This window comes from Calliphora vicina, chromosome 3 (genome assembly GCF_958450345.1).
Source record: "Calliphora vicina chromosome 3, idCalVici1.1, whole genome shotgun sequence".
Lineage (NCBI taxonomy): Eukaryota > Metazoa > Arthropoda > Insecta > Diptera > Calliphoridae > Calliphora > Calliphora vicina.
In genome coordinates, this window is record NC_088782.1 from 38,435,226 (window position 1) to 38,496,173 (window position 60,948).

At 31.2% G+C, this 60,948-nt stretch overlaps 6 protein-coding genes across 6 annotated transcripts; all 6 read right to left on the minus strand.

The window, feature by feature from the left end:
- Positions 1–24,263: 24,263 nt before the first annotated feature.
- LOC135953440 (serine/threonine-protein kinase atg1-like) lies at positions 24,264–25,943 on the minus strand. Its single transcript, XM_065503346.1, has 3 exons — positions 25,853–25,943; positions 25,474–25,593; positions 24,264–25,305 (listed from the first exon to the last, which is right to left on the minus strand). The coding sequence occupies exons 1-3, from the start codon at positions 25,926–25,928 to the stop codon at positions 24,407–24,409; spliced, it is 1,095 nt and encodes a 364-aa protein (XP_065359418.1). The 5' UTR covers positions 25,929–25,943; the 3' UTR covers positions 24,264–24,406.
- Positions 25,944–30,539: 4,596 nt separating this feature from the next.
- On the minus strand, positions 30,540–32,079 carry LOC135954778 (uncharacterized). Its single transcript, XM_065505010.1, has 2 exons — positions 31,948–32,079; positions 30,540–31,851 (listed from the first exon to the last, which is right to left on the minus strand). Exon 2 carries the CDS (start codon positions 31,790–31,792, stop codon positions 30,614–30,616), a length of 1,179 nt encoding a protein of 392 aa, XP_065361082.1. The 5' UTR covers positions 31,793–31,851; positions 31,948–32,079; the 3' UTR covers positions 30,540–30,613.
- A 14,950-nt stretch (positions 32,080–47,029) lies between these two features.
- On the minus strand, positions 47,030–48,224 carry LOC135955403 (uncharacterized). Its single transcript, XM_065505754.1, has 3 exons — positions 48,024–48,224; positions 47,623–47,949; positions 47,030–47,544 (listed from the first exon to the last, which is right to left on the minus strand). Exons 1-3 carry the CDS (start codon positions 48,166–48,168, stop codon positions 47,030–47,032), a joined length of 987 nt encoding a protein of 328 aa, XP_065361826.1. The 5' UTR covers positions 48,169–48,224.
- Positions 48,225–48,544: 320 nt separating this feature from the next.
- LOC135954779 (uncharacterized) lies at positions 48,545–49,666 on the minus strand. Its single transcript, XM_065505011.1, has 2 exons — positions 49,367–49,666; positions 48,545–49,292 (listed from the first exon to the last, which is right to left on the minus strand). The coding sequence occupies exons 1-2, from the start codon at positions 49,377–49,379 to the stop codon at positions 48,730–48,732; spliced, it is 576 nt and encodes a 191-aa protein (XP_065361083.1). The 5' UTR covers positions 49,380–49,666; the 3' UTR covers positions 48,545–48,729.
- A 946-nt stretch (positions 49,667–50,612) lies between these two features.
- On the minus strand, positions 50,613–54,367 carry LOC135955405 (uncharacterized). The gene is made up of 7 exons (XM_065505755.1): positions 54,223–54,367; positions 53,785–54,138; positions 53,291–53,722; positions 52,869–53,213; positions 52,454–52,789; positions 51,814–52,146; positions 50,613–51,739 (listed from the first exon to the last, which is right to left on the minus strand). The coding sequence occupies exons 1-7, from the start codon at positions 54,365–54,367 to the stop codon at positions 50,613–50,615; spliced, it is 3,072 nt and encodes a 1,023-aa protein (XP_065361827.1).
- A 3,347-nt stretch (positions 54,368–57,714) lies between these two features.
- Positions 57,715–60,442, minus strand: LOC135955406 (uncharacterized). Its single transcript, XM_065505756.1, has 5 exons — positions 60,298–60,442; positions 59,770–60,216; positions 59,252–59,686; positions 58,682–59,026; positions 57,715–58,613 (listed from the first exon to the last, which is right to left on the minus strand). The coding sequence occupies exons 1-5, from the start codon at positions 60,440–60,442 to the stop codon at positions 57,715–57,717; spliced, it is 2,271 nt and encodes a 756-aa protein (XP_065361828.1).
- Between the last annotated feature and the right edge of the window lie 506 nt (positions 60,443–60,948).

Below are 60,948 nucleotides of genomic sequence, written 5' to 3' on the forward strand. Positions count from 1 at the left end.
TTTTTTTTTTTTCTTAAATTTAAAAAAAATTTTTGTTTTTTAAAATTCTTTTTGATGAAAAAAAAATCGGGTTAAAAAATATTTTTTCCTATTTTGACCCATTGTAGGTCCAACTTACTATGGTCGTATATACGTCGTTGCATAGGTCTTTGAAATATCTATCATTAGATATCCATATTGTGTATATTAATGACTTAGTAATTCACACAGAAAAAATTATATTTCAATTCAAACATTTATCCCATACTGAACTGGTTTCAATTATTTCATAATTAAATCAAGTATTCATTTGCTCAAAAACAAAATTTCTTGATATTTTCTATTGAATTTTGAGTTTTGAATTTGATTATTTTGACAATTGAATATACAATTTTCGTTATTGGTTGAATTTCAAATACAAAAATTATTGAATAGATAATTTTCGTAATTGAAACACAAAAAATAACAAAAATGTGTTTTCAATTACAAAAATTATCTATTCAATAATTTTTGTATTTGAAATTCAAACAATAACGAAAATTGTATATTCAATTGTCAAAATAATCAAATTCAAAACTCAAAATTCAATAGAAAATATCAAGAAATTTAGTTTTTGAGCAAATGAATACTTGATTTAATTATGAAATAATTGAAACCAGTTCAATATGTGACAAATATTTGAATTGAAACGGTTTAAGAAATAGTTTTTTCTGTGCAGATATAGGTCAAAAATCGAGGTTGTCCTGGTTTTTTCCTCATATCTCAGCTATTTGCTGATTTTAAATAGGAAACTTCTCGAAAGCATGTCTGATAGAATTAATGAAGATTTGGATCCCGAAGATATCTGGGGTAATCAGAAAATTGATTTCAACAGACAGACAGACGGACATGTCTTAATCGACTCCGCTATCTATAAGGATCCAGAATATATAGGGTCGGAAAATTACAAAGGGAATTACAAACTTGTATATACCCTTCTCACGAAGGTGAAGGGTATAAAAACAAGTAAGAGAGCTACATACAGTGTTGGAAAAAATAATAGGGACACCATCATTTTTCAATATATTCTAACTTTTTTATTTACTATTCCATAAATATTAAAAAGTATATACATAAAATTAAATAACTTCAAATATTTTAACTTATTAAGCACAAATAAGCAAAAATAAGGAACTAGTTCTGCCAAAAAATATTTTTTTTAAAAAAAAAGGCCTGGAAAAAATAATAGGGACACTTAATGTTTTGGATAAAATATTTATTTTTTGTTAACATTACCATCATTTCCAAATACTTTTTCAATACTTGGTTGAAGATCCTTTCATTTTTATAACCTCCTGACAACGGCGATTCATAGATCCCACAAGATTCGCACATACATCGGGCGGAATTGAGTACCAGGTTTCTTGAATTTTTTCCCACAACTCTTGTTTATTTTTTGATTTAAAGCTACCAATTTTATTTTTGAGGTATCCCCAGAGATGCTCAATGGGGTTTAAGTCCGGTGATTGGGACGGCCACTCCATTACAGGCACCTCATTCTGCTGAAACCACGTTTTGACGCTTCTAGCGGAATGCTTGGGATCATTATCCTGCATGAATTCCCATTTTATTGGCATTTCATCCTCAGCAAATGGAAGCATTTTATTCTGGAGAATGTCTATATAGTCAGCAGCATTCATTTTTCCCTGAATCCAAACTATTGGACCAACACCAGAGGCCGAAAAACATCCCCATAGCATTATAGAACCACCACCGTGTTTGACGGTTTTTTTTGGTATATTTAGGATCAAATTCAGCATTTGCAGGACGACGTACAAATAATTTTCCGTCAGATCCAAATAAATTGACCTTTGTTTCGTCTGACCATAGCACGTTGTTCCAGTTTTTACGGCACAGGTGTCGCCTGGCAAATTCCAACCTTTTTTGTATGTTTTTCTTGCTCAACAGTGGTACTTTTCTCGGACTGCGTCCCATTAATCCGACTTCCTGCAGCCTATTTCTTATAGTTCGAGTTGTCACTGAAGCACACAAATCATTTTTAAGGCTACTTGATGACATAAAGGGGTTATTTTTGGAAAGTCGAACTAAACGTTGGTCAAAACGCGCTGACGTTTTACGCTTTCTACCTCTAGTTTCATGACTTTTTTTGGAATGAATGGCATTGAATACTTTAGTTTTGGAACACTTCATTATCTGTGCAAGTTTTCTAATTGATAACCCGTCCGAATTCAATTTAAGAATAACATTTTTTTCAGTTTCAGTACAATGAACACCACGACCCATTTTCAAATTTATTTACCGGACATAAATCATAAACACGACACCAATATGATTAAATTAATCACATAAACTTTGCTTTACGGATTTTTAATATGTTTATGTTAAAAATATTAATTTTTATTGGCTAATGGTAATTTTTTGTAGTGCGTCCCTATTATTTTTTCCAATTGAAATTACAACTTCACTGATTTTTTTTGCAAATAAATATAAAATAAAAGCGCAAAAGAGAAAATGTAAACAAATAATGAAATTCCGTTATTTTAGGAACAGTTACACAGCGATACCAAAAAAAAAAAACTTAATATAAAGAAACTGTTTGCATCTGTTTGCGAAAGTAAGGGTCGTCCCTATTATTTTTTCCAACACTGTATATCCGGCTGTACGGAATCTTATACACCCTTTACCAAATTATACTTCAAAATAAAATATTAAATATTTTGAGGTAAACAAAATTAAAATCTTCTATTTTTTCAAAATTGTTTTTTTTAGAAAATTTTTAAAAATATTTTTTTTAGAGTTTTTTTATATTTTTTTTAAAAAAGTTTTTTTTTTAAATTTATTAGTGAAAATAAATTAATGACAAAAAATTTGTTTTTGGTGAAAAAAAAATTCGGGTTAAAAAATATTTTTCCCGATTTTTACCCATTGTAGGTCCAACTTACTTTGAAATATCTATCTTTAGATATCCATTATGTCTATATTAATGACTTATTAATCCAGATATAGATAAAAAAAATAGCCCAAAAATCGAGGTTGTCCTGGTTTTTTCCTTATATCACAGCCAATTTTGGGCCGATTTTCTATAAATAGCAATCGAAACCGATTCTGTAACGTAAGTAAGTTATTGGTGAATTTTAAAAAATTCAATAATTTTACCAAAAGTTTACAAATCGTTATACCACAATTTGAATTGAAAATAATTTTGTTCATTATTTTCTTCTATATTTCTAGTTTTCTATATTTTGAGTTTTAATGTTATTAAATAAATTTTTAAAAAAATGGTACCGTAAAGTTTTAAAAAGTACATTTTACTTATAAAGTTGATACAAAATCCAGAAAAGCTATTTTCCAACCCTGCTTTTTTCTCATGCTTAACTTTTTTCTCTCTGCAAAAAATGTGCACTCATTATTTTATTCTCTTTTTTGTTGTGTTTTTCTTCTAATCACGTTTAATCGTTTGGTAACGGTGCTCGGGTGTGTTTGTGAAGTCAACAAGTTTATATTTTTGTTAAAATAAATACGAAATTTAGCAAAAATACTTAAATAAAATTTTGTAATCATTAAAACAATTCTTCATTTAATGCAATTTGAGTTTAAAATGTGATAGTGAAGTGCAAAAATTCGCAAAAATTAATATGTATGGGAGAAGCTGCTGCAGTTTGCATCATAATAAAAGAGTTGTTTTTAATACGAATGCATTAAACACATTCACGACAGCAGGCAACCGACTACAAGCTGTGAAAAATGGAATACATGTGTGAATATGAAAATTATTATTTTCACGACAAAACGGCTACAAGACTAAACGACAACCGTTGCAGCTGTAGCCAAGTTAAACTAATTTATATTTTCGCAGGCGACAATGTACAGATCTAGTGCTGTCAACATAATAACAAATATGAAATAAGTGAGAGCTTAAAACTATTTCGTTTTATTAAACAAAAAAAAAACATTAACCCCCATTAACACGAAGTCTGGTTATGTGTTAACTAATAGTTATACTGACAGTTTTCATACTAAAATAATTCTAACTGACAGTATAACTATTAGTTAATGCTTAAGCAAACTTTGTGTTAATGGGATTAAATATTTATAAATGTATTAACAATCTAGTGGTTTTAATCAAATAGACTTATTTGTTTTTACAAATGTTGCTAGCGACATTTGTAGTCGTGTATTTGGTGCCTGTTGTTGTAAATGTGTTTAATGCATAAGTGTGTTAAAAAGTGCAACAGAATCATTCAGAATGCAGGAAGGGAGTTAAGTAAAAGGTAAGAAAACAATTAATCAAATTATACCCCTATCGTGAAAAACATTTGAAATTTATGTTCTCATTTCGCTCGAAGGGAAAATTGCTATCGTGATATACCGCTGAAATTTTCATTCACAATAGTTGATTTTGTTCGTAACAGCTGTTTATTGTTTACAAAATTCCATCTAATAATTTCAAAACATGGGGAATTTTTTCACGTGAACAAAGTTTATGACCGAAAAATGGGAAAAGTGAACATATTTCATGTGAAATATTAAATCGCGTAGGGGTGAATATAAACAAAATGTGAAAAATATTTAAATATTTATTAAGATTATAGTTAGGCTTGCCAGTTTTATTTTTACAAAAAGCGGAACAATTTTCAAAATAGGTAAAAAATGGAGGGATTTTCAAAACCTACGCGGGACAAAATACATGAAAAATTTTCCATTGTTTTAATTTGTACAATATACAATCCAAATATAGATATAAATAAAATAGTAACATTACTGATTCAAGTCTGTAGGTTAAACTCTTCCCGCATATTTCCACTTAAAAGGGATATTTTAATATCTTTTAAACCAATAAATATAGAAGTAAGTAAGAGGTATATATTCGACTATGCCGAATCTTATATACCCTTCACCAAATTATACTTCAAAATACAAATTTGAAATATTTTTAGGTAAACAAAATTTTTTTTTTCCAAAATTGTTTTTTTAATTTTTTGTAAAAATTGCTTTTTTTAAATTTTTAAAAAAAATTAGTTTTTAAAATTTTTTTGGGTGAAAAAATAATTCGGGTTAAAAAATATTTTTTTTTTCGATTTTGACCCATTGTAGGTCCAACTTACTATGTTCTTATATACGTCGTTGCAAAGGTCTTTGAAATATCTATTAAAGGTCAAAACTAGTTTTTTCCCCATATCTCAGCCATTTGTGAACCGACTTTGCTGATTTTAAATAGGAAACTTCTCGAAAGCATGTCTGACAGAATTATTGAAGATTTGCATCCCGAAGATATCTGGGGTCTTCCGAAAATTGATTTCAATAGACAGACGGACGTGGCTTAATCGACTCCGCTATCTATAAGGATCCAGAATATATATACTTTATAGGGTCTGAAAATTATGTTGTGGAAATTACAAACGGAATGACAAACTTATATGTATATACCCTTCTCACGAAGGTGAAGGGTATAAAAAACATCTTCTTCCATTTAAAAAAGTGCAGACATTAGACATTAAATTCGGACCTTTTAGGGGAGAAAACGAGTGAAAACTGTGTTTTGGTACTTTTTTAGACCAAAAAATCTTTTAAGCAAAAAACACAGAAATAAATCCGGTTAAACAGTTTGGTACCTTTTGAAAGTAAAGTTTTTTCTTGAGTTTTGTTTTCAAACTTGACGTGTGTTCAAGGGAGAAAAGGGAAATGTGTACTTTTTCTTCTAATGGTACCTTTTAACATTTTGTAACTTATCGACATAAAAGTTAACTGAGTAACATAAGTGTTTTGAATTAATAATATAATAATTTATACCTTCGTGAGAAGGGTATATATAAGTTTGTCATTCCCTTTGTAATTTCTACATTTTTCATTTCCAACCCTATAAAGCATATACAGTGTTTGACAAAACACGGAACAAAATTAAAAATATTCACTATTTCGCTACTGACAAAACAATGGAAACTTTTAAACTTCTGCAAGAAAGAAGTGTAAAACGAAAATAATATTTAAAAGAACGATGTTTACAGTTATTTTATTTTTAAATTCTGGTAATTTTTCACAATTTCTTTTTCTACGTTTTTCGCATAATTACTTTTTTCAAAGTTAACGAAAATGGCTAAAGTTAAGATTTGTGAAGACTTACAAAATAAAATAATTAACGATTTTAAAGCTGGTTTAAAACAAAAAAGTATCTGTGACAAATGTTCAATAAATAAATCAGCAGTTTCAAAAATTATAAAGAAATTGGAAGACCTCGTAAGACTACTCCTAGACAAGATAATTTAATAGCGAGAGAGTTCAAAAAATTCCCAAAAATAACGCCTCGAGAGGTTGTTAATAGCCTAAAATTAGAAATAAGTACCCGAACAGTTAGCAGGCAGGGCAAATGAGGCTGGTCTTGGTTGCTATCGTCCTGTGAAAAAAAACACTCATTTCTAAAAAGAACTGTTCTGCTCGTCTACAATTTGTCACGGAACATTTAAACTTGTCGATACAGAAATGGAATACTGTCCTCTTTTCCGACGAATCCAAATACAATTTAAGAGGCAGTGATGGGAGAACATTTGTAAGACGACCAAAGGGAAAAAGATTAGATCCAAATTACACAAATAAGACTGTAAAGTTTGGCGGTGGCAATATTATGGCATGGGGATGTTTTTCAGGGCAAGGTATGGGCCCAATTCATATTATAAAAGATACCATGACAGGTATAGGATACAGAACCATATTAAACGATGTTATGTATCCATACGCTGAGGAAAATATGCCCCTAGTTTGGAGATTCCAACACGACAACGACCCGAAACACACCTCTAGTAAAATAAGGACCCAAAATTACACCAGGAAGGAAGATTTATCGGAGGCGGTTATAAGGGAATGGCAAAATATTTCAAAGGAGACCATTGACTCTTTAATTGGTTCAATGCATCGTCGAAGTTATAAAAATAAGGGATACCCAACAAAATATTGATTTATTGCAAAGTTTAGACCATATTTGTTAAAATAATACCTAAGTTTCCATTGTTTTGTCAACCACTGTATATTCTGGATCCTTATAGATAGCGGAGTCGATTAAGCCATGTCCGTCTGTCTGTCTGTTGAAATCAACTTTCCGAAGTCCCCAAATAACTTACATACACAATTCATAAATCAATATCTCCAGAATTCTTCCGGCTTGGTTGCTATTTAAAATCGAGAAAATTGGTCCATAAATGGCTGAGATTTGAGGAAAAAACCAGGACAACCTCGATTTTTGACCAATTTTTTTTTACCTATATCTGGATTACTAAGTCATTAATATAGACAATATGGATATCTAATGATAGATATTTCAAAAACCTTTGCAATGATGTTTATAAGACCATAGTAAGTTGGACCTACAATGGGTCAAAATCGGGAAAAATATTTTTTAACCCGATTTTTTTTTTCACAAAGTTTTTTTTCGCTAAATATAAAAAATTATTAAAAAACAAAAAAAAAATGTTAAAACTTAAAAAAAAAGAATTTAAAAAAACAATTCGAAAAATTTTTTTTCAAAAAAATTAAAAAACAACTTTGGAAAAAAAATAAATTTTGTTTACCTAAAAATATTTAAAATTTGTATTTTTAAGTATAATTTGGTGAAGGGTATATAAGATTTAGTTTGTTTAGTTTTCCCTTGCACTAACTAAATAGAAAGACTTTCAAGGACATTAAACTAAAGAAACTATTAAACTCTTAACAATAATTTACACTAACCAACAATAATTCTTAAATGTAACTAATGGAATTACAAACAAAGCTAAACCATGAACTTAAAACATACCACCATCACTTTACAGTTCTTTTTTTAATTTAAGATGATTTAAAAATTTAAAAAAAACAGTCTCAATAAAAACTCATATTGAAAGTTTATATTTATTTACATAAAAAACACTTTTTTGCAAATAAACATAAAAACTTAATTCGTTCCTGCATCATCTGTGTTGCTGCTTGAGTACACGATTAAAAGACCACAGTTATGGGTGGTCCTTCTCTTATAGTTTATTTTTTTTCTCTCAAATTTTACGTATTTTTCAATAAAATTTTTTGTAAACAGCTTTTTGTCAGCTTTCGAAAATTGCATAAAAAATAAACAAATTCAACGAACTTTTGTATAAAAAAAAATCAAAAGCTAAAAGAAAAATAAACAGTCATACAGCTGCAAAATCCATGACGAATCGGAATTGACATTGAACCGATATTCATGGTTTTAACACTCATTCAACTTTAACAACAAAAGAGACAAAATGTGAACACACTTTACAGGCAGGCAATAACAAGAACAACTGCTACAACATCGCCAATAATCCGAAAAAGCCAATCAGCCAAACAATATAGGCAGGATTTTAAAAGAATGTAATCGAGGTTATACACAGATAATCCGGTAGATGATAGTAAGGATTTAACTTGAACAGAAATATTCTATGATAAGGGTTCTCAAATATCGGAACACTCCAGTTGAACCCGATGAACTAATTTGAGCAAGTCTTGAGTTTATAGTAGAGAAAGGAAGAAAAAGAGGAAAATCTTTAAAATATCCCCTCCTCTCTCATCAACAAACTAATGACACACTTGACGTGTGTGAAGCAGAATTAAATGAATTTGATTTTGAATTAGTTGGTGGATATGTATGTATATTATATTCCTTGTTGGCAAGGTCTGGACTTTAAAGCGTGTGAGACAAAACTTCCCAACCACTTTATTCTAAATACTTTTTAACAGATATTGCAACATGTGGCTGAGCGTCATGATGATATATGCGGTTTCATGTATGGCCGCATATTCTGGATGTTTTTCGGACAATGCTCGCTTCAAACGAATCAGTTGCGTTCGGTACAGGTTCCCTGTAAAGGTCTGGTCAGATTTCAGCAGCCCTTAATAGATAGGACCCTTTTGCTCCCGCCAAATACAGAGCATTACCTTATCGCCATGGATATTTGGCTTTGGTGCCGATTCGTCTGGTTGGTCGGGCTTCACATACGATTTCTTACACTTCAGGTTATCGTAATGTATCCATTTTTCATCATATTCGGTACAAAATCGATTATCTTTTATAGCGATCAAGAAGTAGTTCAGATATACAAAATAAAATGTCAAGGTCTCTCAACTTCAATTCATGTGGCACCCAATTTTCATGCTTTTGGATGAATCCTGCTGCTCGTAAACGTTTTGAAATTGCTGATCGACTAACTCCCAATGATTTTGCAAGCTCTTGTTGAGTTTTACAACAATCTTATTGGCTGGCCTGGGCGATATTTGTCTTCCGTGACAAAATCACCACTTCTGAACCGAACAAACCATCTCTCGCACGATGTAACCAATGGAACATACCCATATTTCTGCTAAAATATGGATACCGAGCCAAAGGAACTGTACATCTTTTGAGGCAAAGAACGAATCAAGCCTATATCGAATACTCTCATCTGAAGTAAAGAGTGATCTGCATCGATCGAAACAAATAGTAGTCGGACGGGGCAAAGTCTGGACTATAAAGCAAGTGAGGCAAAACTTCCCAACCACTTCGTTCTAAATACTTTTTAACAGGTATTGCAACATGTGGCCGAACGTTATGATGATTTGGCGTTGTGATGATTCAAATGAATCGGTTGCGTTCCTTGTGATGGTCTATCCAGATTTCAGCAGCTCGCATTAGGTAGGACACTTTTGTTCCCACCAAATACAGAGCATTTGCTTAACGCCATATATATTTGGCTTTGGTGTCGATTCGGCTGATTGGCCGGGCTTCACAAACGATCTCTTCGGCTTCGGGTTATCGTTATAGATCCTTTTTTCAAGGTTTCTCAGCTTCAATTCGTATGGTACCCAATTTTCCTGCTTTTGGATGAATCCTGCTGCTCGCAAACGTTTTGAAATTGCTGCTTGAGTAGCTCCCAATGATTTTGCAATCTTGTGTTGAGTTTGACAACAATCTTCTTAGTCTTCAAACTCTTTTGGCTTCCATGTCAAAATCGCCACTTCTGAACAGAACAAACCATCTATTGCACATTGAAACCGGTCAAACACATTCACCATAAGCTTTGTTAAGTAATCGTTGTGCTTTAGCGGCACTTTTTTTTGCAAATTAAATAAGTAAAGCGAAACTTCCCGCATATAAAGCTTTGTTGGCACAAAATCCAAATTTATATATTAAGAAGTCAAATTTATGATGAAATGATATTTAAGTGTTACATAGGAATGAAAGACTACATTCATTTCCATAAGTTTATGTAAGTCGTTTCTCGATGAATCGTTGCTAGCACTAGAAATAATGAAATCAACATACGGACAGACAGATATTCTGAAACATACAAAACATTTAGTATAGAATGTCTGGCTGGTTTTTGTTTGATCACATGTGAACTTATTGAAGTTTAACGTGTTGTTGCAAATTTTGTCTTTATCCCCATTCGACAACAATAAAGTTAAGGTGTGTTCTTGAGCTTGACTCTGTTGTATCTGTCTGCCTGCCTGCGACTCAGCCGGCTCATGACTCGTTTACTATTATTGTAGGCTAAAAAAAAAAGAAGCAAACAAAAAAAAGAATCTAAATAAAATCAAAAGCAACAACATTAAACTAAACGTAAGAAAAGAAATCAGTTAACGCAATGCAACAAGAATTCTTACCATTTTTTGTTATTGTTGGTTTTGTAGTTGTCACTAGGTTGCATGCATAACCATACATCTAGTTGTAGAGTTGCATATTTACACCCATATGTGAGTGTGTGAAAGATATGTTGCCATTGTTGTTGTTGTGCAGCAACCTCCAATTGTTTTTATTTTTTTTTTTTTTTTACAACAATATTTATGTATTGTTGTCGCTGTTGTAATTGTACTTGTTGTTATTGTTTTGTTCAGCCAACCAACCAGCCAGCCAGTCAGCCCCACCATCACCAGCAAACACTGGAGTAGGAGTCATGTCATTTAAACACCTGGATCCACAAATGTGGAAAAATATGCATTAACAGCACTACAACAACAAAAACAACAACCAGCTAAAGTTTAACAATAACAAGATCAAAAACCGCGTCAAGAAATGTTGTAAAATTAAGAATATTCGGTTTGAAAGAATTTAAAATGTGCTCTATAGCAATTTGGAAGGTGTTTCTTAGGAAAATTTATGGAATATGGAAAATGACAGAAATATTGGGTTTATTACACTTAAAAATGTGGGAATTACAATAGATGGCCTATCTTTTGAACGCTGTTTATGTTTTTAATAATTTATATTTTATTTTGAAGGGTATATATCTGTCATATATTTTCACTTAATTATTGAGTTATTTTCTTTGCTTCGAACAGGTCGAACTTTGTATGAACAAAGCGTCATATGCGGGAAGTTTTGCTTGACTTCTTTAATTTGAAAAAGAAATGCCGCTGAAGCACATCGATTGCTCACCAAAACTTATGGTGAATGTGTTCCATCGGTTTCAACGTGCGAGAGATGGTTTGTGCGGTTCAGAAGTGGTGATTTTGACACGGAAGACAAAGATCGCCCAGGCCAGCCAAAAAAGTTGGATGCATTACTCCATGAAGATTGTTGTCAATCTCGACGAGAGCTTGCAAAATCATTGCGAACAACTTAGGCAACAATACCCGAAGCGTATGAGATCATATGTGAAGCCCGGCGTCCTATATATTATGAGCTGCTGAAATCTGACCAACTCATTACAGGGAACCTGTACAGAACACAATTGATTCGTTTGAAGCGAGTATTGGTTGAAAAACGTCCAGAATACGCCGCCAGACATGAAACCGTAATATTCCATCATGACAACACTCGGTCACTTGTTGCAATAGCTGTTAAAAACTATTTAGAAAGAAGTAGTTGGAAAGTTTTGCCTCATCCGCATTATAGGCCAGATCGTGCTCAGTCCGACTACTATTTGTATCGATCGAAGCAGAATGCTTTCTTTGGAACAGAGTATCCGATATTGGCTTGATTCGTTCTTTGTCTCAAAAGATGAGCAGTTCTTTTGGCTCGGAATCCATTTGTTGCCAAATAGATGGGAAAAGGTCATAGATAACAATGGTTAATACTTTCAATAAATTTATATTGTAAAAATGTTTCAAAATTAAAGTCATACACCCAATACTTTTTCCATATTTTACATAACAGTATTTTCTATAGAAAATCTTGTCTGTTACAGTTGGTCTGTAACAGTATTTTCTATAGAAAATCTTGTCTGTAACAGTATTTTCTATAGAAAATCTTGTCTGTAACAGTATTTTCTATAGAAAATCTTGTCTGTCACAGTATTTTCTATAGAAAATCTTGTCTGTCACAGTATTTTCTATAGAAAATCTTGTCTGTAACAGTATTTTCTATAGAAAATCTTGTCTGCAAGAGTATTTTCTATAGAAAATCTTGTCTGTAACAGTATTTTCTATAGAAAATCTTGTCTGTAACAGTATTTTCTATAGAAAATCTTGTCTGTAACAGTATTTTCTATAGAAAATCTTGTCTGTAACAGTCTTTTCTATAGAACACCTTGTCTGCAAGAGTATTTTCTATAGAAAATCTTGTCTGCAAGAGTATTTTCTATAGAAAATCTTGTCTGCAAGAGTATTTTCTATAGAAAATCTTGTCTGCAAGAGTATTTTCTATAGAAAATCTTGTCTGCAAGAGTATTTTCTATAGAAAATCTTGTCTGCAAGAGTATTTTCTATAGAAAATCTTGTCTGCAAGAGTATTTTCTATAGAAAATCTAGTCTGCAAGAGTATTTTCTATAGAAAATCTTGTCTGCAAGAGTATTTTCTATAGAAAATCTTGTCTGCAAGAGTATTTTCTATAGAAAATCTTGTCTGCAAGAGTATTTTCTATAGAAAATCTTGTCTGCAAGAGTATTTTCTATAGAAAATCTTGTCTGCAAGAGTATTTTCTATAGAAAATCTTGTCTGCAAGAGTATTTTCTATAGAAAATCTTGTCTGCAAGAGTATTTTCTATAGAAAATCTTGTCTGCAAGAGTATTTTCTATAGAAAATCTTGTCTGCAAGAGTATTTTCTATAGAAAATCTTGTCTGCAAGAGTATTTTCTATAGAAAATCTTGTCTGCAAGAGTATTTTCTATAGAAAATCTTGTCTGTAACAGTATTTTCTATAGAAAATCTTGTCTGTAACAGTCTTTTCTATAGAAAATCTTATCTGTAACAGTTTTTTCTATAGAACACCTTGTCTGTAACAGTCTTTTCTATAGAACACCTTGTCTGTAACAGTCTTTTCTATAGAACACCTTGTCTGTAACAGTAGTTTCTTTATAAAATCCTGTCTGTAACAGTAGTTTATTTATAAAATCTTGTCTGTAACAGTTCTTTCTATATAAAATCTTGTGTAAAACTATATTCTCTATAGAAAATTTTGTGTATAACAGTTTTTTCAATAGAAAAAATGGGTATAATAGTATTTTCTACAGAACATTTTGTATATAATAGTTTTTAGTCCTATTTAGTGTCAAAAATTTCTTGAAAGTGGTCCAAATCTATACAAATGTTTCATGTTTAATATTTACAAACAACAAATGAAATGAAAACATTATTATATCGTCACATTGCTGTAGTATGCTTGTAGTTTTAAATATTTTTTAACACTTAACATGACAAAGGTCTCACAGCAAAATAATTTTACTAGTAGACCTAATGAACTTTACAAATTTCAAGGCGTGCTCATAAAAAAAGAAAACTAATAATTTGTAGCTAAGGATTGAAGTAATTAAAACAGAACGTTTGAACAACAATCACTTTTTTAGGAGACATACTGTTGTTAGATTGACATTTTTTATGACAGAACTGCATATTAGAGATAATAACGAAGGAAATTTATTTTTAAAAACAAATAAGAAAGTCATGCTTTACCTATATAAACATATAACTTCTTAAACTTTTGGTACTTTCCAGAGCTTTCCAGAAAGTTGCCATTCAGCAATTTACAAATCAAATGGCGTTTCACATGTTGTGAATAACTGGCTTTAAGCACAAATGATTCTTGGTGATTCCATAATTAAATCCTTATTTGACACGACTTTACCTTATTCGGAGGTGTAGACTTAGGGTCAATAAAAACAATGTCACAAAATTTGGTACACAGAGAAAACAGCTTCATTGTGACAAACGAATTGGTTCCCAACCGATCGGACATTATTACTTACAAAAATGATTTATACATCAATATATCGGCAATTCTTTCGGCTCGGTTTATATTTAAATTCGAAAAATCGGCCCACAAATGGCTGAGATATGAGGAAAAAACCGGGACAACCTCGATTTTTGGCCTATTTTTGATCTATATCTGGATTACTAAGTCATTAATATAGACAATATGGATATCTAATGATAAATGTCCATTGCAACGATTTATATAAGGCTGTATATAGTATGTTGGACCTACAATTGGTCAAAATCGGGAAATATATTTTTTAAAAAATTCAAAAAATAAAATTTTAAAAAAAATTCAAAATTACGGGAAAAAAATCTTTTTTTCTTAAGTCAGGGAAAAATATTTTTTAGCCTGAATTTATTTTTCACTATAATTTAAAAAAATAATTTAAAAATAAATTTAAAAATTTTTTTTGACATAAAATTTGTTCCACTAATAATAAAAAAAATAAATTCTTTAAAACGTTTACGTATTTTAACGTGTAATTTGGTGAAGAGCAAAGCCGAATATAGCTCTCTTACTTGTTTATTTTTTAAAAGCGTCAAATATTTATTATGGAATGTAAAACGTTCATTTGCTTTATTTATGTGCCAGATTTCATTGAAATAGTTAAATCGATTTAACATAAGTCGATTCTAAAACCCTTGCATTCTAGAATTTTGAAAATACACTGTTCCTAGAAGTACAAACAAAACTTCCCCAAGTGGATTTATTAACCAAATTTTATACCTCTTTTGCTCCACTGTCAATTAGGCAAACGTACAGTATGTGTTGCACGCTTAATTTAATTGAGCATGTTTTTCATTCAGTTTGCCAGCATTGCAAGCAATTAATAAAAAAGAAAAGTAAGAAATTGTCACATAAAATTGCAACTGCAATGCAACCGCAAACTGAAAAAAAGAGCAAACAAACAAAAAAATAGCACAAACATATTGGACGTGACCAATTTTTAGCACAATTTTTTTTTTTGTACTGACAAACACACCAACTCAACAAAAAACGTTAAACTAAATTTCGCTCAGTAATTGAAGCAGTTCTATTTCAAGTATGGAATGTATCCACAGTAATAAATATTGGGTAGGAGAGAAAAGTAAATTCCAATTAAAAGCAACAAGTATTTTGAATACTTTAACAAAATGCATATTAGATTTGAACATTTACTTTTTCCCTTAACCATTATTGGAGTCTTGAAAACCATTTTAATTAATTTAGTTACGCACGTGCATAATTTTAGTTTTTTTTTCTATGCTGTGCCACTTTTAAGATGTGTAGTTTTATGACCAAATGCTGTTTTATGACATCCTGTTTTAATGAGAAACACTTGCATTATTACTACATACGTTCTTTGTAAACTAGTGCATGAATGTGTTTTAAACACAAGTGTCCCGATACACTATTTTGTGTTGTTTGCAAGTGCAGCATGACAAAGGCCCAGCATGTAGCATGCTGCTTGTTGCCATACATTTCAAAACTCTGTTGTAGATTTGTTTTGAATTTGTGTTTATTTACTGCAGCATTTTGAGCTGCAATTGTTGGTGGGTTATTTTTTTGTTAGTTTCCTTTGTAGTACAGGTTTATAATTTAAAGCGGAACTTTTATAGAAAACATAAAGTAACGTGTGTAATTTCGCACTTTTATGCTAATCCCATGTTTTGGTACTAAAGAAATAAAAAAAAAAAAAAAAAATGCAAACACGTAAGAATCTATACGGAAGTACACTGCGAAAAAATCAGAGTTTTGATTACATGCTTTTTTTAAATTGTGTTATACACACGATTTTCCATTGAAAATTCAGTTATACACACGATTTTCCATTGAAAATTCAGTTATACACACGATTTTCCATTGAAAATTCAGTTATACACAAGATTTTCCATTGACAATTCAGTTATACACAAGATTTTCTATAGAAAATACTGTTATACACAAGATTTTCTATAGAAAATACTGTTATACACAAGATTTTCTATAGAAAATACTGTTATACACAAGATTTTCTATAGAAAATTCTGTTATACACAAGATTTTCTATAGAAAATACTGTTATACACAAGATTTTCTATAGAAAATACTGTTATACACAAGATTTTCTATAGAAAATACTGTTATACACAAGATTTTCTATAGAAAATACTGTTATACACAAGATTTTCTATAGAAAATACTGTTATACACAAGATTTTCTATAGAAAATACTGTTATACACAAGATTTTCTATAGAAAATACTGTTATACACAAGATTTTCTATAGAAAATAATGTTATACACAAGATTTTCTCTGGAAAATACTGTTATACACAAGATTTTCTATAGAAAATAATGTTATACACAAGATTTTCTCTGGAAAATACTGTTATACACAAGATTTTCTCTGGAAAATACTGTTATACACAAGATTTTCTCTGGAAAATACTGTTATACACAAGATTTTCTCTGGAAAATACTGTTATACACAAGATTTTCTCTGGAAAATACTGTTATACACAAGATTTTCTCTGGAAAATACTGTTATACACATGATTTTCTCTGGAAAATACTGTTATACACAAGATTTTCTCTGGAAAATACTGTTATACACAAGATTTTCTCTGGAAAATACTGTTATACACAAGATTTTCTCTGGAAAATACTGTTATACACAAGATTTTCTCTGGAAAATACTGTTATACACAAGATTTTCTCTGGAAAATACTGTTATACACACAATTTTCTATAGAAAATACTGTTATACACACAATTTTCTATAGAAAATACTGTTATACACACAATTTTCTATAGAAAATACTGTTATACACACAATTTTCTATAGAAAATACTGTTATACACACAATTTTCTATAGAAAATACTGTTATACACACAATTTTCTATAGAAAATACTGTTATACACACAATTTTCTATAGAAAATACTGTTATACACACAATTTTCTATAGAAAATACTGTTATACACACAATTTTCTATAGAAAATACTGTTATACACACAATTTTCTATAGAAAATACTGTTATACACACAATTTTCTATAGAAAATACTGTTATACACACAATTTTCTATAGAAAATACTGTTATACACACAATTTTCTATAGAAAATACTGTTATACACACAATTTTCTATAGAAAATACTGTTATACACACAATTTTCTATAGAAAATACTGTTATACACACAATTTTCTATAGAAAATACTGTTATACACACAATTTTCTATAGAAAATACTGTTATACACACACTTTTCTATAGAAAATAGTGGTATTCACAAGAGTTTCTATAGAAAATAGTGGTATTCACAAGAGTTTCTTCAGAAAACAGTGGTATTCACAAGATTTTCTATAGAAAAACAGCTATACACAAGATTTTTTATGGAAAAACTGTTAAACACAAGATATTCACAAGGTATTCACAAGATTTTCTATAGAAAATATTGGTATTCACAAGATTTTCTATAGAAAAACAGCTATACACAAGATTTTGTATGGAAAAACTGTTAAACACAAGATTTTTTATAGAAAATAGTGGTATACACATATTTTTCTATAGAAAATATTGTTATACACAATATTTTTTATGGAAAAACTGTTATACACAAGATTTTCAATAGAAAATACTGTTATACACAATATTTTATATAGAAAATATTGTTATACACAAACTTTTCTATGGAAAATACTGTCATACACCAGATTTTTATAGGAAATACTGTTATACATAAAATGTTCTATAGAAAATAGTGTTATACACAAAATATAGAAATAGTGGATGTCTGACTTAAAAATTCGGGATTTACAAAAGGTGGCATATCTTTTAAACGCTGTTATATGTAATTTTGAAGGGTACATATCTGTAATTTATTCTCACTTAGTTATTTAACATTATAGTGTAAACAACATATTATTTTTTGCGTCGAATTTTGCGCCAACAAAGCGTCATATGCGGGAAGTTTTGCTTTATGGTGAATGTGTTCCATCGGAAGTACTAATTTTAACACGGAAGACAAAGAATTGCAGGCATTACACCATGAATATTATAAGAACTCGCAAAATCATTGGGAGCTACTCAAGAAGCAATTTCAAACTTTTGCGAGCAGCAGTATTCATTCAAAAGAAGGGAAATTATGTACCATACGAATTAAAGCCGATAGAGTTTGAATGACGAAATAAAGTTTGAACGCTACAAAAGAAAATAATTTTTACAATAACCCGAAGTTATTGTTTATTTTTTTATTTATTTTTAAAATTATAAATGAAAAAAATTTTATATGTAACAAAACAAATTAGTTTGTAAAAAGAATTCTGAGTAAAAATATTTTTCCCAATTTTGATCCATTGTAGGTCCGACTTACTTTGGCCTTATATACGCCACTGCAAAGATGTTTGAAATATGTATCATTAGATATCCATATTGAGAAATTTCCTTTTTTTCACCCCACTGGATCCGCGCCTGCTTTTTTTCACTCTTGGTCAAGGGTATAAATCTGTTGAAACAGAATTCACTACAATATTATTTCTAGTGTACAAATGTCGGTAAAATGTCTTTTTACCAAAGACTCTACTTACTACCACATACTTGCCACTAAGAGAAAAGAATAGAAAAGAACAAAATAAAACAAAACAAATCATTAACTAACCATAAAAGTGTTAATAATGTTTCGCATACCTTTAGTCAACCATAACTGAAGTTTTGTTGTTTTATTTTTTCATCTTTAATGCCATGTTAAATTCCTATAAATTCCCAACCCATGATGATACACCATCATATTATACCATATCGTTTGTGTCTAAGCTGCCTGGTTTGCCTGACTATCTTTGCAGTCATTCAGTCAAGTTGACGTTCTACCTATGTTACCATCAACGTTATGATAATAAAGACAAGATTTAATAAAAATAGAAATACCCGTGTAACTTTTGTTTTGTTGTTGTTCGCTTTGCCATTTTTGGGTTAAATGCAAATTTAACATCTTTAACACATTGTTGAGGCTGCTTAATCATCTTCATCATTATCATCATGTTCACCTTTTAAACATGCATTTTGTCTCGTTGTAGCTGCTGCTGTTGTCTTGCCTTCTTGTGAGTTTTTGTGTGTGTGTTTATTTGCACAAGTGCAACATGCCACATGCATCTTCATTGTTAGCTGTGCTGCATTCTTTAACGTTCAGGTGTTAAAATTCACATAATTTTGTTAATGCGCACACTGTCGCTTTGTTAAACCAAACCATCATCCATCCGTCCGCAATATCTATTTAGAAAGAAACTCTATTAATTTTAAAAGAATTATCTGCATATTTCTTTTCGCTATAGAAATATTCTGGGATGTTTCTCGTGTCGATCGTGCAAACACTTGTTGTTCATTTATTGGATTTTTTTGTTTGGGTTTTCATGTGACTTTTGAGGAATTTCAATCATTTAGTATTTGTTTGTGCAAGTGTCTTTTATGTATTGGGAAAAAAGGGTTTTCCCCTTAAACATTTTCAATTCATTAGATGCAAATGCTATTTATATTTTTCAGCATCTTTTGTTGTTTAATGTCGACAAATGTCTTTGTTAAATCTCTAAGATAATTTTATGAAAAGCCGACAAAATATATTTGTTTGTGGTCAGTATTTGTTGTGGCACCTTTAGAGAAAACCTTAAAATCTGGATTAGCAGTTAGGGGCGGGGTCTTCTTATACCCTCCACCACCAAAAGTGATGAATGGGGGTATATATTGAATGTATGACTTAAAAATGCAGTAATTTTTGCTTTGCTTCTTTCTCCGAAGCTTATGGTGAATGTGATCCATCGGTATCAACGTGTGGGAGATGGTTTGTTCGGTTCAGAAGAGGTGATTTTGACATGGAAGATCGTCCAGGCCAGCCAAAAAAGTTAGAAGACCAATAATTGGATTCATTACTCCAAGAAGATTTTTGAAAAACTCAACAAGAGCTAGAAAAAGCATTGGGAGCTACTCAAACAGCAACGAGCTACTCAACAGCTGGATTTATCCAAAACCAGTGAAAATGGATACCATACAAAGTGAAACTGAGAGATCTTGAATGACGAATTTGTATGTCTGAAATTCCGCTTGAACGTGATTAAAAATGGATCGATTACGATAACCCGAAGCGTAAGAGATTGTATGTGAAACCCGACCAAACATCCGAATCGACAACCAAGGCAAATATCCATTGCGCTAAGGTAATGCTCTGTATTTGGTGGAAGCTAACTGAATTGTTTGAATCCTCACAACGCCAAATCACCACAACGTTCTGCCACATGTTGATTCGTTCTTGGCCTCAAAAGATGAGCAGTTCTTTTGGCTCGGAATCCATACTTTACGAGAAAGGTGGGTGTGTTCCATCGGTTTCAACGTGCGGGAGATGGTTTGTTCGGTTCAGAAGTGGTGATTTGGACACGCGGCCAGACATGAAACCATAATATTCCATCACATGTTGCAATACCTGTAAAAAAGTATTTAGAATGAAGTGTTCGGGAAGTTTTATAGTCCAGATGATGCCCCTTTCGACAACTATTTGTTTCGATCGATGCAGAATGATCTCTCTGGTATACGCTTCACTTTGTAACAGAGTATACAAGTATTCGTTCCTGGCCTCAAAAGATCAGCATTTCGTTTGGCTCGGAATCCATATGTTTCGATGGAGGGATTGTTTGAGCTGCTTTTATGCTATTGGGAAAACTATACTCTCGACTTCTATTTAGTTTCGGTCTTAAAACAGTAATTATTCACCTTATATGGACCTCCCTGAAAGATTTTTCTTTATATCATTGAACCACCTGACAATAGGTAGATTATGCTGTATCCAATGACATATTTTTGATAGCCAAATGTTCATGCAATACCAGAGGAAATAACTCACAAATATAACTCAATTTGCGGGTTCCTGTGTAATATTGAGGTTTTTAGGATAGCCAAGCGGCGTTAAAGAGCTCTAGAATTTCGCAGACAACACGTTCGGCCTGTTGGTAATTGACACTTAGTCCTTTGATTTTGACCCACTAAGAGAGATCACTTTGCATGATATCACTGATGGTGGGAAAGAATTAATCTTTTACTCCAAGTCTCTCGAGTTCATCCCTGATCGCCCTAGTTTAAATAATATTAAAGGCCCCTTCTATAATTTAAAATGCCGCCAGCGTATATTTTGTATAGAATCCTTGCTCTATATAACCGTCGACGTCATAAACTGCTCTCTCAACAAATTTACTATTAAAGTAGCTGCTGTGCTTTTAAGAATGATCGGTTTTGCCTCAAAAATGAGTAAACACCAGTGAATGTTTCGATTTTTTTAAGATCATGAAAATCATTATAGTCCGACTTAAATATTTTTTTTAGAACCAAATCTATTACTCAACTCAATCTCCAACAAACCGAAACTTTTAAATCTTAATTGACTTAATTGGAACCAGGTGCAAAAAGGTGAAGAGTGCCTTAGGACATTGTTGCCGGTTTAGATGTAAAAAAACAATTATTATAATACGATTTTATTGAAAAATATATCGAATAGATCGGGCGACTAAAAGTTAGTGAAACTTTGATTTAAAAAAAAAATTACACACAAAATTTCACGTGCTAAAATTATGACATCACTCACAAAACAGCTGACAGAACAAAAACTAAAAGTCAGAATGCATTTAGAACTTCGAGGGAAATGTTAAAAAAAACAAGTAAGAGTGCTATATTCGGCTATGCCGAATCTTATATACCCTTCACATTTGTTGTGGATGCATTATTATTTTTTATAATTAGTATATATGTATGTACATTGCCCACTTTCAGCGTACAGCATCCTAAATTTATCAAGAACACAAAAAACAACAACAACGCCAAACGAAACAAAACACCAAAAGAAAAAACAAAATACGCAAGGCAATGAAACCAACACACATCCAAACATACGTTTAATTGTATAAAAAACAACAACAACGCCAAAAGAATCAAAATACGCAAAGCATGCACATTCAAACATACGATTTGTTGATTTTTTGTCAAAAAAACCAACACACAACCAAACAAACGTTTAGTTGTATAAAAAACAACAACAACGCCAAAAGAAACAAAAAACAAAAAAAAACCAAATACACAAAGATTGCACACCCAAGCATACGTTTTGTTGTTTTTTTGTCAAAGCATGCAATACATTGTGTTTTTTGATGAAATTTTCAGAGGTTGTCTCGGATTTTTGCTCATATCTCCGTTATTTATGGACGGATTTTGCTGATTTTAAATAGCAAAATTCTCGAAAGTATGTCTGACAGAATTGTTGAAGATTTGGATCCCGGAGATATCTGGGGCCTTCAGAAAATTGATTTCAACAGACAGACGGACAGACAGACAGACGGACATGGCTTAATCGACTCCGCTATCTATAAGGATCCAGAATATATATACTTTATAGGGTCGGAAATGAAAAATGTAGAAATTACAAACGGAATGACAAACTTATATATACCCTTCTCACGAAGCTGAAGGGTATAAATATACAATTACTTTTTGAGATAATTGGTGTGTTTTGTAATGCATGCCTTGAGGCACTCTTGCGGGTTAGAGGGTCAAAAAAATCAAATAATTTTGTGGTGTTTACTCTCTTTTGAGGCTCACTGTATATACATCCCTTAGATAATAAAGCTCTAATATGAAATTATATGGTTTGGAAGTATTTACCGCCTATCCCATCTTGTACCATGTGACAATGTGTTCTAGTCTGGCTACAGATCGTATTGAAAATATTACTCACAATCCTGGTACCTATATCCCCATAACTCCATAAAAAGAGTTTCCGATCTTTTCGAAAGTATTCGTCAGAAGCCTGATAACTCATTGACATAGTCAAAGTACTAACAGTAATATATCAGTGGAGACATTTTCATAAAAAATCTATTTTAAGCCGATTTTTAATCTCAAAATTCCCTGATCGAACATTTCGGTTGTTTTTTGCTACGGGAAATGTTACCGTTCAGGATAGTTCTCCTTTAAAATACAAGTGAATATGTAAAAACGCTTTTCTGTATCTGAATGTTGGATTATCACGGAGTCGATTAAGCCATGTTCGTCTGTCTGTTGAAATCAATTTTCTGAAGACCCCTGATATCTTCGGGATCCAAATCTTCAATAATTCTGTCAGACATGCTTTCGAGAAGTTTGCTATTTAAAATCAGCAAAATCGGTCCACAAATGGCTGAGATATGAGGAAAAAACCAGGACAACCTCGATTTTTGACCTATTTTTTACCTATATCTGGATTACTAAGTCATTAATATAGACAATATCGATATCTAATGATAGATATTTCAAAGACCTTTGCAATGACGTATATAAGACCATAGTAAGTTGGACCTACAATGGGTCAAAATCGGAAAAAATATTTTTTAACGCGAATTTTTTTTTCAACAACAAAAATTTAAAAAACAAAAAAAAATTTAAATTCAAAAAAATAAAAAAAAATTTTAATTTAAAAAATTTTAAAATTTTAAAATTTAAAAAAACAATTTGAAAATATTGTTCACTTAAAAATATTTAAATTTTTTATTTTGAAGTATAATTTGGTGAAGGGTATATAGCGAATATAGCTCTCTTACTTGTTTTATATTCAAAAGTACTGTAGTAGTAATATTCCAGAGACATGGCAAACTGAAGCAATCCTAAAGACTCAATAATTTTTCGCTAAAGTATTTTCTATAGAAAATCGTATGTATAATAGTATGAAAAGTACTCTGAGGTTGACAAATTATTATGTCGATAATATATTGATACCGAACTTAACTTTACTTTACCACCCTGATGCTGATCCTTTTATCTGGTTCATTTCGATCAATGACATCTACTTGGAAACACCCAATCTATTCGACTTTATTAATTAGGCTGCTCATCTCTAGACCTAACTATTTCCTTCTTAAGGGGACCCTTTAAAAAATTTTACTTTTCACTATTGGTTATTCGATAATCCTTTTTGCTGAACCTTTACTCTGTAACTTTGTGGACATAAAGCAACTGTTCCCCGGAATACATTCTCAGGATAGCCCTAATAGCGCCAAAATTCTTTCAAACACTCGCCCACTATTTCTTCACAAGATGCCTCTCTCCTGCTGTAGAAGACGTTAGGTCTCTCTGATGATATGTATATTCAAAAGCCGACAACATTTTCTTTACATCTAAAAAATCATTTTGTTATAATTTATTTACATTTAACTAAATTAAATACAAAAAAATACTTAAAAACAAACCACCATAAAAATAATTTAAAAATATCATATATATTTCCATATATGTAAATAAGAAATTGTCAATTTAAATTATTACAACTTGTAGAATTAATCGTATTCACGCTGGATGTTAGCTGAGCAGAATTATCCGTTAACGGCTCGATCGCACTAGTGTTTCGAATGTCCAGTGCAGCAACCGAGGGTGCCAAAATATTCAACACCATGTCACACATTCTAGCACGAAACTGAAGATTTTGCAATTCGGACATTTTCTTCATTTGTGGCAGAAAACTAACCAAGAAATTATAGTCAGAGTCACCAACATGATCTAGTTTACTGGAACGTGTTATATCTTGTCGGGTGGATTTCATTAGCTTTTGTTCCTCTCGGCCCAGATCTTGCAAGAAATGTACTTGATCATCGCTGCGTTTCGAACATTTACAGTTGGGAGATTTTGCAGTAGGTGCCGTTTGATGCACTTGTTGTGGTGGAGAGTTACGCTCCAGGGGATTGTTCATTGAAAGCGTGGCCGATAAACGTCTGGCCGCTTGCGGTGTGGCTATATTTTGAAATTCTTCAAAGAGCATATCATTGGCAGTATCATCTTCCTCATCCGCTGTCCGACCATCAGCTAAATGATTTAATTCTTGCTCCATATTATCGTGACTGGGTTCTAGCTTAATATCATACACACTATGGTAATTGTCATCATTGTATATGCTGTCATTAAAATGCTCATTATCATGATTGTTATCATTTGAATTCGAGTTGGTATTTTCATGCTCCACATTATAAGAGGCGCATTGTCTGTTGTCACCAATGAAACTCATGCTGGCAAAATAGACCCACTTGCTGTTGTAGTTGGTATTGGGATCGTATTCACCAATTAATTTATCTCGCTCAATGCGACGTTCTGAGCGTCTGACTTCGGCACGATAAGCATCGCGTAAATTTTTCCACTTGCGTTTGCATTGATCAACTGTAAAGTAACATCAGCACAATACACAAACAGTTATATTCACACGCACACATAGTAATTGCAAACAGCAGCAAATGAAATGACGACAAAGAATTAGTAAAATATAAAGTAAACAAAATAATTAATATTAAAGAAGTTTGTTGTTTCCAAAAAATAAAAAAAACCTACCATCAATCCCCACATTTTGTGCAACCTCTTGCCACAGTTTGGGTATACAGTGACGGCCCTTATGGTCCCCATGAAGCACATTCCACAGAGCGGGCCTCTTATATACTTCAGCAATTAAACGATGTACATCAGTAATGCGCAGCCCATAGCACAATTGTGCAGAATCAAATCACACGTATTCTTACGCTCTTACATTTTAGTAGTCGTTGTCCACTCAACGAGACAACTAGGAATACGCATGAGCACTGGTGTATGACTTTTTCTTTATTTTTTCAGTTTTTGTATTTGTGTGTTTGTAGGTGCACTGAATAAAATAAAGAATTGAATGTGTTGGTGAGAGTAAGTGTATTGGTGAGAGGATTTATTTTTGCGAACCTCTGATGTACATCCATTGCGTTTGGAATTTTTCGCTCAACTAAACTCGTTTCGTCCAACTGCGTTTCAAGCACAAACATTCAATTGCCAGCCAACGAAAGACGAAATAAACAAACGAAAAATAAAATTAAACAAAGCGAAAACGAAATGTAACGAACAAATTCTCACACACACACAAGTAAGTAGCTGCTAAAAAAAAAACTTAACGAAACTGAACAACTTTTCTACTCAAGCTCTCCCGCTCTCTTTCTCTCTCTCTCACTGTATGCCTGTTGTGTGTGTGTTTTTTTTAGTATAGACAATTAATGTTGTTATTGTTTTTGTTTGCTGATTTGTTGTTGTTCAACTAATAACCTCAGAGTTGGTGAAATTTGTATGTACAGATGTGTGTACATTTTTAAGTATTATTTCAATCGATTTTTTATTATTTAAAATTGCAAAAGAAGACCTCCATAAAGCAACAATATTTCATAGTATTGCTGGAATCCAAAAGATAAACTTTTTATATCAAAATATAGAAAATATATCTTAAAAAATAAAAGTTTTCAGGAGAGCAAGAAAAAGAAATTGAAACAAGTGTAAAATATTTAATAATTAAGCATTTTAAAGACAAAAAAATTATATCGAGAAATAGGAAAATAATTGAATATACCATTTTCAAGTGTTCAGAACATCATAAGAATATCAAAACAGCTTTCTAATCCAGATGTTTGCCACATCCTCAGATAAGTACACAAAAACCCAAGGGTAGCGCCCCAAAATTGGCGCATGATCTCGCTAATACTTCGGAAAAGCCCGTTCATCCAAAAAGTACTTTACGAAAAAAACACTAATTAGTGAAAAAAATAGACGACAGATATTAGAATTGGCAAAATAAATTCAAAAGAAAAGGCGTGGAATTCTGGAAAACTGTTCTTTTTAGAGACGAATCTAAAACGTTATAGGAATTTCAAGTCAATATAGGGTAAGTGCTCCTAAGTCCGGCATGTACCAGTAGTCGGCATTTTTGTTTTATTAAAACTCAAATAAATAAGAATAATGGCAATTATGTATTAAAAAAGATCAATTTAGCTTTATAAATATGTACTCTAAAAATCAAGGTTATATGTACAATTTCAGCAGTGGAAAATCAGTGCCGACTATAGGCAAATGTCCTCTTTTTGGTAAAATCTGTAAATTTCTTAATTTAAATGAAGAAATATTAAAACTAAACTTAATATATTTAAAACAATACAAATTATTGAATTGTAATAACTAGTCATCAGTACAATAGCAAAAATCACACACTCATGGCCGGTAGATTATAAAGAAGTAAGGGTCTTAAACTGCCTCTAATAGTACATTTCTCATATATTTGGAAAATAATCTGATCATTAAGGGTATCATTAAATAGTGCTTCAAAATACCTTTAATATGATATATAATATGGTATTTAGCATTATGAACCAAAAATGTATTTTTGAATTTATATGACAGTACTTTAGAAAAAGTGATTTTAGCGAAGCCTGTGTTCGATACACCCCAGAGTTTAAAGTCCCTTCAAGCGGTCGAAAGCCAGTAATACAGAAAAAATTAAAAAGGATAAACAGTTACTCGGATCTTGACTTGTTCCTAAATTTGTCTCCAACTGTAAAGCATGAGGGTGGCAATGTGATGGTTTATGGTGCAATAGGAGCAGCTGGACTTGGATATTTGGCCTTTATTGATGGTAGAATGCAAACTCTATTCAAGAATGGCTGCTCTGATATTCTCCGCGGCAGCTCAATAGCCAGACTTAAACCCTATCGAGCATGAAGCGAAAAAATTGGGAAATTATAGAATTACAAATATGGATACACAAAGAGAGCATCTACAAGTTTAATTAAGCTTTCCTGGATTTTCACAGGTTTAAATTATACTATACAATAGAATGAAGCATGGTAATCTGTGGGTATTACAGTCTTTAAATTTTGTAAATTAATCGGTCAAGCCCGACCATATAATACCCTACACTAAGTAAAAGAGCAAAAACATTTTTCTTTTAAAATTTCAATAATTTATATTTTTGAGTGATTTTCTGAAGTGGGCCTTATATGGGGGCTATGACCAATTATGGACCGATCACCATGAAATTAGGTCGTGTGATTTGTGTCTATATGAAAGTTTACTATGTTGAATTTTGTGAGTATACCAACATTTTTAAGCGATTTATGCACGTTAAAGTGATTTTCGGAAGCGGGTCTATATGGGAGCTATGACTAATTATGGACCGATCGTAACAAAATTTGGTGCCATGAATTTTGTGGAGATACATTTATAAATTAAACATTTATGACCGATAAAGTCCAATTTCGGAAGGACATTTGTATGGGGGCTTGGTGAAATAATGGAACGATTTCAGCCAGTTTCAATAGGCTTGGTCCTTGGGCCGAAAAAATAATATGTACCAAATTTGATCGAAATATCTTCAAAATTGCCACCTGTACTCTGCGCACAAGGTTTACATGGACAGCCAGCCAGCCGACCAGACGGACGGACGGACATCGTTTAATCGACTCAGCAAGTGATTCTAAGTCGATCGGTATACTTTAAGGTGGGTGTTAGACTGATATTTTTGGGCATTACAAACATCTGAACAAACGCATAATACCCTCCCCACTATGGTGGTGTAGGGTATCTTATATATAAATAGGCCACACGTTTTTTTGTGGTACACTTTTAAGTATGTTATTGTCCACCAATATTGATGAAACCTATATGGTTTAAAAGATTATTTTCTCTAGATGTGCACAATATAAATTTTTTTTAAAATTCTTTCCATAAAAGTGTTAAAAAGCGGTTTAAATTTGCTTGAAAAACAACAACAACATGTTTATGTACATCTAAATACACGTGTATTTGTAACTGTATAATTTTGTTATTAGTGGTCGAATTTTGACCACCAGGCGATCCTAGTAAATATAATTTTTTACAAGTAAAGTATACCGATCGACTTAGAATTACTTTCTGAGTCGATTAAACGATGTCCGTCTGGTCGGCTGGCTGGCTGTCCATGTAAACCTTGTGCGCAGAGTACAGGTCGCAATTTTGAAGATATTTCGATTAAATTTGATACATATTATTTTTTCGGTTCAAGGACCAAGCCTATTGAAACTGGCTGAAATCGGTCCACTATTTCACCTAGCCCCCATACAAATGTCCTCCCGAAATTGGACTTTATCGGTCATAAATGTTTAATTTATATATGTATCTCCACAAATTCCGCTCCAAATAAGTTTTATATACACAAAATTCATGTCACCAAATTTTGTTACGATCGGTCCATAATTAGTCATAGCTCCCATACAGACCCGCTTCCGAAAATCACTTTAACGTGAATAAATCGCTTAAAAATGTTGGTACACACACAAAATTCAACATAGTTAACTTTAATATAGACATAAATCACACAACCTAATTTCATGGTGATCGGTCCCTAATTGGTCATAGCCCCCCGCTCCCGAAAATCACTCAAAAATATAAATTATTGAAATTTTAAAAGAAAAATGTTTTTGCTCTTTTACTTAGTGTAGGGTATTATATGGTCGGGCTTGACCGACCATACTTCCTTACTTGTTTTATTTTAAATTTACACCATACAAAAACAAATTTTCATGAAAATCTAAGAAGAATTGTTGATATGGGATATTGTGTCTACTTTTTACTCCCGAAAATCACTCAAAAATATAAATTATTGAAATTTTAAAAGAAAAATGTTTTTGCTCTTTTACTTAGTGTAGGGTATTATATGGTCGGGCTTGACCGACCATACTTCCTTACTTGTTTTATTTTAAATTTACACCATACAAAAACAAATTTTCATGAAAATCTAAGAAGAATTGTTGATATGGGATATTGTGTCTACTTTTTAAATGAGTATAAATATTATTGAAAAGGAATCCTCGTAGAAAACATGTATATTTATACAATTTTGGCAAATATGATTATAAAATCGTACCGTCAGTTTTTGAGATTCGGTGCATTTTTCCTATCTGATGTTCGGATATAATACGGTAGCTCAAGAACCATAGCAGGAGGTCTAAATACAATTTTACACAGTCTTAGCTGAGGAGTTACTGACGGCATTTTCATTTGCAAGGATTCATAGAAGGAATGGTTGCTAGTATCCTTACCTCTATCTGACTATGTACAATTTTCAATGGTTCACGAGCTATCGAATTATTTCCAAAATAAATTGTTTCCAAGCCATTGTGCGGCTATTTTGTATGCAGGAATGAACTTTAAATTTGGCAACACAGCTTGCCATCAAATGAGACACGAAATAAACGAATGAAATAAAGCGAAAACGTAGAAATGAGAAATACACACGATGTTTGTTAAATTAAACGAAAATAATGTTCTCTCTCAATCTGCTCTGTTTGCCAGCGAATTAAACGGAAATAACGAAACAAAACTCAAACATACACAAAATAACAGCCGAATTAAACGAAAAAAAACTCTGTCAATTCTCTCCCTTATTTTTAGTTTGCATGAATTTGTTTTTGCCATCAGAGCTGGTTATTCACACTTTTTTTTTTTAAATGAAACAAAATTTAAAAATGACTTACCTTCTGTAAATTATTCAACTGATTTATAAGTTTTATAGCTGTCGAATATAGCTCCCACATTTAGAATTATTACAATAACTTCTATTTTTTTTGTATTACCAGACATTATTTATTAATTAAACATAAATTTTAATAATATTTTCAATTGATGATTTTCTTAAAATATTAAAGTCATAATACTAATTTAAAATATTATTCGAGATAGCATCCTCCGTTGTAGAATCAGATGTGTTGGCGGCTAGTGAAGTGGACAAAATAGTCAACATTAATTCGGACATTTTGGCACGAAATTGCAAATTCTGCAGTTGGCACATGGATTTCACATACGGCAAAAAGCTGATCAAGAAATTACAATCCGGATCACGTATCTCAACCAAAGCTTTCTGATGTAAATGTTTATTATTTTCCAGCGGCTTAGAGGTATTAGCGTTAAGAGATGTTGTTAAAATATTCAATATTAAATCGGACATTTTGGCGCGAAATTGTAGATTTTGAAACTGGGACATTGATTTCATGTGTGACGAAAAACTAATGAGAAAATTATTATCGGGATCGCCAATATCTAGGGGTGGCCTAGTAGGAATTAATAAGTTTTCTGCTGCTATTGCGTGATCGTTTAAAAAGTTAGAGCGTTCAGAAGGTTTGTTACCTTTTGGTTTAGGTGTTGAATTCTTGTCCATAACTCGTAGTTTCTTAGCTGGCGGTGATTTAAGGGAATTTTCTTTACGGTATTGTTTGCCATGAGAGCTATTACTCTCCTCGTTGTCCATGGGGTATATGTCGGCCTCAATTTCAATATCAGGCTCTATCTTAATACACATATTGTCTACATCCTGAAACTGAGGATATGGAGAATGTTTGCTGGATTCATTATCATTGGAACTGGATTTATCTTCATTGCCACAATGATTCGATGTTGTAGATCTCATTAATAGCTCCTCTTTGTCCGAATCTTCTAAGAAATTTATTTGATAGTAAGTACTTTTAGGTTTTGCAATATAACATGCTGTATTATCGCTGTCATTTAGAGAGGCATTACGTTTTATAGCATCGAATCTTCTTAGGGGCGGTGGTCCCAAGAGTGTTGGCCATTGGATTTGTAACTTATTACTACGTTGATCACCATGATAGACGCTGCTAATTTCAGAATCTAACTGAGAATTTTCATTGTTATGGAAATTTGAGCCTTGATCGGAATCGTTATCGTTTGATTTATAGCCTTTAATGCTACGTGGTTTGGTGCCCAACTCAAGAAATTTCATATGCTCAAAATACATCCACTTGCTGCCGTAATTTTTATTGGGATCATATTTACACTTACGTATATCCCTATCAATACGATGCTGAGAACGTCTCATCTCAGTACGATAGGCATCACGTAAATGTTTCCATTTACCCTTGCAAGCCTCCACTGTAACTGTAATAAACCAAAAAAAATAGATAAAGAAAAAAACAAATTTAAGTACCTACAATATGTATTATATTAATTTGAATGTAAACTAAGTTAAACTACCATCTGCTCCGACACCGCTGGCAACTTCTCTCCATAAATCTGCTATTTTTATACGTGATCTCTCTATGTGTTGGCAATCTTACGTATTTCAGCGATTAAACGAAACCTGTCCATTGCCTTTGATGGTTCTCGCAAAACTAAACTATAATGTTCGTTCAAATTTAACGAATACAAATGTGTATTCGTCATCTACAACAATCAACTTCAAAATACAAAAAAAAAAATAAAAAAAACATCAACAACAAATACACACACTCACCTACATACAATAACAAAAATACGAACAAAAGCGAACATGAAGAAAACATATTGTGCTGTTATAGATGGCACATTTTTTTTACATTTTCTTTTCATTTCTCATTCTCTTTATATGTGTGTACTAAAGTGTCAGACAGTAATGCTATCTTGTTGAAATTTATGCTGAAATTAGCGCTTTTTTTAACGGGCAACAGCTAAACTTATACAAATCAATAAAACATTGAAGTTGTATGTATAATAATTCATTCATTTGATGTGTACTGACTGTATCGTTAATTTAACTTTGATTTTATTATAACATTATATTTTGTATTTGATATAACACACCTACGCTATAAGAATAGTTGCCAAAGTTGTGCAAATTTTTACAAAATTGCTGGTAATTATTTCCATTTTAACTAGAACTGATCAACGGATAGCAAAAAGAAGAAAATTTTTGAAAAACTCACAAGCATTTGTGTCCATAAGATATTACACTATCACTACATACTTAAGGCCGAATTTTAAATTTAAACAACATTTTAAAATCAAATTTTGTATGGAAAATTTGCTTTAAAATATTGTTTAAATTCAAAATATTTTATGAATATGGGGATTAATAATTCAAAATTTTCCCAAGAACAATTTTAAATTTGTATTGAAAAATATGATATTTTTTAGGACGAAGGCCTCAGTAGCCAGTTCCTAATTTTCTAATATTGATATGTAAATTTAATTTGCTATTAATAAATGTGTGTGAAGATAAATTCGTATTTAACTAGCACAGACAAAAACCACATTTTTTAACATTGCTCATTTTACAGTCAACAGAGCACTGTTAATCACTTAACACTCTTGATAATTGAATTATAATACAAAAATACGTCTGAAATAGGTATCAGAAATAATTTCAGAAATAATTTCAGAAATATAAAAAATTAAAAAAAATATTTCAGATGTTTTTTTTATAATAATATTAAAAAAAAACATTTTGAAAAAAGTCACTTTTATGATGAACTTCAGGCGACGAATTTGGAAAAATATGGAGTTGCACACGTAACCCACTATATACGAATGGTAGTCCAATGGGTCCTAAATGCGACTGCATAAGTCGAATTTCTGAAATAATTTTGGAATTTGAGAAAAACAGTTTTTAAAAAAAGTCTATTTTGAAAAAAGTCACTTTTATGATGAAGTTCAGGCGACGAATTTGGAAAAATATGGAGTTGCACACGTAACCCACTATATACGAATGGTAGTCCAATGGGTCCTAAATGCGACTGCATAAGTCGAATTTCTGAAATAATTTTGGAATTTGAGAAAAACAGTTTTTAAAAAAAGTCTATTTTGAAAAAAGTCAATTTTATGATGAAGTTCAGGCGACGAATTTGGAAAAATATGGAGTTGCACACGTAACCCACTATATACGAATGGTAGTCCAATGGGTGCTAAATGCGACTGCATAAGTCGAATTTCTGAAATAATTTTGGAATTTGAGAAAAACAGTTTTTAAAAAAAGTCTATTTTGAAAAAAGTAAATTTTATGATGAAGTTCAGGCGACGAATTTGGAAAAATATGGAGTTGCACACGTAACCCACTATATACGAATGGTAGTCCAATGGGTCCTAAATGCGACTGCATAAGTCGAATTTCTGAAATAATTTTGGAATTTGAGAAAAACAGTTTTTAAAAAAAGTCTATTTTGAAAAAAGTCACTTTTATGATGAAGTTCAGGCGACGAATTTGGAAAAATATGGAGTTGCACACGTAACCCACTATATACGAATGGTAGTCCAATGGGTCCTAAATGCGACTGCATAAGTCGAATTTCTGAAATAATTTTGGAATTTGAGAAAAACAGTTTTAAAAAAAGTCTATTTTGAAAAAAGTCAATTTTATGATGAAGTTCAGGCGACGAATTTGGAAAAATATGGAGTTGCACACGTAACCCACTATATACGAATGGTAGTCCAATAGGTCCTAAATGCGACTGCATAAGTCGAATTTCTCAAATAATTTTGGAATTTGAGAAAAACAGTTTTTAAAAAAAGTCTATTTTGAAAAAAGTCACTTTTAAAAAGTCACTTTTAAAGTGGGTTACGTGTGCAACTCCATATTTTTCCAAATTCGTCGCCTGAACTTCATCATAAAAGTGACTTTTTTCAAAATAGACTTTTTTTAAAAACAGTTTTTCTCAAATTCCAAAATTATTTCAGAAATTCGACTTATGCAGTCGCATTTAGGACCCATTGGACTACCATTCGTATATAGTGGGTTACGTGTGCAACTCCATATTTTTCCAAATTCGTCGCCTGAACTTCATCATAAAAGTGACTTTTTTCAAAATAGACTTTTTTTAAAAACTGTTTTTCTCAAATTCCAAAATTATTTCAGAAATTCGACTTATGCAGTCGCATTTAGGACCCATTGGACTACCATTCGTATATAGTGGGTTACGTGTGCAACTCCATATTTTTCCAAATTCGTCGCCTGAAGTTCATCATAAAAGTGACTTTTTTCAAAATAGACTTTTTTTAAAAACTGTTTTTCTCAAATTCCAAAATTATTTCAGAAATTCGACTTATGCAGTCGCATTTAGGACCCATTGGACTACCATTAGTATATAGTGGGTTACGTGTGCAACTCCATATTTTTCCAAATTCGTCGCCTGAACTTCATCATAAAAGTGACTTTTTTCAAAATAGACTTTTTTTAAAAACTGTTTTTCTCAAATTCCAAAATTATTTCAGAAATTCGACTTATGCAGTCGCATTTAGGACCCATTGGACTACCATTCGTATATAGTGGGTTACGTGTGCAACTCCATATTTTTCCAAATTCGTCGCCTGAACTTCATCATAAAAGTGACTTTTTTCAAAATAGACTTTTTTTAAAAACTGTTTTTCTCAAATTCCAAAATTATTTCAGAAATTCGACTTATGCAGTCGCATTTAGGACCCATTGGACTACCATTCGTATATAGTCGGTTACGTGTGCAACTCCATATTTTTCCAAATTCGTCGCCTGAACTTCATCATAAAAGTGACTTTTTTCAAAATAGACTTTTTTTAAAAGCAGTTTTTCTCAAATTCCAAAATTATTTCAGAAATTCGACTTATGCAGTCGCATTTAGGACCCATTGGACTACCATTCGTATATAGTGGGTTACGTGTGCAACTCCATATTTTTCCAAATTCGTCGCCTGAACTTCATCATAAAAGTGACTTTTTTCAAAATAGACTTTTTTTAAAAACTGTTTTTCTCAAATTCCAAAATTATTTCAGAAATTCGACTTATGCAGTCGCATTTAGGACCCATTGGACTACCATTAGTATATAATGGGTTACGTGTGCAACTCCATATTTTTCCAAATTCGTCGCCTGAACTTCATCATAAAAGTGACTTTTTTCAAAATAGACTTTTTTTAAAAACAGTTTTTCTCAAATTCCAAAATTATTTCAGAAATTCGACTTATGCAGTCGCATTTAGGACCCATTGGACTACCATTCGTATATAGTGGGTTACGTGTGCAACTCCATATTTTTCCAAATTCGTCGCCTGAACTTCATCATAAAATTGACTTTTTTCAAAATAAACTTTTTTTAAAAACTGTTTTTCTCAAATTCCAAAATTATTTCAGAAATTCGACTTATGCAGTCGCATTTAGGACCCATTTGACTACCATTCGTATATAGTGGGTTACGTGTGCAACTCCATATTTTTCCAAATTCGTCGCCTGAAGTTCATCATAAAAGTGACTTTTTCAAAATAGACTTTTTTTAAAAACTGTTTTTCTCAAATTCCAAAATTATTTCAGAAATTCGACTTATGGAGTCGCATTTAGGACCCATTGGACTACCATTCGTATATAGTGGGTTACGTGTGCAACTCCATATTTTTCCAAATTCGTCGCCTGAAGTTCATCATAAAAGTGACTTTTTTCAAAATAGACTTTTTTTAAAAACTGTTTTTCTCAAATTCCAAAATTATTTCAGAAATTCGACTTATGCAGTCGCATTTAGGACCCATTGGACTACCATTAGTATATAGTGGGTTACGTGTGCAACTCCATATTTTTCCAAATTCGTCGCCTGAACTTCATCATAAAATTGACTTTTTCCAAAATAGACTTTTTTTAAAAACTGTTTTTCTCAAATTCCAAAATTATTTCAGAAATTCGACTTATGCAGTCGCATTTAGGACCCATTGGACTACCATTCGTATATAGTGGGTTACGTGTGCAACTCCATATTTTTCCAAATTCGTCGCCTGAACTTCATCATAAAAGTGACTTTTTTCAAAATAGACTTTTTTTAAAAACTGTTTTTCTCAAATTCCAAAATTATTTCAGAAATTCGACTTATGCAGTCGCATTTAGGACCCATTGGACTACCATTCGTATATAGTGGGTTACGTGTGCAACTCCATATTTTTCCAAATTCGTCGCCTGAACTTCATCATAAAAGTGACTTTTTTCAAAATAGACTTTTTTTAAAAACTGTTTTTCTCAAATTCCAAAATTATTTCAGAAATTCGACTTATGCAGTCGCATTTAGGACCCATTGGACTACCATTCGTATATAGTGGGTTACGTGTGCAACTCCATATTTTTCCAAATTCGTCGCCTGAACTTCATCATAAAAGTGACTTTTTTCAAAATAGACTTTTTTTAAAAACTGTTTTTCTCAAATTCCAAAATTATTTCAGAAATTCGACTTATGCAGTCGCATTTAGGACCCATTGGACTACCATTCGTATATAGTCGGTTACGTGTGCAACTCCATATTTTTCCAAATTCGTCGCCTGAACTTCATCATAAAAGTGACTTTTTTCAAAATAGACTTTTTTTAAAAGCAGTTTTTCTCAAATTCCAAAATTATTTCAGAAATTCGACTTATGCAGTCGCATTTAGGACCCATTGGACTACCATTCGTATATAGTGGGTTACGTGTGCAACTCCATATTTTTCCAAATTCGTCGCCTGAACTTCATCATAAAATTTACTTTTTTCAAAATAGACTTTTTTTAAAAACTGTTTTTCTCAAATTCCAAAATTATTTCAGAAATTCGACTTATGCAGTCGCATTTAGGACCCATTGGACTACCATTAGTATATAATGGGTTACGTGTGCAACTCCATATTTTTCCAAATTCGTCGCCTGAACTTCATCATAAAAGTGACTTTTTTCAAAATAGACTTTTTTTAAAAACTGTTTTTCTCAAATTCCAAAATTATTTCAGAAATTCGACTTATGCAGTCGCATTTAGGACCCATTGGACTACCATTCGTATATAGTGGGTTACGTGTGCAACTCCATATTTTTCCAAATTCGTCGCCTGAACTTCATCATAAAAGTGACTTTTTTCAAAATGTTTTTTTTTTAATATTATTATAAAAAAAACATCTGAAATATTTTTTTTAATTTTTTATATTTCTGAAATTGTTTCTGAAATTATTTCTGATACCTATTTCAGACGTATTTTTGTATTATAATTCAATTATCAAGAGTGTTAAGTGATTAACAGTGCTCTGTTGACTGTAAAATGAGCAATGTTAAAAAATGTGGTTTTTGTCTGTGCTAGTTAAATACGAATTTATCTTCACACACATTATTAATAAATAAAATAATAATAATAATAATGATATTTTTTTATTTTAAAACATATTAGCTATGTTCAATAACTAAAAGTTGTTACTAGTTAGTAACAATTGTTACTGGTAAAGCGTTCATTAACTCAAAAAACTTGCAAGTAGAGAAAAAATCAAGAGCGTATACATTTTAGAGAGTGTTCTCTCGTTGCAAACTATTACAAGCAGGGCTGCCAGATGAATTTGGGAAAAAATCGTCAATATCCCGATAAAAAAGAAAATAATCGTCATTTAGAATTTTAAAAATCGTCAAAAAAAAATCGGAAAATTAAAAAGGTCAAGATTTCTAACAGGAATTTTAAATTTCTATTTAAAAAGAGAACGAAAACATAACGTATATCAAAAAAAAATTTTTAAAATTGAAGTTTATAAATAAGGGATCACTAAAATAAAAAAGTAAAGCTCAATTTAATTATAATATAAGGTTTCATTCAGAAGTTTTTTTTAATTTTAAATAAAACACATAAAATAGAATTTAATGTCTAAATCTTTATTATGACCCGAAAAAACAATCTGACATTATTATTTAAAGATAATTTCATTAAAATATAGCACCACGCTTTAAGTGGTCCATTCGAAAGGTAATAATACCTGAGATTAAAGAATAAATTCAAGCTTGGCGGCTTCAATTGAATGGGGTAATGTCATTATATTCTGAATAAATTTTGTCAAAATAGAAAAAGTTGCTTTAGATTTTCCCGTTTTATTTCAGTAATTTAATTGACCAAATTCAAAATCTATATATTGCTTTTCATATTCACCAACAAAATGAGAATATATTTAACTATTTCTTAAAATAGTATCATATTTTCATAATGCAGAAAATCGTCATTTTCGAGAAAGAAATCGTCAAATCGTCAAATTGCTATTTTTGAAACCAAAAATCGTCAAATCTGGCAGCTATGATTACAAGTTCTATTTTGAACTCGTTATATTTCAGCTTATATTTCATATGTTTTGTGTTAATGTTTATTTATTTATAATTTTATTTTTGTGGTGAAAAAATGTAAAAAAAAAGAATTTTCAATACAATTGAAGAAAATGTGAGTATTTATACATTTTAAAAGGAATAAAATAAGAAAATTGTGTGCATAAAACAATTGTTACTGGAAAAGCGTTCATTTACTTTTTACTATTTTTGAGAATTTAAGAGTGTAATTTTGTAAATTTTTATTTTATTCTCTCGTTGCAAGTATTTACTGGGAAAGTAAATGAACAGACCTATTTATTGATATAGAAATTTCCAATTTCTGATAGAAATTAAGCACTTAATTGAAAAATGTGTTTCAGATTTTTTCTTATTATTGAATTACATCAACAAGCTTAATAAGTATGAGTGGTATTCTTACAATCACCCCTATCGGCAATAACATGTGAAATTTTGTTCCCATGAAATATACATTTCCCTCGAAGGGAAAATTGCTATCGGGAATATCACGATGAACTTTACATTCACAATAGTTGATTTTGTTCGTAGCAGCTGTTTATTGTTTACAAAATTCCATCTAAAAATTTCACAACAAGGGGAATTTTTTCACGTGAACAAAGTTGATGAACGAAAAAAGGAAAAGGGAAAATATTTCATGTGAAATATTGATTCGCGATAGGGGTGAATATTTTGATCTTGGCAAAACTCTAATAAACATTCCTACAATGAAACAAGTTTCTTATATACATATCCTTCACCAAATTATATTTAAAAATAAATTTTTAAAAATATTTTTAGTAAACAAAATTTACATTTTTTTTTTTAAATTTTTTTTAAGTTTTTTTTTTTTTTTTGAAAAAGAATTTATTACAAATTTTTTTTAATGAAAAAAAAATTCGGGTTAAAAAATATTTTTCCCGATTTTGACCCAATTATTGGTCCAACTTACTATAGTCTTATATTCATCGTTGCAATGGACTTGGAAATATCTATCATTAGATACCAATATTGTCTATATTAATGACTTAGTAATACAAATACAGTTCAAAAATAGGCCAAAAATCGAGGTTATACCGGTTTTTTCCTTATATCTCAGCCATTTGTTGGGTCACAAATGAAAAATGTAGAAATTAAATTAAGAACTGAATAACAAACTTATATGTACATTAGAGTGACAATCAGTTGTATGGAAAAAAATTTTTGTTAAAATTTTGAAGAGTGCCGGGTGGAATATTGTGACACTAGGCCTAAATGTTAAGTGCTGAAAATTTGAGCCAAATCGGGCAACGATTTCTGGACGCGCATCGAGGTCAAAGTTCAGATATATGCAAAATTTTACGGTTAATATGGAATAAATAGGTGAAACTCGTTAACTTTCTGCATTGTTTTCTAGAAATGTGTAGATTTATTTATATTAATGAATATTACATTAAAAAAAAATTTTTGGAAATTAGCCCTGTATCTCCTTTGGTTCAAAATGACCCAAAAACTGTATTATCGCCAAAATTAGAGAAAAATGCAAATTTTTCAGTTTTTGAAAAAATTTTGCTACTAAATAAATACTTTTGCAATTGAATGTAAAAGAATCGAAATATGTACGTAATTATCGTTGTAATGAGATATAAATGACAAAATTTGATTAAACAATTTCAAAGTTATTACAAATTCGCCAGACCATTAACGTGTTTCAGGCAAATTGAACAAAAAATTTAGGAAAAAAATTAAGATATTTCCAGAAAAATTAAAATAAAAGCTCATTTTTACTTAAAATATGTCCATATTTACTTGTATATGAGTTTTTGTCTTCGTAGGATATCGTTTACCTATTCGCAGGTAAGGCCAAAAAAAATAATTTTTTTTAACGGCTGTTTCAAAACTCCATTTTCAAATTTTTAAAAATTTTGTTAAACAAATTTCAGATTTTTTCGATCATCACATTGGGGTTTATTGAGATCAAAATAGGGAATAAAAATATGAAAAAATTATGTCAATACCTCTTACAGTTTTTCCGTACCTGCGATTTAAATTTTGCGTTTTTCAAGAAAAACTAATTTTTTGTCCATATTTAGGCGAATGAGTCCAATTTCCATACTGTTATAAATTTTAAGTAAAACCTATTCACAATATTATATTCCTTGTAATTTTAAATATGTTCTGAAAGTTTTACTAAAATCGGAAAACGATAACCTTTAAATCGTGAAGGTCAAAGGTCAAATTTTTCAATATTTGGAATTTCTAATGAAAAGATAGCGAAATGTTATATATTTTTGGGCCGATTTTAACGCAACTTAAGGAAAATATAACATAAAGTCCAGAATTTAAAATAACAGCACAAAAATGGAAATTAACCCTTAGCAGCACTTGGGGTTCAAATTACCCTCAACTTTTAAAATCACGAAAAACACAACCATTTTGACCCCAAGTCCTCTTAAAGGTTAAAATCCATTTTTGCACTGTTGTTGTAAATGCTAGACACCAATATATATTTTCCTCAAGTTTCATGAAAATCGGCCCAAAAATATATAACATTTCGCTATCTCTCCATGAAAAATTCCAAATATTGAAAAATTTGACCTTTGACCTTCACGATTCAAAGGTTATCGTTTTCCGATTTTAGTAAAACTTTCAGAACATATTTAAAATTACAAGGACTATAATATTATGAATAGGTTTTACTTAAAATTTATAACAGTAAGGAAATTGGACTCATTCGCCTAAATATGGACAAAAAATTAGTTTTTCTTGAAAAACGCAAAATTTAAATCGCAGGTACGGAAAAACTGTAAGAGGTATTGACATAATTTTTTCATATTTTTATTCCCTATTTTGATCTCAATAAACCCCAATGTGATGATCGAAAAAATCTGAAATTTGTTTAACAAAATTTTTAAAAATTTGAAAATGGAGTTTTGAAACAGCCGTTAAAAAAAATTATTTTTTTTGGCCTTACCTGCGAATAGGTTAACGATATCCTACGAAGACAAAAACTCATATACAAGTAAATATGGACATATTTTAAGTAAAAATGAGCTTTTATTTTAATTTTTCTCGAAATATCTTAATTTTTTTCCTAAATTTTTTGTTCAATTGGCCTGAAACACGTTAATGGTCTGGCGAATTTGTAATAACTTTGAAATTTTTTAATCAAATTTTGTCATTTATATCTCATTACAACGATAATTACGTACATATTTCGATTCTTTTGCATTCAATTGCAAAAGTATTTATTTAGTAGCAAAATTTTTTCAAAAACTGAAAAATTTGCATTTTTCTCTAATTTTGGCGATAATACAGTTTTTGGGTCATTTTGAACCAAAGGAGATACAAGGTTAATTTCCAAAATTTTTTTTTAATGTAATATTCATTAATATAAATAAATCTACACATTTCTAGAAAACAATGCATAAAGTTAACGAGTTTCACCTATTTATTCCATATTATCAGTAAAATTTTGCATATATCTGAACTTTGACCTCGATGCGCGTCCAGAAATCGTTGCCCGATTTGGCTCAAATTTTCAGCACTTAACATTTAGGCCTAGTGTCACAATATTCCACACGGCACTCTTTGAAATCTAAAAAAAAAAAATCGGCTGTCACTCTAATGTACATATGTATATTAGAGTGACAATCAGTTGTATGGAAAAAAATTTTTGTTAAAATTTTGAAGAGTGCCGGGTGGAATATTGTGACACTAGGCCTAAATGTTAAGTGCTGAAAATTTGAGCAAAATCGGGCAACGATTTCTGGACGCGCATCGAGGTCAAAGTTCAGATATATGCAAAATTTTACTGTTAATATGGAATAAATAGGTGAAACTCGTTAACTTTCTGCATTGTTTTCTAGAAATGTATAGATTTATTTATATTAATGAATATTACATTAAAAAAAGTTTTGAAAATTAACCCTGTATCTCCTTTGGTTCAAAATGACCCAAAAACTGTATTATCGCCAAAATTAGAGAAAAATGCAAATTTTTCAGTTTTTGAAAAAAATTTGCTACTAAATAAATACTTTTGCAATTGAATGCAAAGGAATCGAAATATGTACGTAATTATCGTTGTAATGAGATATAAATGACAAAATTTGATTAAAAAATGTTAAAGTTATTACAAATTCGCCAGACCATTACCGTGTTTCAGGCCACTTGAACAAAAAATTTTGAAAAAAAATTTAGATGTTTCGAGAAAAATTAAAATAAAAGCTCATTTTTACTTAAAATATGTCCATATTTACTTGTATATAAGTTTTTGTCTTCGTAGGATACCGTTAACCTATTCGCAGGTATGGCCAAAAAAAATAATTTTTTTTAACGGCTGTTTCAAAACTCCATTTTCAAATTTTTAAAAATTTTGTTAAACAAATTTCAGATTTTTTCGATCATCACATTGGGGTTTATTGAGATCAAAATAGGGAATAAAAATATGAAAAAATTATGTCAATACCTCTTACAGTTTTTCCGTACCTGCCATTGAAATTTTGCGTTTTTCAAGAAAAACTAAATTTTTGTCCATATTTAGGCGAATGAGTCCAATTTCCTTACTGTTATAAATTTTAAGTAAAACCTATTCATAATATTATAGTCCTTATAATTTTAAATATGTTCTGAAAGTTTTACTAAAATCGGAAAACGATTACCTTTGAATCGTGAAGGTCAAAGGTCAAATTTTTCAATATTTGGAATTTCTAATGAAAAGATAGCGAAATGTTACATATTTTTGGGCCGATTTTCATGAAACTTGAGGAAAATATATATTGGGGTCTAGCATTTACAACAACAGTGCAAAAATGAATTTTAACCTTTAAGAGGACTTGGGGTCAAAATGGTTGTGTTTTTTTTGATTTTAAAAGTTGAGAATAATTTGGACCCCAAGTGCTGCTAAGGGTTAATTTCCATTTTTGTGCTGTTATTTTAAATTCTGGACTTTATGTTATATTTTCCTCATGTTTCATGAAAATCGGCCCAAAAATATGTAACATTTCGCTATCTTTTCATTAGAAATTCCAAATATTGAAAAATTTGACCTTTGACCTTCACGATTCAAAGGTAATCGTTTTCCGATTTTAGTAAAACTTTCAGAACATATTTAAAATTATAAGGACTATAATATTATGAATAGGTTTTACTTAAAATTTATAACAGTAAGGAAATTGGACTCATTCGCCTAAATATGGACAAGAAATTAGTTTTTCTTGAAAAACGCAAAATTTCAATCGCAGGTACGGAAAAACTGTAAGAGGTATTGACATAATTTTTTCATATTTTTATTCCCTATTTTGATATCAATAAACCCCAATGTGATGATCGAAAAAATCTGAAATTTGTTTAACAAAATTTTTAAAAATTTGAAAATGGAGTTTTGAAACAGCCGTTAAAAAAAATTATTTTTTTTGGCCATACCTGCGAATAGGTTAACGGTATCCTACGAAGACAAAAACTTATATACAAGTAAATATGGACATATTTTAAGTAAAAATGAGCTTTTATTTTAATTTTTCTCGAAATATATTAATTTTTTTTCCTAAATTTTTTGTTCAAGTGGCCTGAAACACGTTAATGGTCTGGCGAATTTGTAATAACTTTAACATTTTTTAACCAAATTTTGTCACTTATATCTCATTACAACGATAATTACGTACACATTTCGATTCTTTTGCATTCAATTGCAAAAGTATTTATTTAGTAGCAAAATTTTTAAAATATCTGAAAAATTTGCATTTTTTCCGAATTTTGGCGATAATACAGTTTTTGGGTCATTTTGACACAAAGGAGATGCAGGGTTAACTTCCAAAAAATTTTTTTTAATGTAATATTCATTAATATAAATAAATCTATACATTTCTAGAAAACAATGCAGAAATTTAACGAGTTTCACCTATTTATCCCATATAAATAGTATAATTTTGCATATATCTGAACTTTGACCTCGATGCGCGTCCAGAAATCGTTGCCCGATTTGGCTCAAATTTTCAGCACTTAACATTTAGGCCTAGTGTCACAATATTCCACCCGGCACTCTTTGAAATCTAAAAAAAAAAAATCGGCTGTCACTCTAATGTATATTATCTATTTTATTACATTTATTTTATTAAGTTTAAAAAATTATTTATTATTGAAACTGAATTTCATACACTAATTAAATTACGAACAATTATTAGAATCTATATTCGGTGATGTAGAACTGACATTGTATCGTTAGCCATAGACTCCGACACAATATCCAACATCAAATCGCTGATTTGTGCACGAAACTGAAAGTTTTCCAACTCAGTGATGTTTTTCATTTGCGGCAAGAAACTCATCAAGAAATTATAGTCGGCATCGGTAACATGAACCATATCATTGGAATCTGTTATATTCGTCTGATCGTAAGAGCGTTTAGTACACTTCCAATTTGAAGTTGTTGCTATATCATCATCTGCTTCCTCTTGGTTTTCCGATGAATTTTGTCCGCTAACATTTGACGGCGATTGATTGTTGTCATTAACATATGAGTTGCCACGTCTCAAGGGTCTTTTATTTTTCTGGTCATCAAAAAATTTCATTTGTTCAAAAAACATCCATTTACTTTTGTACTCATTGCTAGGATCATACGAACCATTTGTCTTATCTTCTACGACGAGTAACTCTAACTTCACAACTTCTTGGCGATAAGTACCCCGTAAAATGTTCCATTTACGCTTGCACTCATAATCTGTAATTGTAGGAAATTGTTAAAAATATTTTTAGTGTCATGTATAACTTGGTATTTTGATCAAAGTGTATTACCAGTTTCTCCCATAGCGCGACCCACTTCTTTCCACGTTTGTTGCCTAATTGTAGCATTTCCTTTAGTTTGATGATCCCATAGTACTGGCCTCTTTCGGATTTCAGCGATTAACTTTAGTTTGTCAGACGAATAACGATGTTTACTCCGACCTGGTGGAATGTTCCTCATAAATTCCATGGGTTTTAAATAAACCCATTTACTGCTATAGTCATTGTTGGGATCATATACACCTTTCAACTTATCTATTTTGATGAGTGAATCTATACGCTTAACTAATCTCCGATACATCTTACATAAATTCAACCAGTTACCCTTGCATTTTTCAACTGTAATTGTAAGAAGTTATTGAAATATATTTAGTATCAAGTATTAATTAATAATGATTTAGATCGAATTTAATTACCATCTGATTCCATAGTGACAGCCAGATCCTTCCACACTTCTGCCAAAGATAAGCAGTTTCTATGTTCTTCGCTATCAAAATCCCATAGTTCACGTCTCTTTCGTACTTCAGCGATTAACTTAAATCTGTCCATGGCGTCTGGCATTTCTCGCTCAACTAAACTACAGTTTCGTACAAATTTTATATTAAATACTACAAACGCAACAACACTACACGAAAATACTCAACAAAAGCGAAATGTACATAAATTAAATACTACCTGCTCTTTGCTCTCTTTCTCTTCCTATAGATGTGTATAAATTCGTGAGTGTGTGTATTCAAGTTATTGGTTGTTTTCAGCTGCCAGTGTCAGAGATGGATGTTTGGAATTAATTTTATAATTATTTAACAGAATTTGTGTGTTTTATAACATAGAGAATTATACATAGAGACGAGACACTCCAATTTGTCAAACAAAAATACAACAAATCATATGTTTGATACAACAACAAAATACATTGACTAGCATGTATTTTGTTGTTGCAGGAGATAGATTTTTGACAACAGACTTAGGTTTTTGACAATTACGTCTCGTCTCTATGTTACCCTATGTTTTATAATTTGTATAATGAAGGAGTCAGACATTTATGGTTGACAAAAGTTAAACTGAGAAACAAAAATTGTATTTTTCCAGCTTTTCATGAGGCTTAGAGGAATTATATTTTGTTGGAATGATTCTATTAGTTGCCATAATAAAAGCAATTGTCCATCTCTAAAAAAAATTACTTTTAAATGTTCTAAAAATGCACTAAAAAATCTTGGACCAAAATTACTGAAGAACAAATTTCAAAAAGCTCGAAATTAAAATGATTTTTATTTATGCTTTTTTACTTATCATTTGAGTGGTTATCCTACACACTTTCCAGGCGAACAAAAACTCTTATTTTATTAATTAAGAATATGGATATACATACATATATATTTTTATTTATTCATTATTAAAATGTGTGTTGAATACTGCTATTAACAAGTTAAAATAATGTTTCATACACTAACTAAACTAAGAATAATTTTTAGAATTTATTTTCAGCTATGGCAGAACATACACTGTATTGTTAGTTAGCCATAGACTCCGACACAATATCCAACATCAAATCGGTGATTTGTGCTCGAAACTGAAAGTTTTCCAACTCATTGATCTTTTTCATTTGCGGCAAGAAACTCATCAAGAAATTATAGTCGGCATCGGTAACATGAACCATATCATTGGAATCTGTTATATCTGAAACTGGTGATTTAAAAAAATTCGCCTGATCGTAAGAACGTTTAGTACACTTACCATTTGAGGTTGTTGGTATATCATCTTGGTTTTCCGATGAATTTTGACCACTAAGATTTGATGGTGATTGATTGTTGTCACTAACATATGAGTTAACACTTTTCAGGGGTCTTTGATTTTTAATGCCATCAATAAATTTCATGTGTTCATAAAAACTCCACTTACTTGTATACTCATTGTTAGGACTATACGAACCATTTGACTTGTCTTCTACGATGCGTAATTCTAACTTCATAACTTCTTTGCGATAAATACCCCGTAAAATTTTCCATTTACGCTTGCAGTCATCAACTGTAAAATGTAGTAGGAAATTGTTCAAAATATTTTTAGTGTCATGTATAACTTGGAATTTAGATCAAAATGTATTACCATCTGCTCCCATAATGCGACTCAATTGTTTCCACGTTTGTTGCAAAACTCTAGAATTTCTTTTAGTTTGAAGATCCCATAGTACTGGCCTCTTGCGGATTTCAGCGATTAACTTTAATTTGTCAGATGCATAACGATGTTTACTCGGACCTGCTGGTATGTTCCTCATAAATTCCATGGATTTTAAATAAACCCACTTACTGCTATAGTCATTGTTGGGATCATATGAACCTTTCAACTTGTCTGCTTTGATGTATAAATCTATACGCTTCACTATACTCCGATATCCCTTCAATAAATTCATCCAGATAAACTTGCATTTGTCAACTGTAATTGTAACAAGTTATTGGAAATATATTTAGTAATAGGTATAAATCATGATTTAGATCGAATTAAATTACCATCTGATCCCATAGTGACAGATAGATCCTTCCACACATCTGCCAAAGATAAGCAGTTTCTATGTTCTTCGCTTTCAAAATCCCATAGTTCACGTCTCTTTCGTATTTCAGCGATTAACTTAAATTTGTCCATGGCGTCTGACATTTCTCGCTCAACTAAACTACAGTTTCGTTAAAATGTTATATTAAATACTACAAACATCATCACAACATAACAACACTACACGAAAATACTCAACAAAAGCGAAATGTCCATAAATAAAATAACAGCTCTTTGCTCTCTTTCACAATCTGGCTGTTTATACAAATATTTGTGTGTGTGTGTTTTCATGTTATTCGTTATTTTAAGCTGCCAATGTCAGAGATGGATGTTTGGAATTAATTTTAATTTTAAATAATTTGTATAATGAAGGAGACAGACATTTATTTTTCCAGCTTTTCATAATGATTAGAAGAATTATATACATATTGTTGGAATGATTATATTAATTGACATAAAAGAAAATTAAATAAAAGATCTGTTTATGATTTGTTACTTATCATTTGAGTTATTTTATTAATTAAAAATATATTTTTAATTATTTATTATTAAAATGTGTGTTGAAGATCGATATTAACAAGTTAAAATTATGTTTCATACACTAACTAAACTAAGAATAATTTTTCGAATTTACTTTCGCGCGATGAAGAGACAAACACTGTATCGTTAGTTAGCCTTAGACTGTGACATAAGACTTAACATCAAATTGGTAATTTTTGTACGAAACTGTAAGTTTTGCAGCACATTGATCTTTTTCATTTGCGGCAAAAAACTGACCAAGAAATTATAGTCGGAATCGGTAAGATGAACCATATTATTGGAATCTGTTATATCTGAATGTGGCGTTTTAATTAACTTGTGCTTATCCTTTTCGATATCTTCCAAGAAATTCGCCTGATCGTAAGAGCGTTTAGTACACTTCCCATTTGAGGTTGTTGGCTTATCATCTGCTGTCGTTTGGTTTTCCGATGAATTTTGTCTAAGATGTGAAGGTGATGGGGGAGAGTTCTTATCGGCACTATTATTGTCATTACCACGTTTCAAGGGTCTTGGCATTATAGTGCCATCAATAAATTTCATGTGTTCAAAAAAGATCCAGGTACATTTATACTCATTGTTGGGATCATACGAACCATTTATCTTATCTTCTACGATGCGTAACTCTAACTTCTTCAGTTCTTCGGTATAACTACCCCTTAACTGTTTCCATTTACGCTTGCAGAAATCAACTATAAATGAAGGAAATTGTTAAAAATATTGTTAATGCCATGTAAAATTTGTAATTTAGATCAATTTGTATTACCATCTGCTCCCATAGCGCGGCCCAATTCTTTCCAAGTTTGTTGCAAAATTCTACTTCATTTATGTTCTTTACTTTGAATATCCCATATTGCTGGCCTTTTTCGGATTTCAGCGATTAAGTTAAATCTGTGAGATGAATTACGAAGTTTTATCGGACCTGTTTGAATGTCCTTCATAAATTCCATGGCCTCAAAATAAATCCACTTACTGCTATAGTCATTATTGGGATCATATAAACCTTTCAACATATCTTCTTTGATGCGTAACTCTATTTGCTTCACTATTTTCCGATATAACTTACATAAAGTTATCCAGTTACCCTGACATTTATCAGCTGTAATTGTTTGAAATTATTGAAAATATTTAGTATAACTTGGAATTTAGATCGAAATAAATTACCATCTGATCCCATACTGACAGCCAGATCCTTCCACACATCTGCCAAAGATAAGCAGGTTCTATGTTCTTCGCTTTGAAAATCCCATAGTTCAGGTCTCTTTCGCACTTCAGCGATCAATTTTTTTCTGTCCATGACGTCTGACAATTCTCGCTCAACTAAACTATAGTTTCGTTAAAATGTTATACTAAACATCATGACAACACTAAACGCAAATACTCAACAAAACCGAAATGTATATAAATAAAATACCTGCTCTCTGCTCTCTTGTATGTATGTTTGTGTGTACTCTAGTTATTGGTTGTTTTTAGTTGTCAGAGATGGACGTTTGGAATTAAATTTGTATCTACTAAAATTATTTATTAACAATTTTTGTGTGTGGCTGATGATTTGTATAATATTTGCGAATGTGAAAAAAAAGTAAGAATAAGAAACTAAAACTGTATTTCCAGCCTTTCACAATGATCATTAGAATTATATTTTGTTGGAATGATTCTATAATTCGCTTAAAATCTAATCCGGTATTTAATCTACCTATCTATCTATATAAAAAAAATTCAAATAATTTTCCCTTAATATGCCTAAAAATAACAAAAGTTTTTACATCCATTTCAAAAAAAAAGAGTAAAACTTCATTTACAAACTCATTTTTTTCCTTATTTAACACATCAATACATATCGTTTAATATGTATTGTATTCCAACACAATTTTTTTCCATTCGACACTCATTATAAAATAAAAAAAACTAAGTTTTATTAACTAAAGATATTTTTAATAATTTATTACTGAAATGAGTTTAAAATGCTAAAATAAAATTTCAAATTAAACTTAAAATAATTGCCTGAATTTTCATTCTTTCGCAATATCCATTATCAAATCGATAATTTTTGCACGAAACTGTAAATTTTGCAACTCATTAATCTTTTTCATTTTCGGCAAAAAACTGACCAAGAAATTATAGTCGGAATCGATAACAGGAACCATGTCATTGGAACGTACAGATTTAATTAAGTTGGAATCCTTCTTTTCAATATCCTCCAATAAATTCGCCTGATCGTAAGATCGTTTACTGCAGTTTCCACCTGTTGACGATGGTGTATCATCTGCTGGCTCTGGGTTTTGAGGAGAATTTGGTTCGCTTAAAAATTCCATGCCAGACATTTGGCTGTCAGTGTCATAATCTTCATCGTCGGGTATATACATTTCTGGGTCTAGATCAAGCCCAGGTTCCACCTTAACGGACTTTGTTAAGTTATGCTCCTCCTTTACAATATCTTCCAATAAATTCGCCCGCTCATAAGATCGTTTAGTGCAGTTCCCACCTGTTGACGATGGTTTATCATCTGCTGACTCTTGGTTTTGAGGAGAATTTGGTTCGCTTAAAAATTCCATGCCAGACATTTGGCTGTCAGTGTCATAATCTTCATCGTCGGGTATATACACTTCTGTGTCTAGATCAATCCCAAGCTCCACCTTAGTGGACTTTATTAAGTTATGCTCCTCCTTTTCAAGGTCTTCCAAGTAATTCGCCTGATCATAAGAGCGTTTAGTACACTTCCAATTTAATGTTGGTTTATCTGGGTTTTCCGCTAAATTAATAACGCTAAAATTTGATTTCACACCGACAGATGTTTGAGGGGAATTATGTTCGTCATCTGGTAAATACACTTCTGGTTCTAGATCAAGCTCTGGTTCCATCTTATAATTGTCCATATTTTGAAATTCGGAAACTTGATTTGAGTCATTATCGTCACTATTATTGTCATTAACAGATGTGTTCCCAAGTTCCATGAGACATGGGTTTTTAATGTAATCGCAAAATTTCATGCGTTCATAAAAAATCCAATTAGATCTGTATTCCTTTTTAGGATTATATAAACCTTTCAACTTATCTTCTTTAATACGTAACTCTAACTTCTTAACTTCTACTCGATACCCCAGCAATAAACTTGTCCATTTACGCTTGCAGTCATCAACTGTAATTGTAGGTAATTTTTAAAAATATATTTTGTGTCATTTATAACATGGAATTTAAATCAAACTGTATTACCATCTGATCCCATAGCACGAGCCAGATCTTCCCATGACTTCTTTAAGACTAAACGGGGTCTATATTCATTGCGTTTATTACACCATAGCTCAGGCCTATTTCGGACTTCAGCGATTAACTTAAATTTGTCACCTGAATTACGAAGTTTAATCGAACCTGTTGTATTGTCCTTCATAAATTCCATGTGTTCAAAATAAGGCCACTGACTCCTATATTTTTTGTTAGGACTATATGAACCATTCAGTTTAGCTTCTTTGATGCGTGACTCTAGACTCCTAACTAATCTCTTATATGACTTACATAAAGTTATCCAGTTACGCTGGCATGTTTCAACTGCAATTGTAGGAAATTATTAAATTCTTTTTTTATCGTAACTAAAGAAAAAACTGTTTAATTAACTAATTTTATTTTAAATAGTTCTTTCTTAATATTGTTTCAACAAGTTAGTTGAAATATGGCTACATGTGAACAAAAATGTATTAAAAAATTTATGAAATATTGCAAATTGATGTAGTTTTGTTGAAATTGGTAATCAGTGAAATTATAATATGTAGACGAAGTAAAAAGAAATAATGTTTATGTAATATGTATGTTATGTATAGATAATAAAACCATTAGAGTTTTGATCAATTTGTCTTACCATCTGATCCCAAACTAACAGCCAGATCTTTCCACACTTCGGCAGCAGATAAACAGGATCTATGTTCTTTGCTTTTAAAATCCCATAGTTCAGGCCTATTTCGGACTTCAGCGATTAACTGCAATTTGTCATCTGAAGAACAAAGTTTAATCGAATCTTTTGTATTGTTTTTAATAAATTCCATGGCTTCGAAATATGGCCAATTACTGCTATATTTTTTTTTGATAGGATTATATGAACCTTTCAGTTTAGCTTCTTGGATGCGTAACGTTATGCCCTTAGCTATTACTTGATTAGTGGTCCTTAAATTTTTCCAGATACGACGGCAGTCATTAACTATAAATGTATAAAATGTTTAAAAATATGTTTAGCATCAAGTACAATATAACTTGGAGTTCATATCAAACTGTAGTACCATCTGATCCCATAGCGACAGACAGATCTTTCCATGCTTTTTGACGGATTCTTTGGGAACCATGTTCTTTGCTTTTTATATCCCATAGTGCTGGTCTCTTTCGTATTTCAGCGATCAACTTAAATCTGTTTGACATTTCTAGATCACTTTTGTGGTCACTAACAGATGGTTTTTTAATGTCATTCATAAATTTCATGTGTTCCAAATAAATCCACCCACTGCCATAGTCATTGTTAGGATTATATGAACCTTTCTGTTTAGCTTCTTGAATGCGTAACTCTGTCTTATTAACTATTGCTAGATTACGACACCGTAAACTTCTCCACTTACACCTGCAGACACTAACTGTAATTGTAGCAAATGTTTAAAAATAAGTTTAGTGTTCAAGTAGAATATAACTTGGCGTTCATATCAAACTGTACGACCATCTGATCCCATAGCGACAGCCAGATCTTTCCACACTTTTTGATGAATTATTTTGGATTTATGTTCTTCGCTTTTAATATCCCATAGTGCAGGTCTCTTTCGTACTTCAGCGATTAACTTAAATATGTCCATGGCGTTTGACATTTCTAGATCACGCTCAGGTTCCATCTTAGTATTGTCCATATTATGAACTTTGGAAACTTGGTTTGAGTCACTATCGTCACTTTTGTTTTCATTAGCAGATGGGTTCCCAAGTTTAATGCCATGAAAAAATTCCATGTGTTCAAGATAAGGCCACTGAGTGATATAGGCCATGTTAGGATTATATGAACCATTCAGTTTAGCTTCTTTGATGCGTAATTCTCTCTTCTTAAGTATTGTTCGACTCATATCCCGTAAATGTTTCCAGATACGACTACACTCATAAACTGTAAATGTAGAAAATGTTTAAAAATAAGTTTAGTGTCAAGTTCATAGCAAACTGTACTACCATTTGATCCCATAGCGACAGCCACATCTTTCCACACTTTTTGACGAATTTTTTGGGATCTATGTTCTTCGCTTTTAATATCCCATAGTGCAGGTCTCTTTTGTATTTCAGCGATCAACTTAAATTTGTCTATGGCGTTTGACATTTCCAGATCACTTTTGTGGTCATTAACAGTTGGTTTTTTAATTTCATTCATAAATTTCATGTGTTCCAAATAAGTCCACTCACTGCCATAGTCATTGTTAGGATTATATGAACCTTTCTGTTTAGCTTCTTGGATGCGTAACTCTATCTTATTAACTACTTCTCGATTAGTACTCCGTAAACCTTTCCACTTACGACTGCACTCATTAACTGTAAATGTAGAAAATGTTAAAAAAAAATATATATTTAGTGTCAAGTACAATATAACTTGAAGTTCAGATCAAACTGTACTACCATTTGATCCCATAGCGGCAGCCACATCTTTCCACGCTGTTTGAAGTATATTTACGGATCTATGTTCTTCGCTTTTAATATCCCATAGTGCAGGTCGCTTGCGGACTTCAGCGATTAACTTATATTTGTCCATGTTGTTTGACATTTCACGTTCAACTAAACTATAGTTTCGTTAAAATGTTGTATTAAATATCTACTAACATCATCACAACACAACAATATTCATGAAAATACATCTCATTGCTCTCTTGCTCAAACTAGCTGTGTATTCAGGGATGTGTGTGTTTAAGCAAACTAAAATGTTTTTGTTGAAGAAATTCATTATTCTGGTTGGAAGACAAAAGGGAAAGTAGCAAAAACAAAGAGCGTAACAATGCATCGTTCTCTCCTTGTTTATGAACATTTTTCAGCGTATACATATGTAGGGGCGTGTTGGCGTGTGTATGTGTGTACATTGCCAAGTCAAAAATAAAACAAAAACCTAACAAAAGAATTTTTGTTTCTTGCAATTTTTGTGCAAATAACCTTCGTAAAATCAAATGTGGCCGATAGTATATCGATTCGCACCGAAATTCAGATGCTGTTTTTATGTAAAATTAAAGATTTATAGGAATATAAAAATAACAACATAAGCGGCCTTGTTCATAAAAAATATTTTATGTTTATTAAAGCGGCCTGGCCACACAATTCTTTTGGAATCTTTTGTCAAACTATTTTGTATATTTATTTGATAGTTGTGTAGTATAAATGTTCTTTTATTAAAGATATTTAAAAAGAGATTAAAATAAAACATATTATTATTCCTCCTTACCCCCATTAACACGAAGTCTGGTTATGTGTTAACTAATAGTTATGACAGTTTTTCAAACAAAAATTATTTTAACCGACAGTATAACTATTAGTTAACACTTAACCAGACTTCGTGTTAATGGGGGTTAAGGAATTCTGTTTGGTTTTTATACCCTTCACCTGAAAAGGTATTATGATTTGATTTCAATACATAGTCCCCTTTTTACAGTGCAGAAATTGAATGTAAGACAGACGAAGTTTGTTAGCGAAGGGTTGAAGAGTGTGTAGTACACGACCATCTGTACTAGACATTTTTTGTTTCTCTTTTCCCACTCTTCACAATTTTCATGTTGTTGCTTCATATAATTTTTCTCACATCAATGTGTAAATGTATTTGACAATGCAAATATTCATACGCAACAACAGCGAGAATGAACGAACAAAAGAAAATGACAAATTTATGTCTGTCGTGATTTCGTGATTGTAACAGCCCAGCAGTCCGCAGGTTATTACAATTTAAAACACATCCAAATGTATACTATTATGTCAATAGGAAAACATAAAATAAAATTGGTTAAGAGTATACAACTAGCATCCGATTCAGATGAGTCCTATTGCTATTACATTGTAAAATGAAATACTAATATTCTAATATGAATTAAAGAACAAGACAAAATCGAATAAAATGTTGTCATCGTACTTGCATACGAATTGGATGGCTAAGTAATGTAGTTTTGGTTCAGCCGTTGTCCCGTTATTTATTTGTTGGTGTCTCTTTGTTTTTTCTATTCTTTCAAAGTAAAATTTCATATTGTAAAGTGTTTTTGAAAGTACAAGTGTTTAACCGTGATTGTGGCATTAAAAATAAATAATTAATTAAATAAAATAAATAAGTATAAATTAAAAATAGTAAGTGTTGTTTGTTGTATGTTTTTCATATTAAAAGAAATGTTCGGCTTCAGTAAAAGAAATTTAAGACGATTAAAAAAAGTGAAAGCTGAACATTTCGCTTACAATGTAGGTGGAGTTGGACCCATCCGACCTTCGCTTACATTGTCGGTAGAGTTGGCGACCTAGGCCGTCATAAGAGTTTTTTTAATAAATATTGTTTTGAATAAAAATAGTTTTTTAATTTTTTTTAGAAAAAGTTTTTTCCAAATTTTTTAAAAAAAAATTTAAAAAATTTTTTTTTTTTTAGTTTTTAAATTTTTTTTGGGAAAAAAATGTATGACAAAAAAAATGTTTGATAAAAAAAAATTCAGGTTAAAAAATATTTTTCCCGATTTTGACCCATTGTAGGTCCAACTTACTATAGCCTTATCTACATCGTTGCAATGGACTTTGAAATATATATCATTAGATATCCATATTGTCTATATTAATGACTTAGTAATCCAGATATAAATCAAAAATAGGTCAAAAATCGAGGTTGTCCCGGTTTTTTGCTCATATCTCCGTTATTTATGGACCGATTTTGCTGATTTTAAAAAGCAAGCTTCTCGAAAGCATGTCTGACAGAATTAGTGAAGGTTTGGATCCCGAAGATATCTGGGGTCTTCAGAAAATTGATTTCAACAGACATACGGACATGGCTTAATCGACTCCGCTATCTATAAGGATCCAGAATATATATACTTTATAGGGTCGGAAATGAAAAATGTAGAAATTACAAACGGAATGACAAACTTATATATACCCTTTTCACGAAGGTGAAGGGTATAATAATCAGCTGTTCTTCTGAGGTCACCTTCTATAGATTCGCCTTGGTTATGTACTAATGTCTCTTAAAAATGGTTTTGATTTTACGCAAAACTTAGTTATACATACGTTTTTTAAAATTAATTTTTATCACTGTCGCACGGGAAATTTTTTTCCATCATAATATTTTTGTGGTTTCTGTTACTTTTTTAACGAAATAATATATAAACAAGCTTAGTATAAATGTTTTTTTTTTAAATTAACAGAAGTATTTAATCATTCTGTTACTTATGTTAAAAAAAAAAATAATTTGTAAACAAGCTTAGTATAAATGTTTTTAAATTAATAGAAGTATTGAATGTATTTATTTTAATTAATATCAACAATCTAAAAACTTAACAAAAATATTTAGTATGAATAAGCCCCTGTCTATACTTGACAAATATTTATCATTGCTTTCAAGACAAAGTTGTCTGGACAAAAACACTAACAATTTTGTTATAACAAAGCAATAATACCAATAAATGGGGACCATAATACCTGATAATTTTTTGTCATGACAACCACTTTGACGTTTATCATGACAAAAATTTATCAAGTATAGGTATTATGTAGTAGTCAATACAATAAAAAAATTAATTTAAATGAAAATAGTTTCAGGAATATCAAGAGCAGTCAAATAGATTTCAAATAGAAAGTTTAAAAAAACTAATCATTTCAGCACAAAAATTCCTATATTGCTCAAAATTACGAAAGTTTTTACATCCATTTCGAAAAAAGTGTTTTTCCTTATTTAACACATCACTACATATCGTTTAACTATTGTATTCCTACACAATTTGTTTCCAGGCGACACTCATTATAAAAAAAAAACGCAAATTTCATTAAGTAAAGATATTTTTAATTTATTTTTATTTATTATTGAAATGTGTGTTAAAAACTGAGTTTAACATGTTTAAATAAAGATTCAAACACTAATTAAACTTAGAATAATTATCAGAATTTTTATTCTCTCGAAATTTCCAACATCAAATCGGTAATTTTTGCACGAAACTGTAAATTTTTCAACTCATTAATCATTTTCATTTTCGGCAAAAAACTGACCAAAAAATTATAGTCGGAATCGGTAACAGGAACCATCTCATTAGAACGTACCGGTTTAATTAAGTTATGTTCATCTTTTTCCAGATCTTCCAAGCAAATCGCCTGATCATAAGGGCGTTTAGTGCAGTTCCCACCTGTTGACGATGGTTTATCATCAGCTGACTCTTGATTTTGTGGAGAATTTGGTTCGCTTAAAAATTCCATGCCAGACATTTGGCTGTCGGTGTCATCATCTTCATCGTCGAGTATATACACTTCTGGGTCTAGATCAAGCTCAGGTTCCAACTTAACGGTCTTTGGTAAGTTAGAATCCTCCTTTTTAATATCCTTCGCCTGATCATAAGATGGTTTAGTGCAGTACCCACTTGTAGACGATGGTTTATCATCTGCTGACTCATAGTTTTGAGGAGAATTTGGTTCGCTTAAAAATTCCATGGCAGATATTTGGCTGTCAGTATCATAATCTTCATCGTCGGGTATATACACTTCTGGTTCTAGATCAAGCTGTGGTTCCATCTTATAATTGTCCATATTTTCAAATTCGGAAACTTGGCTTAAGTCATTATCATCACTATTATTGTCATTAACAGATGTGTTCCCAAGTTCCATGAGACTTGGGTTTTTAATGTCATCACAAAATTTCATATGTTCATACAAAAACCACTTAGATCTATATTCATTGTTAGGATTATATGAATCTTTCAACTTATCTTCTTTAATACGTAACTCTAACTTCTTAACTTCTGTTAGTTGCTTCAACAGTAAACTTGTCCATTTACGCTTGCAGTCATCAGCTGTAACTGTTGAGAATTGTTAAAATTATATTTAGTGTCAAGTATAACTTGGAATTTAGATCAAACTGTATTACCATCTGCTTCCATAGCACGAGCCAGATCTTCCCATGACTTCTGTAAAGCTAAACGGGGTATATATTCTTTGCTTTTAACACACCATAGTTCAGGTCTTTTTCGGACTTCAGCGATTAACTTCAATTTTTTACCTGAAGTTCGGAATTTAATCGGTCTTCTATAGTGTATTATTGTATAGTCCTTCATAAATTCCAGGGGTTCAAAATAAGCCCAGTTAGTGCTATAGTCATTGTTGGGATCATATGAACCATTCAACTTATCTTCTTTGATGCGTGACTTTACACGCCTAACTGATCCCTTATATGACTTACATAAATGTACCCAAGTACGCTGGCATTTTTCAACTGTAAGTGTAAGAAACCATTAAAGTTATATTCTACGTTAAGAATTGTTCTCATTTTAATCATAGTATAATAAATAAATAAAGTAAAAACTTGTTTAATTAAAAGAATTCTTTTCTTAATATAACCTTTATATAACCTAAAATCTAAAGATAATACAAATATTTACCAACGAATTCGTCGTACTATGCGAAATTCGTCCCAGTAGTGTTTATTAAATTGTCTTACCATCTGATCCCATACTGGCAGCCAGATCTTTCCACACTTCTGGTACAGATAAACAGGATCTATGTTCTTCACTTTTATTATCCCACAGTGCAGGTCTCATTCGCATTTCAGCGATTAACTTAAATTTGTCCATGACCTTTGACATTTCTAGATCACGCTCAGGTTCCATCTTAGTATGAACTTTGGAAGCTTGGTTTGAGTCATTACCGTCACTTTTGTTGTCATTAACCGATGAGTTTCCAAATTTCATGGGACTTGGTTGTTTGATGTCATTTATAAATTTCATGTGTGCCAAATAAGGCCACTTACTGCCGTAGTCATTATTAGGATTATATGAACCTTTCAGTTTAGCTTGTTTGATGCGTAACTCTATCTTCTTAACTACTATTCGATTCATATTCCGTAAATATCTCCACATACGTCTGCAGTCATTAGCTGTAAATGTAGAAAATGTTTAAAAATATGTTTAGTGTCAATTACAATATAACTTGGAGTTCATATCAAACTGTACTACTTACCATCTGATCCCATAGCGACAGCCACATCTTTCCACGATTTTTTATTAATTCTTTTGGATCTATGTTCTTCGCTTTCAATATCCCATAGTGCAGGTCTCTTGTGGACTTCAGCGATTAACTTAAGTTTGTCCATGGCGTTTGACATTTCTCGCTCAACTAAACTATTGTTCTCATCCATCTTAGTATTATCCATATTATGAGATTCTGAAACTTGGTTTGAGTCATTATCGTCACTTTTGTTGTCATTAAGTTCCGTGGGACTTGATTTTTTAATGTCATTAGCAAATTTCATGTGTTCATAAAAAACCCACTGACATTTATACTCATTGTTAGGATCATATGTACCATTCAACTTATCTTTTGCGATGCGTAACTCTATCTTCTTAGCTACTACTCGATTTCTATCCCGTAAAGATCTCCAAATACGATTGCAGTCATTACCTGCAACTGTAGAAAATGTTAAAAAATAAATGTATTTAGTGTCAAGTACAATATAACTTGGAGTTCATAACAAACTGTACTACTTACCATCTGATCCCATAGTGACAGCCACATCTTTCCACACTTTTTGACGAATTCTTTTGAATCTATGTTCTTCGCTTTTAATATCCCATAGTGCAGGTCTCTTGCGGACTTCAGCGATTAACTTAAATTTGTCCACATTGTTTGACATTTCACGTTCAACTAAACTATAGTTTCGTTCAAATGTTCTATTTATTAATTAAATATCTACTAACATCATCACAACACAACAATATTCAACAAAATACCTCTCTCGCTCATTGCTCTCTTGCTCAAACTAGCAGTGTTTTCAGGCATGTGTGTGTTTAAGCAAAGAATATAAATCATATCCCAGCCAACAATTACTATCCAAAAAGTGTCCCAAACGTATCATCTTGAAGTTGAAACTCATCGTTATAGTGTCACCGTGCGTAAATTCTCAGCGAGTTGTTAAGTTTTCCCTAATTTATTTGACACGTAAAAAACATAAGGTAGACATGTTATATATCAATGAATAGAGGATTTTGTCTACTTTTCAAAAATGTATGTAACTTTTGACAATTAAAAAATTCATGGAATACTTTTTTGAAAAAAATTACAAAAAATGCTTTTTATTGAATTTTGCATAGATACAAAATTTTTCAAATTGAAATAAAATTTTTATTTATGAATATTTTT

Excerpts from the sequence above, each read along its gene's own strand:
- LOC135955405 (XM_065505755.1), bottom strand. The coding sequence starts at position 54,367 with ATGTCAAACAACATGGACAAATATAAGTTAATCGCTGAAGTCCGCAAG. Across the intron at positions 54,139-54,222 it reads TGCCGCTATGGGATCAAATG|TTAATGAGTGCAGTCGTAAG; the intron begins GTAGTACAGTTT and ends CTACATTTACAG. Across the intron at positions 52,147-52,453 it reads TGTTAGTTTGGGATCAGATG|TTGAAACATGCCAGCGTAAC; the intron begins GTAAGACAAATT and ends CTACAATTGCAG.
- LOC135955403 (XM_065505754.1), bottom strand. The coding sequence starts at position 48,168 with ATGTCAGACGCCATGGACAAATTTAAGTTAATCGCTGAAATACGAAAG. Across the intron at positions 47,950-48,023 it reads TGTCACTATGGGATCAGATG|TTGACAAATGCAAGTTTATC; the intron begins GTAATTTAATTC and ends TTACAATTACAG. Across the intron at positions 47,545-47,622 it reads TCGCATTATGGGAGCAGATG|TTGATGACTGCAAGCGTAAA; the intron begins GTAATACATTTT and ends TACATTTTACAG.
- LOC135954778 (XM_065505010.1), bottom strand. The coding sequence starts at position 31,792 with ATGAGACGTTCTCAGCATCGTATTGATAGGGATATACGTAAGTGTAAA.
- LOC135953440 (XM_065503346.1), bottom strand. The coding sequence starts at position 25,928 with ATGTTTGTGCTTGAAACGCAGTTGGACGAAACGAGTTTAGTTGAGCGA. Across the intron at positions 25,594-25,852 it reads AAACGCAATGGATGTACATC|GTTTAATTGCTGAAGTATAT; the intron begins AGAGGTTCGCAA and ends CTGATGTACATC. Across the intron at positions 25,306-25,473 it reads ACAAAATGTGGGGATTGATG|TTGATCAATGCAAACGCAAG; the intron begins GTAGGTTTTTTT and ends GTTACTTTACAG.
- LOC135955406 (XM_065505756.1), bottom strand. The coding sequence starts at position 60,442 with ATGTCAAACAATGTGGACAAATTTAAGTTAATCGCTGAAGTCCGCAAG. Across the intron at positions 60,217-60,297 it reads TGTCACTATGGGATCAGATG|TTGCAGGTAATGACTGCAAT; the intron begins GTAAGTAGTACA and ends CATTTTCTACAG. Across the intron at positions 58,614-58,681 it reads TCGTGCTATGGAAGCAGATG|TTACAGCTGATGACTGCAAG; the intron begins GTAATACAGTTT and ends AATTCTCAACAG.